Source organism: Lactuca sativa, chromosome 7 (assembly GCF_002870075.4).
Source record: "Lactuca sativa cultivar Salinas chromosome 7, Lsat_Salinas_v11, whole genome shotgun sequence".
Lineage (NCBI taxonomy): Eukaryota > Viridiplantae > Streptophyta > Magnoliopsida > Asterales > Asteraceae > Lactuca > Lactuca sativa.
The window spans coordinates 183,406,008-183,478,096 of record NC_056629.2 but is presented as its reverse complement, the minus strand read 5'-3'; the positions used below and the strand labels follow the sequence as shown (position 1 = coordinate 183,478,096).

The following is a 72,089-nucleotide window of genomic DNA, read 5'->3' as shown; positions in this document are numbered from 1 at the left end:
GTTACAGAAGCTCCACTCATCATGGAACGAACCATGTCCAACAAGGTTCGATTGCACCTCTCGGCCACACCATTAAGCTGTGGTGTCCTAGGAGGGGTCAATTGTGAAATTATTACACATTCCTTGAGGTAGTCATTGAAATTAATACTAAGATACTCTCCGCCTCTATCTGATCAGAGCATCTTTATCTTCATGTCCAATTGATTCTCGACTTCTAGCTTAAACTCTTTGAACTTTTCAAAGGTTTCCAACTTGTGTTTGATTAAGTAGATGTAACCATAACTACTATAATCATCAGTAAAAGTCACAAAGAACCGATTAGCATCCCTTATAGATAATCTGGAGGGTCCACACACATATGTGTGTATTGATGGGTTTGAGCCATAAGATTTTTCCTATGTGCACATGCAAACCCTAATGCTTGGATCTAGGTTTCTCTAATTGAACATGCAATGTATCCAAGACTTTTAATGATAGATCTAGTGTAAACATTCAAATCATAACATATGAAATCATATCTAAAGGAATACCTTGAATTGCTTGCTTGAATCTTCTTGTATTAGGAGCTTAGAGTCACAATTGTCACTCCTCTAATGGCTTACAAACACCAACTAGCAAGAGGATGATAATAGAGAGAGAGGAGGGTGAGAAAATCGGCTCTAGGGTTTCTTGGGATGTAAGAGTGCCGATTTCCTCCACCCAAAGGGTCTATATATACTATTGGCTACTAGGGTTACACCTTAAACCCTAATTGAATAACTTAGGCCCTAAGCAATCCAATAATCCTTATAGACTAGGCCTTGGACGATTTATAGGTTAATCATCCACCCTCTTATCCATAGAGATTCATAGCCCAAAATACAACTATCACACATTTGACAGTTTATGCCCCTTTATTCAATTAACCTCTTTAAGTCACCAAATTAATTCCTAATTAATTTATGACTTATATTAATCAAATAATAATATTGTTATTCCTTATATTATTCTCATAATATATTAATAATATTTCTTCTCTCATTATAAATTATCCTATCAAGTTGCTATGGTGAAGGCAACCCAAAAGGACCATGCTCAACCGGGTCAAATACTTGCCAAATATAGTTACAGCCTTAGACACTATTCCAACAGTCTCCCACTTGGATAAGTCTGGTAACTATATACACAAGCACAATCTGATTAGCAATCGTAGCTCTCAAAGACGCTGTCAAACTCTGATCTTATCAGTCCTGTCCTTTAGATAAGGGATCGTACAGTCCTCTGTTCAGATATCATGCAGACACAATCATAGTCCAGCGTTTAGTTTCTTGATCTCAGATTTATTCGACATAGAACTTAATCGAACACATCAATTCAGTTCTGACCGGGCCCGACACATAAGTCAAATCAAATCATCGAGCGGCCGAGATATCGCTTTTACCCTCTTAGGATAAAAGTAACAGATAAACTTCGAGTTATATGCATTTACTTATTCGCCAATCAATCATACACAACAATGCATTTTATAACATCAATTTACTGATGCGGTTTCGCATCATCAATGTACAACCAATTAACAAATAACAAACCATATATCTAGGTTCTAAGACCATATGATATTATCATCTTGCGATCACTTACAATATATATATACCTTAAAGTGATTCCAGCAAACACGGGGTTGTTCCAATGCTCAAAACTAGTTCATAAGCACTCATGAACGTTGTAGCAAACCTTTGTTATGTCTAATACCATTTAGACAATCTACATACCAATTCATGAAAATCTTCTTTCATATCTACTTCCAACATATGAACGATTGTGGACCATTCGAATAATTCGATTATTCTTAATAACTTAATTATTCAGGAAGTCAAAACATGCAAAATGAAACAATAGTTAAACAATTAACATAAGACAGTAACTTTACTTATAAATAATAATCCTTTATTTAATCATCAAATGTCAATTACATTCATTTATTATAAGTTTCTAAAACTATCTAATCTAAACTAATATCATCCTTTAGCCCAATACTCCTAGCATGCTGCATGTGCTTAACCCTACTCAGTCCCTTCGTAAGCGGATCTGCTGGGTTATCTTCTGATGATATCCTCTTAACCACGAGATGTCCTTCTTCTACTCGATGTCTAATCAAGTGATATTTTCTGTCGATATGACGAGATCTACCATGATCCCTTGGTTCCTTGGTCAAGGCAACCGCTCCTTCATTATCACAGAAAATTTCCATAGGCTCCTTTATGGCAGGTACAACTCCAAGATCACCAATGAAGTTCTTCAACCATATTTCCTCCTTCGATGCTTCGCTTGCTGCAATGTACTCTGATTCGCACGTTGAATCAGCTACGGTTTCCTGCTTGGAACTTTTCCAAGTTACTGCTCCTCTATTAAGGGTAAAGACCCAACCCGACTATGAGCGGTAGTTGTCCCTGTCGGTCTGAAAGCTGGTGTCACTATACCCTCGCACCTTTAAGTCATCACTCCCTCCGAGGACTAAAAACCATTCCTTGGTCCTCCGAAGGTACTTAAGAATATTCTTGACCGCAATCCAATGGGCTCTGCCAGGGTTCCCTTGATATCTACTGACCATGCTCAAAGCAAAGGCTACATCAGGGCGAGTACAAGTCATAGCATACATGATTGAGCCAACTGCAGAAGCGTAAGGTACTCGGCTCATCTCTGCTATTTCGGCTTCGGTACTCGGACTTTGAGTCTTACTCACTTGGCATTACGTTGTATCGGTAATTCTCCCTTCTTCGAATTCTCCATACTAAAACGTTTCAGTACCTTATCTAAGTAAGTGTTCTGACTAAGTCCTATTAGTCTCTTACTTCGTTCTCTCACTATCCTTATTCCCAAGATATAGGAAGCATCTCCGAGGTCCTTCATAGCGAAGCACTTCCCGAGCCAGGACTTAACCTCCTGCAGTGTCGGGACGTCGTTTCCTATGAGTAGTATGTCATCAACATACAAAATAAGGAAGCTGACTGTACTCCCTCTGGCTTTGACATATACACATGATTCATCTTCGCTTCGTACAAATCCAAACTCTTTGACTTTCTCATCGAAGCAAAGATTCCATCTGCGAGATGCTTGCTTAAGCCCATAAATGGACTTCTCAAGCTTGCACACTCTATTTGGATGCTTTGTATTGACAAAACCCTCTGGCTGAGCCATGTAAACATCCTCAGCCAACTTCCCATTAAGGAAAGCGGTCTTCACATCCATCTGCCATATCTCATAATCATGAAATGCAGCTATGGCTAGCATCACCCTAATAGACTTTATTTTCGCAACTGGTGAGAAGGTCTCATCATAGTCAACTCCGGGAGTTTGAGTAAAGCCCTTTTGAAGATCCATTTACACCCTACGGTCTTACGTCCGGGAACATTATCAACCAAATTCCAAACTTGGTTGTCATACATGGATTGAATCTCGTTGTCCATTGCCTCTTTCCATTTAGCAGACTCCGGGCCCACCATGGCTTCCTTATAGCTATTACGTTCATCTAGATTTATTAGTGTGTCATCACTAATATACGTGTCCCCTTTGGTAGTAATATGAAAACCATAAAACTGGGGTTGAACTCTAACTCTTTCGGAACGTCTCAGAGGTAAGGACTCGTCAATTGGTTCAACCGGAGTTTCCTCCTCGAGTTGAGCGCCAGCGGTAGAGGTTCCTTCATCACTCGACTCTTGAATCTCTTCAAGTTCAATCTGCCTCCCACTGTCTCCTTGGCTTATGAGTTCTCACTCTCGGAAAACCCCTCTCCTTGCAACGAAAACTACATTGTCATTCGGTCTATAAAAGAGATATCCAAAGGATTTCTGTGGGTAGCCAATGAAAATACATCGATCACTACAAAGTTCGATCTTGTCGTGAGTATCTCGTCTTACGAAAGCCTCGCAACCCCAAACCTTGATATGTGCTAACGAGGGAGCTTTCCCTATCCACATCTCGTGAGGTGTTTTGGCAACCTTCTTAGTAGGGACTCGGTTAAGGATATGGGCGGCAGTCTCTAAGGCATACCCCCAGAACGAGATAGTTAGTGAAGCACGACTCATCATAGAACGAACCATGTCTAACAAGGTTCGATTACGCCTTTTTGCTACACCATTCAACTGCGGTGTCCTAGGTGGCGTCAATTGCGAAACTATTCCGCATTCTTTGAGATAGTCGTGGAATTCAAGACTTAGGTACTCTCCTCCTCGATCGGATCGAAGCATCTTGATTTTCCTGCCCAATTGATTCTCCACTTCATGTTTGAATTCTTTGAACTTTTCAAACGTTTCTGGCTTGTTTTTGATTAAGTAAATATACCCATATCTACTTTAATCATCGGTGAAAGTCACATAGAAGCAGTTCGCATCCTTTGTGGTGGATCTAAATGGTCCACATACATCGGTATGTATGAGATCCAATAAACCCTCACCCCTCTCACAAGTACCAATGAAGGGTGACTTGGTCATCTTTCCAAGCAAACAAGATTCACACGTGTCATCTTCCCTAAGGTCGAATGACTCCAATACTCCATCCTTTTGGAGTTGGGCTATGCGCTTCTTGTTGACATGTCCAAGACAACAATGCCACAAACATGCTTTATCCATACCATTGGAAGAATCCATGCATAAAACATCATTTCCTAAGTTATCTACAATCATAACAGTCTCATAAATTCCATTTCAAGGCTTTGCTTCAAAATATAAAACACCATTTAGATAAGTATAAATCAAACCATTCTCATTATTAAACGAATATCTAAATCCTTGTCTAAACAAACCATGAAATGAAATGATGTTTCTTGCCATATCTGGAGAGTAGAAACAATTATTTAAATCTAAACTTAATTCATTACTAAGCACTAAAGAATACACTCCAATCTTGGTGACAGGCGACGATCTTCTGTTTCCCATGATTAGATTTATTCTTCCATGCTCCATATCCCTATTTCTTCTTAGTCCCTGCAATTCAGAACAAATGTGGTAACCACACCCGGTATCAAGAACCCAAGAAATAGCATGAGATGAATCATTAGATTTAATTGTGTAAATACCTGCGAAAGAAGGCTTGATCTTACCATCCTTGATGGCTTGCAGATATTCTGGGCAGCTTCTCTTCCAATGCCCTATTTTGTGGCAATGGTGGCACTCTACCTCCTTCGGGTTAGGGTTGGGTTTAGCAGGATCAACCTTGGTCCTACTAGAAGAGGAACCATCTCGGGACTTTCCCTTGCGGTGGCTCTTTGACGGAGCCTTCCTCTTTTTGCCCCTACCCTGCCCTATAGCCAAAACAGGAGCAGCGGATAGATTGGGAGTTTGTGCAATAGACTTGTCCTTAAGGTTGCTCTCAGCAACCCTTAGGAGCCCTTGGAACTTGCTTAGGGTGACCTCTTCCTTGTTCATGTGGTAGGTCATCCTAAATTGGTTGTAACACGGAGGCAAGGCGTGAAGGACCATGTCGATAGCCAAGTCTTCCCCAAAGTCAACATTCAACTTGCGAAGACGATCTACATACCTTTGCATCTTTTGCAAGTGAAAGGTTAGAGATTCTCCATTACCCATTTTAGTAGTGATCATGTTAGTGAAGATCTCGTAACGTTCCTGCCTCGCATTTTGATGATATCTCTCCAATAAGTCTTGATGCATCTTGTACGGATACATGTCCTCATAGGACTTTTGGAATTCGGCGTTCATATTGACTATCATGATGCAATGAACCTTCGTTTCATCACGCTCATAAGTCTCAAAAGCAGTCGTTTCAGCCGGAGTAGCGATTTCTGGATTGATCTTTCCGAGCTTCTCGTCAAGGACATACTCCTTGTCCTCGTAGCGATCAATCGTGCGAATGTATCTTATCCATTCGCTAAAGTTCGTTCCATCGAAAGTCACCTTTTGGCAAAGGCTCATTAACGTGAATGAGCTAGCAGCAGCGTTGTTTGCGTTCGACATCTACAAGTAGAAAAGACAAAGTTTGATTAGAATTGAATCCCTAATTATCACCCAATATGAAAAATTAGGGCTAGGATCCAACAACATTATTTACATATTAGAAAAGGGATGCCGTAATCCAATATGCAAACAATTTGAAGGTAAGTGAATGACGATTCACTAATTCTCCACCACAAAACATAACCTTAAGTTTTAAATGCGTTTAGAATTCCTAGATTTCGATGAGATTCATTGAACTTTTCAATGGCATGTTTAAATCTCGATATGCCCCTCTCGTTTGCGACTGGGATGCCGAGGATCACAAAGTGGGTGTGAATAACCATGCAAATCTACACGATGCCTTCATTGTTACAATCACCTATTCGATGTGCCGGTAAACCACACATGCTCCACCGAACTATGATAAACAATTAATCACCCTTTGCCACCTTTGCTTAGAACCAATTAGTGTGCCGGTAAACCACACACTCCACTAACTTCTTACCAAGGGTGCAAAGTGTAATTTCATGAGTTTGCATCAATTCACTTTTCCTAAAGTAACTAGGATTGAGAATTTGAAAAACATGTAGTTACTTTGTATTTTAATATTATACTTTTAATGAGGAGATAGGGTTGCCCTATCCTACCCGTTCGGCTAATGAACCTCTACCGATCAAGCAAGCGGTGGGTGTGAGTGTACACCCATTAAGCGCCATTTTATAGGCAGCAACCTTATACCCACCTTATAGACCGGCTTCGTGAATGAGGCCTACTAACGGTAAGACTAGCATTTTAATTTTACATATATATATATATATATATATATATATATATATATATATATATATATATATATATATATATATATATATATATATATATATATATATATAAAGCTTGTAATCATATAGTAGTATAGGGTTGAATTTTAAACTTGTAAAATTCTAGGGTTTGAAATTTTAATTGTCCAAATTAAACTTTTAATCACAAAAATTCAATTTCAAAACTTGAGGAAAAGTTTTAAACTTTTCAAAACATAAGGGATCAAATAACAAATAATTTAAATTAACCATTTAATCTAATAGTTATCCATATTTGATTTATTTAAATGTTTCTTGCAAAACAATTTACCAATTTAATTAAAATAATCAATTAATATCATATAAGGAAATTATTATTCAACTAATTGGTAAATATCTTTTGTTAGGTCAAGAATATACTCACATATATGTCAAAATTCGAATTTTATTGACCCATAAAGATTAAGGCAAGTTTCCATAAGAAAAACAGCAAGAAATCCCGAAACTAGCTCCATCTGACGCTTGAACTCGCCGAGTACCACAATGGACTCGCCGAGTTGAGGCCTACTCGCCGAGTCCACTATGGAACTCGCCGAGTTCATCAAGCAAATGGACAAAATCGGATTTTGCAATCAACAAGCAATCAACCAATGCATCAATTCAATAGAAACCAATCAAGGCTCTGATACCACTGATGGGTTTGAGCCATAAGAACTTTCCTATGTGCACATGCAAACCCTAATGCTTGGATCTAGGTTTCTCTAATTGAACATGCAATGTATCCAAGACTTTTAATGATAGATCTAGTGTAAACATTCAAATCATAACATATGAAATCAGATCTAAAGGAATACCTTGAATTGCTTGCTTGAATCTTCTTGTCTTTGAAGCTTAGAGTTACAATTGTCACTCCTCTAATGGCTTACAAACACCAACTAGCAAGAGGATGATAATAGAGAGAGGGGAGGGTGAGAAAATCGGCTCTAGGGTTTCTTGGGATGTGAGAGTGCCGATTTCCTCCACCCAAAGGGTCTATATATACTATTGGCTACTAGGGTTACACCTTAAACCCTAATTGAATAACTTAGGCCCTAAGCAATCCAATAATCCTTATAGACTAGGACTTGGACGATTTCTAGGTTTCTCCAAAACCTAAAATCATCCACCCTCTTATCCATAGAGATTCATAGCCCAAAATACAACTATCACACATTTGACAGTTTATGCCCCTTTATTCAATTAACCTCTTTAAGTCACCAAATTAATTCCTAATTAATTTATGACTTATATTAATCAAATAATAATATTATTATTCCTTATATTATTCTCATAATATATTAATAATATATCTTCTCTCATTATAAATCATCCTGTCAAGTTTCTATGGTGAAGGCAACCCAAAAGGACCATGCTCAACCGGGTCAAATACTTGCCAAATATAGTTACAGCCTTAGACACTATTCCAACATGTATAAGATCCAACAAACCTTCACCTCTTTCACAAGACCCAATGAAAGGTGATTTTGTCATCTTTCCTAAAAGACATGATTCACATGCATCATCCGACCTTAAGTCAAATGATTCCAACACTCCATCTTTTTGGAGTTAGGCAATGCGTTTCTTGTTGATGTGTCCAAGATGACAATGCCACAAGTATTATTTGTCTATACCATTAGACAGATCAATTTGAAATACACTATTACCTAAATTGTCTACACATGTCACAGTTTCATATACATCATCACAAGGTAAAACTTCAAATAAAAAACACCATTTTTATAAATGGAAATAGAACCATTGTAATCATCAAATGAATATCTAAACCCTTGTTTGACAAATTCATGAAAGGAGATAATGTTTCTTGTCATTTCTGACGAGTAGCAACAATTCATCAAATCTAAACTAACATCATTACTAAGCACTTGACTATAAACTCCAATGTTGGTGACAGGTGAAGATCGCCTATTCCCCATGATCAAGTTCATTCTATCGTGCTTCACCTCCTCACTTCTTTTCAACCTCTACAAATCAGAGCAAATGTGAAATCCACATCTTGTATCAAGGACCCAAGAATGAGAAGATGATGAGTTATTAGATGAGATAGTGTATATACCTGCAGAAGTCGGCTTTACCTTGCCATCTTTGATGTCCTACATATATTTCGGGCAGCTTCGTGTCTAATGCCCCTTGTCGTTGCAGTAAAAGTAGATAGCCTATTTGGGATCAGAAGAGGGTGGGTGATCAGAATTGGACTTTCCTTTATGGCCACTACTAGAAAACCCCGCATGGGACTTTCCCTTCCTGTTTTGCTTTGGAGGACCTTTCCTCTTTGTACCCTTCCCTTGTCTAATGGCTAAGATGATATCACTAGTAGGAGAGGAGGCAATACTCTTTCCCTTCATACTTGCTTTAACTGTCTGCAGAAGATTTTACAATTAAGCCAAGGTTGTCTCTTTGTTGTTCAAATGATAAGCTAGGATGAACTGATCATAACTGCTTGGCAAAGAGTTCAACACTATGTTAATATGAAGCTCTTCATCAAAATGAATGTTGATCCTAACAAGGCGCTCTATGTAGCATTGCATTCTCTGCACGTGGGTACAAACAGAGTCTCCCTCCTTGAATTTGCATGCCATGAGGGACTTTACCACCTTGTTTTTCTCTTGATGAGCTCGCTTGTGGTACTTCTCCACAAGCTCCTTGTTCATCTCATACGCCTAGTAATCCTCATAGAACCTCTGCAACTTAAGGTTCATCGTGGCGACCATGACGCAAGCAACTTTTGTTGCATCATTATAGTGCCTCTTGTAGGCATCTAACTCTTCAAGAGTGGTCGTCTCTTCGTCAATCTCATTAGTTCTTTCTCAAGGACATACTCTTTGTCCTCGAAACGAAGGGTCATTTTGATGTTGTGCATCCAGTCGTTGTAGTTGGTGCCATCCAATGTCACCTTTGAGCAGATGTTCAACAACAAAAAGTTATGGGAGGAGGAGGAGGAACTAGAAGCATCATTTGAAGTAGACATTTGTAAAAGGAAGGTAGTTTTAGTTAGATAAGAATAATCCTTGATATAGCAACCCAAAATGAAATATTAAGGCTAGGATTCAACTATATAATTCACAACTTAGAAAAGGGATGCCGTAATCTAATTGTAAATTTTGTAAAGGTAGGTAAATGACGATTTACCAATTCCACCAATAAAAAATGAAATTTAAAAGAAATTTAGTTAAGTGAAATTTCGGGGTCTTTTGAGATTTATTGAAACTATTCGATGGCATGTTTAATCTCAAATTATGCTCTTCTATTTGTGACTAGGATACTGAGGATCACAAACAAGATGTAACCATGCAAATGTGCTTGGTAACCTCATTGTCATTTATCATCTCAATTGATGTGCTGGTAAACCACACATGCTCCATCAACAATGATAATTTATTAGATACCAATTACTACTCTTTATTAGTCCTCATTAGTGTGTCGGTTAACCACACGCGCTCTACTAACAACTTATAAAGTGTAATGTGCAATTTCATGGGTTAGCATACAAATTCACATTTTTCCATAAGTAACTAAGATTATGATTTTTTTCAATAAAAGGGTTTGGTTACTTTTAATTCATTATACTTATTAATGAGAATTAATTATCTTATCAAATGTGTTCGGCTAACAACCACACATGAGAGTGGTGGGTGAGAGTGGACACCCATTCAACGGTCATTTTATAGGTCGCTTCCTTATACCCACTTTATAGCATGGTTTTCTGAATGAGATCTACTATTGATTTGACTGGCTTAGTCTTATACATATAGTAATTATTAGACTTTTAATTTTACATATAGTATAAGGTGTATTTTAAAACTTTTTCAAAATACTAGGTTTATAATAAATTTTGAAAATTAATAAATAATTTAAATTTAAAAATGAACCAAATTATTTAATATTTATCTATTAATTAACAATTAGTTAAATATATTAAATCAAATAAGGATTATCTAATTAAATTAATCAAATAATTTAATCCTAATCATTTCCCTCTAAAATTTTGAAAATATAGGGTATAAGATTTATTCAATTTTAATTATATCTTTTTAGGCAAGTAAAATGATAATTACCAAAAATTTAAAAAAAAATCCTAACCCTAATTTCGAATTTTTAAGCCTTTTAGGGTTTAATTTCTTTAAACCCTAATTTGATCAAATTCAAAAATTATAGCAAATTCAACTGAAAACAAACCAAACACTCTGATACCACTGATGGGTTTTAGGCATAACAAAAACAAACTTAAAACTCTTAAGTGTGCATGCAACCTAAAACAAGATCTATGTTTTCACTATTGAATCCATAATTAAGAATATCAAAATAAAAACCCTAGAAACCCTACGTAATTTTAGAAAAACACAAGAAAGGGTTCAGGATTACACACCTTATTGTTATTATAGCAAATAACAATTATCCTTGATTTGTAGAAGCTTTGGAAATAAGCACCACAAATGTCGTGCCTTTAATGGTTCACACCTAAGCTAGTAAGAGAGAGATTATGGAGAGAAGAGAGAGGAGAGTATGATTTTGGCCTAGCCTTTATAATAGAATGATGGCCGAAATATGAAGGACTAGGAGTCCTTATATTGTGCAACCAGGAAACCCTATATAAGCCCAAAACCAATATAATAATATTATCTTGAATTGGTAATTATATAGCTTCCTAATTATCCTCCAAAGATAATTCTAGAACCCTAAAATGCCTCTAAAAACCGTCCACCCTATGTGTGGAAGGTTTTGGAGCCTTTTGTTCAACTATTAAACAATTACACTTTAGTCCTTACACTTTTTAATTAATTACATTAATCCCAAAATTAATTCAAATTAATTTTTGATTAATTATTAATTAAATATTACTATTTATAATTAATATATTATTCTCATAATATATACATAAATTAATTATTGCAGTTTATTAATCAAATAATAAATCAACATTTCTCTCCAAAAATCATCTTGCCCAATTGCTAGGTTTGAGGGCAATCCAAAAGGACTGTGTTACTATTAATATAAGTTTATACCAATTATATTTATGAGCTTAGACACCTAATCCAACAATTTTAATCTTTCTAAGCTTTGTAAAATGATCCTTGGTGGGTGATGTGTGTTTTATCCTCTAACAATTTTAAATTTATAAAACCTATCTAATCTAAACCAACTAAAAGACAGTAGACAGTGTACCTAGTCGCGTAATAGTATAGTAAAGGTAAGAAAGAGTGTCGAACACAACAAGAATGAGTATGATTTTACATAAAAACAATTACTACTAATTAAAACAGAAAAATAACTATAAATTGAGGTTTTTTTATCTGATTTTGTAAGTTCAGAAAAACTTAAATATCAACTACGATTACTTTAAATTAAAGCAAGCAACAAAAAATGATTTTAAACCAAGATTAAAGAGCACTTTCATTTAGCTTCGAATCATCTTTACCCTATGATTGATTTCTAATGAAATGGATCATTTAGTTGGTTACCAAATTATGACGTTACTAGTTGTCTTGTTCCGATTTCCTAGTGTTTGATCAATTCATGAACTACTATTACAATGGTCATGCAACAAGAGAACACTAAGTTAATAGCTAGTGATTTTCTTATCTATGATCAAGACAATAAATCAAGCACATAATATCATTATTATTGTTGTCTAACACAATTAGAAGAGTAAATTACACGAATAGTCCCTATGGTTTGAGGTAATTTGCGCGTTTAGTACCTAACTTATTTTTTTAACTCGGAAGGTCCTTATTATTTGTTTTTTTACACGCTAGGTCTCCACTGTTTGTTTTTGTTACGCGCTTGGTCCCTGCCTTACTTAAAAAGACTATTATTTAAATAGAGAAAAATTGTGCAGTAGGTAAGGTAAGGTGAGGGAGGTGGGGTTGAGGTTGTGTTTATTTAAATAAATTAACAAATCATGGGCAGAATAATCTTTTTAGGTAAGACAAGGACCAATCGCGTAACAAAAACAAACAGTAGGGGCCTTCCGAGTTAAAAAAAATAAGTAGGGACCAAACGCGCAAATTACCCTAAACCATATGGATTATTCGTGTAATTTACTCCAATTAGAATTACTAACTATCACCACCTAACCCTAGGATTTGTTGTATCTTTAGATCTAGCAATTCAATAATCATAAATAACTAGATATCATGTTCATGCCACTAGAATGGTCATCTAACCGCACCAAACTTGCAAATAAGTGATAAAAATTAGATTTAACATGTTAGAATATTGATCTATCAAACAAAAGTAAAAACCAACATAAATTAACCCATAAAAGTTGAAATCAACATATAGTTATTAGGTTCATCTATGTTAAATGAAAGTTAGGGATTTTAGCCAGCACTAAATCTGAAAGACACATAAACATAGAGTAAACTAGATTAAACATGATGAATTCAAGCAAATGGAATGATTTATGGTGTTCTTCACATCTAGATCTCCTAATCCTTGTTCTACAATCAACCTCTGCCTTCTTAGGGTTTCTAAGAGGATTTGGGTCGCTTTTTATCATAGGTAATCGCAACACATCTTTAAATTTGGACCTAGAAGTCGTTTAAATAAGTTGCCAAAAACTAGCCATCACAATGTGGCTCAACGACACATCGTGGGAGACATTTTATTTATGTAAGTTCCAAGATTTCCATGCAGATCATCAGGGAGGGTTCCATGTTGGACACGTCCACACATGGGTATGCCCACGACATAGCATATACTTTTTTTATGCACATTTTTCTTCTCTTAATGATATCTTCAAGTCCTTTTGATTCCAGTTTGCGTTTTAGCTCATTTCTCCACGAGAGTGTCCTTTTCGGTACAAAATCAAAATATAAACCTAATAAGTTACAAATATCTTAATAAATGATTAAAATATAGCTAGATGTACTTAAATATTGCTTATAATATATGACAAAATATAGCAATACCAGTGGGTAAAATGGTTTTAGTTTATTCAAACATAAAACTGCTTTTGTTGCTAAACTCGTAGTTTTAACTATTTATTTTAGACTATTTTTGAATAAATACACAACAATTTCTTAAACAAATATTTTCTTTAGACTTTAGGACCTATTTTCCACATTACCAAACTATTTGAGTTTGTGTGGATACCATTTTCCCTTCATATGCTCAAAGAGCATATTTATACTAGGATGGTCACTTCCTGCTTCTTCTTAATGGTTCATACGGAATGGTGAAATCCAAATGTGTCACTGTGATGTTGAAGCTCCATTATTTACCTCATGGGCTTCCTTTAATCTTAGTAGAATATTTTTCGGATGTCCTAATTTCTATGTATGTTTGGTAAATATATATAGGAAGTGCAATAGATTTATATTTTATGTCAAATTTTTATTAGACCAGAGAAAAGACTATGAATATCTCACATAGATAGATGACGAAATAACTTTACAAACCTAGAAATTTGTTGAAATGCACAAGGAGATAAATGATATGTAGTCAGAATTGAAGAAAATATTGTTGGAGATGAGAAAAAAGAACGGAAACGATAATATAAGTTGGAAGATCAACTGTTGAAATTAAAGGAACTTAAAGAAATGTAGTTGGGGTTGAAGAAGCAGAATAAAAGCATTAGTTTGAAGCATGAAAAACAGAATTTTGCAAATGTTATATTAGTTGGGGGTAGGTTAGTCATGGCGGCAATGTTTTCTACGGTATGAATCAAGGTTTGGGGTTGTGAAGCTTATATTACATATGAAACTTCAACCAAACTCAAACCTTGGTTAACCAGATGCATTGTAATATTTGTTGTGTGTGAAAATACATGCAACGACTTCTCCATAATTAGTTGATTATTGAAAAGTTTATGAACTTCATAAATAATACTAAAGCACGAATGGATAGTTAGGAAACGTTATAAAGATTTAATAATATAGTAAAGAACGGACTATTATATTAAAAATGTTATAGCAAGAATCCAACAAACAAGACAAGACAACATTTAGAAGCTAGTCAACAGTAGATACACAAGCCTCTCCACCACTTGCTAGAGAGCAAACCGTTATATATTAAGCATTAAAAAAAACATGAATTTTTTTATGTGTATTTTTTTTCTCAATATTAACTTGATCTTATCTTACGATTCAAATGCCTGCAACGAAGATCCTCTCAAACAGGTGTGTGAGTCTTATGTACATCTAATTCACACTATAATTACAAATTTTAATGCTTGTAAGTGTTATGAATTATTATTTAGTGAATGACTATTGGATTCTCCATATTCCCCCATTACTCTCCATAATTAGTGAACATTATAGCAAACATTATTATGTGTTTTATGAGTGTAGTTATGCACCACTATAATGAGCATTCATATCATACATCACCTTTCATCTTCTTTGTCTAGTATAAATAGTGAATATTATGTATTGTAAAGTTTGATGATTTCATCACAAGTATTGGAATAAAAGTTCTCTCTACTCTTATTTCTTTCTTTACTTTATAATTTATATTGTTATTTGATCATATTTTATAACACGTTATCAGCACGACTCTACCATAGAGCTCTAACTCTTTATCACTCTTATTATTTTCAGGTATGTATTTTTATAAGTTTACATGTACAATGCTTACAAATTATTTTATGAAATTTATTAACTAGCAATTCTTGAACATACAAGTCTTTATTTTGATTAGTATTTTCACTATGAAAATCTATGTTATGCTAGAGAAAATTTTCTCTACATTCCATGCCACTAACATGCTCCTGCAGCAGCAATATCATGAGAAAGATTTAAAAAGAATATATTATGAATTAATCTCATTTCTTCTTGTGGCTAAATAAAACTATGAACTATTGATGAAAAATCATCAATCAATCCCGATCGGTTCTAGTACATTCCCTGAAGTGAATGCAATATCATATAATCATAATAGTCATGGGTATAATCGAGGCCGTGGAGGTTATTATCATAAAAATAACAAGATTACAAGCAACCACCAGAAGTTGGAAAATAACAAAAATCCACATCCTAATGATAAAAGTGGTCAAGGCAAAAAAAAAAGTTGAAAATGTTTGTCACTAATGTGGAATGATCAATCATTAGTATTGTACATGCCGCTTACCAAAGCATTTTGTTGATCTTTATCAAGATTCTCTAAAATATAAATGTTGCGAATTATCTTATCTACCAAGAAGGGACAAGTGGTGCTATTGATGGTGATGGAAAAATAATATATAATAGTTTTGTTTCATGACATTTATTATGTTTTTATGTCATATTCGTTTCATGAGAAATGATGTCGTCACAATCTTCCCAAATTAATAAAATATGACTTTATTTCTCTAAGTCGAATGTTTCTTATGTTTTATTTATTTATTGAAAAGAAATATGAATATTCGCAAAAAAAATAAGGAAGATATATTTCTTACAAACAATGCAATAACACATAATATTTTTAATAATGAAAAGTATTTTGCTTACTTATCAATTAGAGAAGCAAATGTTAATATAATAACATGTAATGCAAAAATGATTGAAGGCTCCGGAAGAGCGAATATAGTATTACCACAAGTGACAATAATTACAATTGGTGATGCATTATTTTAATTAAAATCACCAAGAAATTTATTAAGTTTTAAGGATATTCGGTCCATCGAATATCATATTGAAACAACTAATGATGGTAATAAAAATTATCTCAACATTACAAAAATGATATCGGATAAGAAAAGTTTTTTGGAAAAGTTACATGTATTGTCCTCCGGATTGTACTATACAAATATTACAATGATTCATGCTATTGAAAATATTACAATGATTCATGTTATTGAAAATAAAAATGGTATGATATTACCTTCATAGTTTGGCATGACCGGTTGGGCCATCCCGGATCAATTATGGTATATAGAATAAATGAAACTTCAAGTGGTCATTCCTTGAAAAACCAGAAGATTTTTCAAGATAATGAATTGTGTTGCATGCTCTTAAAGAAAATTAATTTCCAGTCCATCATTGAACAAAGTTGGGTATGAAAGTCTTAGTTTCTTACAAAGAATTCAAGAGGATATATATGGACTAATTCATCCAACACTATGTGGACCATTTAGATATTTTATGGTTTTAATTGATGAGTCAACTAGATGGTCACATGTGTGCTTGTTGTCTAGCTGTAATTTGGTTTTTGCAATATTACTTGCATAAATAATCAGCCCAAGGGCACATTTCCACGATTACCCAATTAAGATAATTCGACTTGACAATGTTGCAAAATTTCCGTTGCATGCTATTAATGATTATTGCATGTCGATTAGATTGAACATCCTGTTACACATGTTCGTACGCAAAATGGTCTAATTGAGTCGTTAATCAAACACTTTTAATTAATTGCAAGACCATTACTAATACATTCTAAACTTCCTATATTGACATGGGGAATGCAATTTTACATGCAACATCACTTATATGCATAATGATCCAATTAGAATTGATATCCCAGAAGGAAAACTACAACTGCAAATGAATCTTAGGCACGCCTGAAGCGTGGAAGATTAGCCGGTTCCAAAGATAAAAATCCTCGAAAATGAAATGAAGCAAATACAATTGATGGTCCAAAAGAGAAAACATAATCTCTTGAAAAGATTAATGAAGCTCTAGAAGAGCCCAATGACATAACAAAAGAATATAAGGTACCTGAAAAAATGAAAATGATGAGATCTCAATAAATTATGTCATGACAGGAATAAGATGGAACCGAAATAAGATAGACATCGACGATAATTTTTCATATCATGTTATGCGCGCGATTATAAAGAAAATGAGGATCTTGAACCTAAATCTATTGAGAAATGTATGAATAGAAAATATTGGCCAAAATGGAAAGATGAAATAAATAAAGAACTTAATTCTATTACTCAACGAAAAGTTTTTGGACCTGTAGTCCGTACACCAAACAGAGTAAGAACAGTGGGACACGAATGGGTATTTGTGCGCAAAAGAAACGAGAAAAATGAAGTTGTGGGATATAAAGCAATACTTGTTGCACAAGGTTTTACCCAAAGACCCGAAATTGATTATGAAGAAACGTATTCTCCGGTAGTTGTTGCAATCACATTCAGTTATTTTATATGTTTAACAACATATGCAAAACTGGAGATGTGTCTAATGGATGTATTTACCGCCTATTTATATGGTTCACTTGAAAATGATATTTATATGAAAATCCCAGAAGGGTTTAAGGTGCCAAAATGTAACGCCCGTGTTTCTAGGCTTGCCATTTTAGCAATGTAATAGTCTAGGTTAACCATTGTAACCCCAATTTGAAATAATAAAAATGTATTATTTGTGAATTATGTGAATTATGTGATTTATGTGTTTATTTTCTTAATTATTATAATTTAATGAATTAAGAATAAAATAAGCGTCAAAATTTAAAGTGTGAGATAAGCCCGATATCTTTGCATAAAGTTTTAGTGGTTGAAACAAGGATTCCGGAGATATAAGGAATGCCAAAATCCGAGTTATAACGAAGAAGTTATGACCTGTCGAAGTTTCGCGACAGAACCGGCACGACGTCGAGTGACGTAAAACATGAATTTAAGATAGAGCGATATTTAGCCTTAGCGATCTAAACGAAAGTTGTAGATTTCGTTAAACCGAGAGCGTGCATAAAAGGAACGCCCAAATCTGACTTCGTATGAGGAAGTTATGATTTTTCTAAGTTTCGACTTAGCGGTATGCAGCCCAAATACTCGATTTGAGATCGAGCGGTTTTTAGCCGAAACAATCTAAATGAGAATCGAAGATCTCGTTGTTAGTAGCGAAACGATGAAAAGTTAGGCGAGAACGGACGTCAGACGAAGAAGTTATGAATTTATAACGGAGTTTTTCTGTCCCGGCCTTCTAAAAATAAATAATAAAAATAAAAGTCAAAATTAGCCGACGGAGTCTAAATGAAAGTTGTAGAGTATGGTCTGACCTTTGCGTGGATATAAAGAACGTCGAAAACGGAGCTCGTATGCGAAAGATACGCAAATTAGAAGTTCGACGAGTCAATTACGCCCCGCGTAATTGAGTACGCCCCGCGTACTCAGTCGGATGCAACTTGTCTGACCAATACTCGAGTGCCACAGAACGACGCATGCAGTGACGTCAAAGTACGCCCCGCGTAACCGAGTACGCCCCGCGTACTGAGTACGCCCTGCGTAATTTGAGATTACGCCCCGCGTAATCCCAGACCCTCAGCCTATAAATAGAAGTCGAATTCAGCCATTTTCTCTTGTTCAAACTCTTCTCTCTCTCTAAGTTTTGCCTCGATTTGCGTGCCAATCATATCCCGAAGCCCCGGTATCATTCCCGAGCCCCGAAGCGAGATCCGAAGCCCCGAGAATCCCGAAGAGCGTTATTCCCGAGCCGAAGCCCTGCCCGCGAGGAGCCGGTTTTTGTGAAGATCTTCCAGATCTGCGGAGAGACGCTACTTCTATAAGCCGTAGTGCTGTCGGATCATCTTCTGATCAAGTGAGTGTATAGTCCCTTTTCAATACGCAATATTATGAAGTATTTAATATAAAATACGTGCTACGTGTATATATTTTGTGGTTATATGTGTGAATGTATATTCTCTACGAAATACGTGATTTGTGTGTATGCCTCATCTGTTATGTGGAATATGTATTGATTAAATCATGTTATACAGTTTTTTTTAAAACAATGTATAAAAATGTATATTTTTATCTACTAATATGTTGGGTAGAACATGGATAGATCATTGGTGTGTAATAAACAGATGAGAGGCCTCGGTGTTATTGGTGTTATTCTAGTCATTCAGCAGAGTATGGATGACGACCACGGACTATTCTAGACTGTCCTGTGGAACACTAGCAGGCTCATTACCTGTAGGTGTTGTGAACGACGTGTTCACCGGTGTACTCTATCCCCCACATGGTTGCCTTTAGGACACTTATCGTTGAGGAAGCCCCTCTGCAGTAATGTCCGTCCCGATGAAAATCCTGAAATAAGTTCCTTATAATAGATGTTATTTTTAGGAACGTAAGGTGAGGATAACGGGAATGGGTAATCGGGTTTATTGTTGATTGTTGTAATTTAAATATAATTATTGTGGGTTTGAAAACCCTATATGCTCACCAGGCTCCCAAGCCTGACCCACTCAGTTGATTTGTATTACAGGAAGTGGCGCAAGAGCTTAAGATGGGCGAATCATCAAGTCATTTTTGTTTACAAGTCTGCATATGTATATATTTGTTGAACGACTTGTAATATCATCGTTTATGCTTTATGATCTATATCGGAACATGACATCCCGACTTTTGATTATGAAATGAAATCATATTTCTATATGAAATGTTTTGATAAATATCTATTTTATCATGTTTTGTTTTTGGGAACAAATTCCGCATCTCTTTTAAAAATCAAACGGATTTACTCTGAAAATGTTTTAAAAAGCATAAATGAAATCGGTCTTTTCTGGCCGAGGTTTTGGGGATGTCACAGTTGGTATCAGAGCATTAGTTTAAGCGAACTAGGAATTTGTAGGATTTCTAGACTTAAACTTGGTATGCTAAGTGGAGATTGTGAGATGTGTGTCTGATAAATTTTAGACACGAGCACTAGTTTATTTTAGGAGAGTTGCCTAAAATGCCTTTATGTGCTAAATGTTATATGTTGCCATATATGATATTACTTGTTCGGATCTACGGTTTGTTGCCAACCGGATCTGAAGGTTTATGTGTTTAGGATTCTAAGCGTATGTATACGATATTAGAACTAGCATGTAATCGTTTGGAGTAATAAGGTGAAATTGTTCGGTGTGTAGATCAAAAATGGTGAGAACAAGAAGCGGAGTTGGAAATGCTGATGAAAACAGGAATCAACCGCCTGTAATTCAACAAGTACCTGTCGTAGCTGATGCACCTGAGCCGATAACAATGGCTGGTGTACAAATGATGATTCAAATGATGTTGGATCGTCAGATGGAAGAAACAAGACGCCTGCTTAGGCAGAATCGTGAAGAACCGTCAATTCAAGCGGAAGAGCCCGAGGAGAATGGAGGGCAGTCTGAAGGAGAAAACTTTAGTGGGATCATTGGTCAAGACGAACAACCAGTGGTTAGACGCAATAACCAGTATGGAGGAAATGATGGTCGTGGGTGCAAGTATAAGGATTTCATGGCATCCAAACCACCATGTCTATCCGGAAGCCCGACGCCGGTACAAGTTATGGACTGGGTCTCCGAAATGGAGACTATGTTTGAAAGTTGCGAATGCAGCAACAGGCAGAAGACCGCTCTTGCGATCCCTCTGCTAAAATCTGGGGTGTTGAGTTGGTGGAAGCTGTTAGCTGACTCTATGCCCAAGGGAGAAGCAAGCAAAATGTCTTGGGAAGACTTTGTGGAACAACTAAAACTGCAATACTGCTCCGAGCAGGACCTTCTGGAAATCAGTAATGAGTTTCAGAATTTGAAGAAAGGGAAATTGAGCGTTACTGAATACGCTGCAAGTTTCACGGAAAAGATGAAGTTTATCCCATATTTGGTGCCTACAGAACTCTCTAAGGTCAACAAGTTTGCCCTTGGACTACCAGCGGACTATGGTCCAATGGTTAAGCAAGCAACCACATTGAAAGCCGCCATCTGGGCTGCTAGAAATGTTGAGACCCAGATCAGGGAAAAAGGTCTGGAAAGGTCAGAGGTTGGCGAGAAAAGGAAAATCGATGGATTTTCAGGGTCCAGCAAGAAAAGTAAATTCTTGAAGTCTAGTTCGAGGGGAAGTGGAGGAAAGGTAGAAGCGAAATGGTGTGACAAGTGCAAGAAGAAGCATTATGGGAAGTGTGGCGGGGAAACCACCTGCTTCAAATGTGGAAAGCTAGGGCATTATGCCAACGACTGCACCTTCACCAAGAATGTTTGTTATGGTTGTGGTGAAGAGGGGCACATCTCAAGGGATTGTCCGAAAAAGAAGGAAGCAGCAAGACCCAACATTCCGCCAAAGCCAAAGGCGAGAGCATTCCAGATGACACTGGAAGCTGCTAAAGATGAAGCTGATGTCGCTTCAGGTACCTTTCTCGTTAACAAATTGCCTGCCCAAATTTTATTTGATTCTGGAGCCAACTACTCCTTTATATCGCATGAATTTGGTAGAAAACTAGCTTTGCCTGTTGATAGACTAGATAATGCCTTATTAGTCGAAGTTGCTAGTGGCAAGTTTGTACCTGTTAGCCATCGTATGAAAAACATCTTAATTGACTTGAATGGGAATAAGTTCCACGAGGAATTATTGCCTATCGAACTTAACGGTTTCGACATCGTTTTGGGAATGGATTGGCTTAGCGCCAATGATGCCGAAATTTTATGCAAGAAGAAAATAGTGAAAGTGAACCCGCCTGGGAAGGAATCGTTCATGGTGTACGGAGATAAACGCAGAGTAAACTTTGGAATCATTTCTCTAATGAAAGCCAGAAAATGTTTGACCAAGGGGTGTACATCATACTTAGCATTTGTGATCGACGCTAAGAAGGAAAAGAAGGTGATGCAAAATATTCCTGTTGTGTGTGATTATCCGGAAGTATTTCCCGAAGATCTTCCTGGATTACCGCCCGATCGACAAGTAGAATTTCGTATCGACTTGTTGCCCGGAACAACGCCAATTGCAAAAGCACCTTATCGATTAGCACCGACGGAGATGAAGGAGCTAATGATGCAACTTCAGGAGTTATTGGACAAAGGTTTCATTAGACCTAGTTCATCACCCTGGGGAGCTCCGGTGTTATTCGTAAAGAAGAAAGATGGAAGCATGAGGATGTGCATTGATTACCGAGAGCTGAATAAGGCAACAATAAAGAATAGATATCCGTTGCCAAGGATTGATGACCTATTCGATCAACTACAAGGTTCCAGTTATTTTTCAAAGATAGACCTGAGGTCAGGATATCATCAGTTAAAAGTAAGAGAGCAGGATATAGAGAAGACTGCATTCAGAACCCGATATGGACACTATGAGTTTTTGGTTATGTCGTTTGGACTAACCAATGCTCCAGCAGCATTCATGGATTTGATGAACAGAGTTTGTAATCCGTTCCTTGATAAGTCTGTGATAGTGTTCATAGATGACATTCTGATTTATTCAAAAAGCCAAGAGGAGCATGGCAGACACTTACGAGAAGTGTTAGAAGTCTTGAAGAAGGAGAAGTTGTATGCGAAATTCTCCAAATGTGATTTCTGGATTCGTGAAGTCCAATTCTTGGGTCACGTGGTCAACCAAGAAGGGATAATGGTTGATCCAGCAAAGATCGAAGCTGTGATGAAGTGGGAACAACCGAAAAGTCCCACGGAGATCCGAAGCTTTTTAGGATTAGCCGGATATTACCGAAGGTTTATCCAAGGCTTTTCTTCGATCGCTAGCCCATTAACATCTTTGACCCACAAAGGAGCTACTTATGCTTGGAGTGATAAGCATAAAGAAGCATTCGAGAGACTAAAGAAGAAACTATGCGAGGCACCGATACTTTCTCTACCCGATGGGGTTGAAGACTTCGCTGTTTATAGCGATGCGTCTGGGGTTGGATTGGGTTGTGTTTTGACCCAAAGGGATAAGGTGATCGCATATGCGTCTCGACAGCTAAAAGAGCACGAAAAGAACTACCCGACTCATGATTTGGAGTTGGCAGCGGTAGTTTTCGCTCTGAAAATATGGAGGCATTACCTCTATGGCACGAAGTGCAAACTTTTCACTGATCATAAGAGTCTCCAATACCTCTTTAATCAGAAAGAATTGAATATGAGGCAACGACGCTGGCTGGAATTACTTAAAGACTACGACTGTGAGATACTTTACCACCCCGGTAAGGCCAATATTGTTGCTGATGCTCTCAGTCGGAAGGTCAATCTTGAAAAGAAAAGGCCAAGAGCGTTGAGAATTGAAGTTGTCTCGACTATTTTGGAAAGTATAAAGAAAGCTCAAAGCGAAGCTTCTGAGAAAAATGACCGAAAGGAGGAACGTTTGGGCAAAACGTTGGTGTTCGGTGTAAACAGTCACGGACTGAAGGTGTTCCAAGATCGGATTTGGATACCTAAGACAGGAGGAGTCAGAGATCTTCTGATGGAAGAAGCTCACAAAACCATGTACTCGATTCATCCCGGTAGCACAAAAATGTATAGGGACCTGAAACCCTATTATTGGTGGCCGACGATGAAGCTCGACATTGCGAAGTATGTGGCCGAGTGTGTAACCTGTGCAAGAGTCAAGGCACAACATCAGAAACCATACGGGAGTTTAGAACCATTACCTGTGCCTATGGGTAAGTGGGAAGACATTGCTATGGATTTTGTCACTAAACTACCCAGAACAAAAAGTGGTCACGACATGATTTGGGTGGTCGTTGATCGATTCACTAAGAGTGCGCATTTCATAGAAGCCAACGAGAAATGGTCTATAGAAAAGCTTGCGAATTCTTACGTGAAGGAAATTGTGAGGCTTCACGGTGTTCCGTTAACGATTGTGTCGGATCGTGACAGTCGTTTCACCTCACGATTTTGGAAAAGTCTACAAGAGGAATTGGGTACCAAGTTGTGTTTAAGTACAGCTTACCATCCGCAGACTGATGGTCAGAGCGAACGGACGATACAAACACTGGAAGATATGCTGAGAGCGTGTACCTTGGAATTCCTAGGTAATTGGGATGAACATTTACCTTTGGTAGAATTTTCCTATAATAATAGTTTTCACTCGAGCATAAAGATGGCACCTTATCAAGCATTGTATGGACAGAAGTGTCGTACGCCGTCTTGTTGGCTTGAGGCTGGGGAAAAGCAGTTTATGGGACCGGAGATAGTCCATCAAACTGCAGAAAAGTTGAAAATAATTAGGGAAAGAATGTTAGCAGCTCAGGACCGTCAAAAGAGCTATGCTGACAAAAAGCGAAGACCGATGACTTTTGAAGTTGGAGATTTGGTTTTGCTTAAAGCCTCGCCGTGGAAGGGACTTATAAGATTTGGTAAAAGGGGAAAGTTAAGTCCAAGGTTTATTGGACCGTTTAAAGTTCTTCAGAGGATTGGGAACCAAGCTTACAAACTCGAACTACCAGAAGAACTGAATGGAATTCATAACACTTTTCATGTGTGTTACTTGAGGAAGTTCATGGGAGAAGTTCCCGACATAATTCCACTTTCGGAGTTGAGGATCGATGAGAACAAAAGGTTGATCGAGGAACCGGAGGCAATCGTTGACCGAAAGACTAAGAAGTTGCGACGTAAGATGGTTGAGTTAGTGCTTGTCCGATGGAAACACGCGAATGGGCCGAATCTCACTTGGGAGACGGAGAGTGACATGATGAGTCGCTATCCGCATTTGTTTGCTGGTGTGTGATTCCGGGGACGGAATCATTCTAAGGTGGAGAGAATTGTAACGCCCGTGTTTCTAGGCTTGCCATTTTAGCAATGTAATAGTCTAGATTAACCATTGTAACCCCAATTTGAAATAATAAAAATGTATTATTTGTGAATTATGTGAATTATGTGATTTATGTGTTTATTTTCTTAATTATTATAATTTAATGAATTAAGAATAAAATAAGCGTCAAAATTTAAAGTGTGAGATAAGCCCGATATCTTTGCATAAAGTTTTAGTGGTTGAAACAAGGATTCCGGAGATATAAGGAATGCCAAAATCCGAGTTATAACGAAGAAGTTATGACCTGTCGAAGTTTCGCGACAGAACCGGCACGACGTCGAGTGACGTAAAACATGAATTTAAGATAGAGCGATATTTAGCCTTAGCGATCTAAACGAAAGTCGTAGATTTCGTTAAACCGAGAGCGTGCATAAAAGGAACGCCCAAATCTGACTTCGTATGAGGAAGTTATGATTTTTCTAAGTTTCGACTTAGCGGTATGCAGCCCAAATACTCGATTTGAGATCGAGCGGTTTTTAGCCGAAACAATCTAAATGAGAATCGAAGATCTCGTTGTTAGTAGCGAAACGATGAAAAGTTAGGCGAGAACGGACGTCAGACGAAGAAGTTATGAATTTATAACGGAGTTTTTCTGTCCCGGCCTTCTAAAAATAAATAATAAAAATAAAAGTCAAAATTAGCCGACGGAGTCTAAATGAAAGTTGTAGAGTATGGTCTGACCTTCGCGTGGATATAAAGAACGTCGAAAACGGAGCTCGTATGCGAAAGATACGCAAATTAGAAGTTCGACGAGTCAATTACGCCCCGCGTAATTGAGTACGCCCCGCGTACTCAGTCGGATGCAACTTGTCTGACCAATACTCGAGTGCCACAGAACGACGCATGCAGTGACGTCAAAGTACGCCCCGCGTAACCGAGTACGCCCCGCGTACTGAGTACGCCCTGCGTAATTTGAGATTACGCCCCGCGTAATCCCAGACCCTCAGCCTATAAATAGAAGTCGAATTCAGCCATTTTCTCTTGTTCAAACTCTTCTCTCTCTCTAAGTTTTGCCTCGATTTGCGTGCCAATCATATCCCGAAGCCCCGGTATCATTCCCGAGCCCCGAAGCGAGATCCGAAGCCCCGAGAATCCCGAAGAGCGTTATTCCCGAGCCGAAGCCCTGCCCGCGAGGAGCCGGTTTTTGTGAAGATCTTCCAGATCTGCGGAGAGACGCTACTTCTATAAGCCGTAGTGCTGTCGGATCATCTTCTGATCAAGTGAGTGTATAGTCCCTTTTCAATACGCAATATTATGAAGTATTTAATATAAAATACGTGCTACGTGTATATATTTTGTGGTTATATGTGTGAATGTATATTCTCTACGAAATACGTGATTTGTGTGTATGCCTCATCTGTTATGTGGAATATGTATTGATTAAATCATGTTATACAGTTTTTTTTTAAAACAATGTATAAAAATGTATATTTTTATCTACTAATATGTTGGGTAGAACATGGGTAGATCATTGGTGTGTAATAAACAGATGAGAGGCCTCGGTGTTATTGGTGTTATTCTAGTCATTCAGCAGAGTATGGATGACGACCACGGACTATTCTAGACTGTCCTGTGGAACACTAGCAGGCTCATCACCTGTAGGTGTTGTGAACGACGTGTTCACCGGTGTACTCTATCCCCCACATGGTTGCCTTTAGGACACTTATCGTTGAGGAAGCCCCTCTGCAGTAATGTCCGTCCCGATGAAAATCCTGAAATAAGTTCCTTATAATAGATGTTATTTTTAGGAACGTAAGGTGAGGATAACGGGAATGGGTAATCGGGTTTATTGTTGATTGTTGTAATTTAAATATAATTATTGTGGGTTTGAAAACCCTATATGCTCACCAGGCTCCCAAGCCTGACCCACTCAGTTGATTTGTATTACAGGAAGTGGCGCAAGAGCTTAAGATGGGCGAATCATCAAGTCATTTTTGTTTACAAGTCTGCATATGTATATATTTGTTGAACGACTTGTAATATCATCGTTTATGCTTTATGATCTATATCGGAACATGACATCCCGACTTTTGATTATGAAATGAAATCATATTTCTATATGAAATGTTTTGATAAATATCTATTTTATCATGTTTTGTTTTGGGAACAAATTCCGCATCTCTTTTAAAAATCAAACGGATTTACTCTGAAAATGTTTTAAAAAGCATAAATGAAATCGGTCTTTTCTGGCCGAGGTTTTGGGGATGTCACACAAAAGCACAAACTTCTAATTCTCGAGAAGTATATTTGGTAAAATTAAATAAATCTTTGTATAGATTGAAACAATTTGGTCGTATGTGCTTCAATTGTTTTATTACATTTCTGTTGAAAGAGTGCTATAAAAATGATCCATTAAGCCCATGTGTATTCATAAAAAGATCCATATAAGAATTTATTATAATTGATGTTATTGTAGATGATTTGACATAATTGGAACTCCTAGAGAATTGGAAAAGGTCACTTCTTGTTTGAAAGAAACTTTTGAAATGAATGATCTTGGTAAGATGAAATTCTATTTGGGTCTTCAAATTAAGCACACAAACATGGATTTTTTGTACATTAATATCTAGAAAATGTGCTAAAAGGTTTTATATGAATAACTCACATCCATGAGTAACCCAAAGGTGGTAAGGCACTTAGATGCCAAAAAGGACCAATTTCAGCATCATAAAAAACATGAAAATCTTCCTGTTCTTGAAGAACTATATCTTAGTGCTATTGGTGCACTAATATATCTTACTATTAATACATGACCTGATAAATCTTTTGTCGTAAACTTATTAGCAAGATATAACTCTTGTCCAACAAGAAGATAATGGAATAGAGTCAAACACACTCTTTGATATCTTCGAGATGCTGGATATTTATCTGATCCACATAAAGCTCGATCCCAAACAGGTTATTTATTCACTTGTAGAGGTAACGTAGTTTCTTGTCATTTTGTTAAACAAACTTTAGTTGCTACTTATTCTAACCATGCAGAGATTATAGCAATTTATAAGGCAAGTCATGAATGTATATGGTTAAGAAATTTAACTCAATACATTTGCAAGAATTGTGGTCTAACTTCTAACAGGGATGTTCCAACCATACTATATGAAGATAATACAACTTGTATAGCTCCATTCAAGGAAGGATTTATAAAAGGAGACAGAACCAAGCATATATCACCAAAGTTTTTTTCACTCATGATCTTCAAAAAGAGTGTGGCATCAACATCTAGAAAATTCAATCCAGTAACAATTTTCCTGATTGGTTTACTAAAGCACTTCTTACATCGAAATTGAAAAGATGGTACGAAACATTGTTATGCGGTGCTTCAAGAGAATCAAGTGATGTGCTAATCAGAGGGAGTTGGAAACATATTGTACTCTTTTCCTTAGCTATGTGTTTCCCACTGGGTTTTCTTAGCAAGGTTTTTAACGAGGCAATTGTTTCCAGTATCTATTATTAATCATGTACTCTTTTTCCTTAATAAAGGGTTTTTCCCATGAGGTTTTACCGATTAAGGTTTTAACGAGGCATGATACAATCGTCATTCAAGGGGGAGTGTTATGAATTATTATTTAGTGAATGACTATTGGATTCTCCATATTCCCCCATTACTCTCCATAATTAGTGAACATTATAGCAAACATTATTATGTGTTTTATGAGTGTAGTTATGCACCACTATAATGAGCATTCATATCATTCATCACCTTTCATCTTTTTTGTCTAGTATAAATAGTGAATATTATGTATTGTAAAGTTTGATGATTTCATCACAAGTATTGGAATAAAAGTTCTCTCTACTCTTATTTCTTTCTTTACCTTATAATTTATATTGTTATTTGATCATATTTTATAACAATAAGTTATTTGTTTGCCTTTTTGTGCAACAACAATGATTTATAATGAACTATCCAAAAATAAATAAAATGATAATTTAATGATGGGAAATCTTCATAAAAACCCTAATATTTTATCCTAATTTACGAAAAATTCTCAAACTAAAAGTTGTTTACGAAAAAGCATGAATTACCGTTAAAATTGACTTTTGACCCCTTATTCCCGATTTACCGGTTTCATTAGTTACCTATTCCATTAAAGTTTTCTTATTTTACCATAACTTAAGAATAAGTCACAAACTAAATTAAGCGGTGATTTTGTCTTTTTCTCCTTGTAACATACATATTATTGGTTTCATTGCTGATTTAGACGTCTAGTCATTAAATAAACTGATGACATGGATATGTTGAGTTATATAATACTATGTTTACCATAAAACTTAATATCATTATGTATAGTAAATTTTTTGAAATATAAAATGCATCTAATGAAGACTGCAATAATTATATAAACTAGCAACATCTTCGTCATTTTTACGTTTATAAGAAATTTCAAATTGTCTATCTAATCCTTCTATAACTCAGTATATTCATCTCATGATGTCATTTCCCACCCTTTTTTCTAGAAACACACATTTTACCTATTTTATTGCGGACTCGGATACATAATCATAAATGAGCAAATGGGATGAATATCAAATTTTATGGTAATCGTAGCATTATATAACCCATTTTATCCATCTTCTCGGGTCATTTAATTTTAGTTTGTGACTTATTCGTAAATTATGATATAATAATGAGACTTTAATATAACCGCATCAGTAATGACACCGGAAAAAACCGGTAAAAATGTGTCAAACCGTCATTTTAAACAGTAATTCATGTTTTTTCAGAAACAAATTTTAATTTGAGATTTTTCGTGAATTATGATAAAATATTAGAACTTTTTTAAAAATTTCCCTTTAAGATATACAAAATATATAATGTTGTAATCTAACAATCATATATATATAATATATATATATATATATATATATATATATATATATATATATATATATATATATATATATATATATATAAACGTAAAATTTTTTGCTTAATTACGCATTACAATTTGCAACATGAAACGCATATATCTAAAGACTTTTAGCAAGGCTTGTTCACATGTATGTTTATGTCATATTGCAAGAATGGTTACAAGGCTTTTGTGAGTATATATATATATATATATATATATATATATATATATATATATATATATATATATATATATATATATATATATATATATATATATATATATATATAAAAGTAAAAATGTTTGCTTAGTTAGGCATTGCAATTTGCAACATGAATTTCATATCTGAAAGACTTTTAGCAAGGCTTGTTCACATGTTCATGTCATATTGCAAGAATGGTTGGAAGGCTTCTGTGAGTATATATATATATATATATATATATATATATATATATATATATATATATATATATATATATATATATATATATATATATATATATATATATATATATATATATATATATATATATATATATATATATATATATGGTAAAGTTCAAATAAAAACACTATTTAATGTGACGATGTGAGAACATTATTTTAAGTTACTATTCTAATATAAATTTAATATGTATAGTATTGTAGTAATTATAATAAGAATATATATTCAATTTTATATTTCTATTATACTATAAAATTTATATATATATATATATATATATATATATATATATATATATATATATATATATATATATATATATATATATATATAGTAATTTAGTAAATTCTAATGTGAATGCTAAATATGTGATTGTTCATATATTCGGTGATGAATAATGTCATAAAGTTGTACATACAAAATTTTAATGTGAATATTAATGTGTGATTGTTCGTATATTTGTTGATGAATAATGTCATATCGTTGTATATACAAAATTCATAGTAGAATAGTAACATAAAGTAGTGTTCTCACATTAAATAGTGTTTTCATTTGAACATTTATATATATATATATATATATATATATATATATATATATATATATATATATATATATATATATATATATATATATATATATATATATATAAGTTAAAAAGTTTGCTTAGTTAGCCATTGCAATTTGCAACATGAATTGCATATATCGAAAGACTTTTAGCAAGGCATGTTCACATGTATGTTCATGTCATATTGCAAGAATGGTTGCAAGGCTTCTACGAATATATATATATATATATATATATATATATATATATATATATATATATATATATATAGAGAGAGAGAGAGAGAGAGAGAGAGAAAGGTTATTTGGAAAACAAAAAAACCCTAAAAAAATCATAAAAATCATAAAAATGCATAAAAAATACCTAGATATGACAAAACTTTATTTTTGAATTCTTATGTAAAAATCACTGCTTTTTAAATAAATTCGCTGAAATTTTTTTTGAAAAAAAAGATAATCAGCGAATTTCTTTAAAAAATTGCGATTTTTTATTTAAAAAATTCAAAAAAAAGTATTGTGATCTTTAGGTTTTTTTTTATGCATTTTTATGGTTTTTATGGTTTTTTTTTCATAGAACCTAAACCTCTCTCTCTCTCTCTCTCTCTCTCTCTCTCTCTCTATATATATATATATATATATATATATATATATATATATATATATATATATAAGTTTGCTTAATTAGACATTGCAATTTGCAACATGAATTACATATATCGAAAGACTTTTAGCAAGCCTAATTCATATGTATGTTCATGTCATATTGCAAGAATGGTTACAAGGCTTATGTGAGTATATATATATATATATATATATATATATATATATATATATATATATATATATATATATATATATATATATATATATATATATATATATATATATAAACGTAAAATTTTTTGCTTAATTACGCATTACAATTTGCAACATGAAACGCATATATCTAAAGACTTTTAGCAAGGCTTGTTCACATGTATGTTTATGTCATATTGCAAGAATGGTTACAAGGCTTTTGTGAGTATATATATATATATATATATATATATATATATATATATATATATATATATATATATATATATATATATATATATATATATAAAAGTAAAAATGTTTGCTTAGTTAGGCATTGCAATTTGCAACATGAATTTCATATCTGAAAGACTTTTAGCAAGGCTTGTTCACATGTTCATGTCATATTGCAAGAATGGTTGGAAGGCTTCTGTGAGTATATATATATATATATATATATATATATATATATATATATATATATATATATATATATATATATATATATATATATATATATATATATATATATATATATATATATATATATATGGTAAAGTTCAAATAAAAACACTATTTAATGTGACGATGTGAGAACATTATTTTAAGTTACTATTCTAATATAAATTTAATATGTATAGTATTGTAGTAATTATAATAAGAATATATATTCAATTTTATATTTCTATTATACTATAAAATTTATATATATATATATATATATATATATATATATATATATATATATAGTAATTTAGTAAATTCTAATGTGAATGCTAAATATGTGATTGTTCATATATTCGGTGATGAATAATGTCATAAAGTTGTACATACAAAATTTTAATGTGAATATTAATGTGTGATTGTTCGTATATTTGTTGATGAATAATGTCATATCGTTGTATATACAAAATTCATAGTAGAATAGTAACATAAAGTAGTGTTCTCACATTAAATAGTGTTTTCATTTGAACATTTATATATATATATATATATATATATATATATATATATATATATATAAGTTAAAAAGTTTGCTTAGTTAGCCATTGCAATTTGCAACATGAATTGCATATATCGAAAGACTTTTAGCAAGGCATGTTCACATGTATGTTCATGTCATATTGCAAGAATGGTTGCAAGGCTTCTACGAATATATATATATATATATATATATATATATAGAGAGAGAGAGAGAGAGAGAGAGAAAGGTTATTTGGAAAACAAAAAAACCCTAAAAAAATCATAAAAATCATAAAAATGCATAAAAAATACCTAGATATGACAAAACTTTATTTTTGAATTCTTTTATGTAGAAATCACTGCTTTTTAAATAAATTCGCTGAAATTTTTTTTGAAAAAAAAGATAATCAGCGAATTTCTTTAAAAAATTGCGATTTTTTATTTAAAAAATTCAAAAAAAAGTATTGTGATCTTTAGGTTTTTTTTTATGCATTTTTATGGTTTTTATGGTTTTTTTTTCATAGAACCTAAACCTCTCTCTCTCTCTCTCTCTCTCTCTATATATATATATATATATATATATATATATATATATATATATATATATATATATATATATATATATATATATATATATATATATATATATATATATATATATATATATATATATATATATAAGTTTGCTTAATTAGACATTGCAATTTGCAACATGAATTACATATATCGAAAGACTTTTAGCAAGCCTAATTCATATGTATGTTCATGTCATATTGCAAGAATGGTTACAAGGCTTATGTGAGTATATATATATATATATATATATATATATATATATATATATATATATATATATATATATATATATATATAAATGAAGATTTGTTTTGCCACATGTCAATATTTCATAAGTTTTGATACTTGTTATTTTGTGGTAATTTTGAAATAAATAATATTCAGATATATATGTACTCTAATAAATGAAGATCTATTTTGCGACATGTCAATCTCTCATAAGTTTTGACGTTTGTCATTTTGTGGTGCTTTTGAAATAAATAATATCCATATGTGAATTTCTAGGGTTTTTTTTAATTATTAAAATTAAAAAGCCACATAATACATACAACTCTATAAGTAAATTATTTAATGTAATAAATATGATCTTAAATTGCAATAAATGTGTTTTTTCCTTCCCTATTTTAAAATTTAATTTTAAAAAAATACTTCATATTTACATTTTGATAGTTAATTTTTTTTAATTAACTCATTTAATACATGGGTCACGCACCTAGTATATATATATATATATATATATATATATATATATATATATATATATATATATATATATATATATATATATATATATATATACGAGGCGAATGCCCGCGCGTTGCGCAGAAACATTTATATATCTAAAATGTTTACAAATATATGTTTTTTAAAATATAACAATAATGTTGGTATTAAATTTGATATAATAATTCCTATAGTAAGTTGATATAATATATTGATTATTTTAAATTAAATGATAATATATATAGATTTATTAAAACTACATAATCTCAATCTTTTGAACAACCCTGCCCGCGGGTTACTTATGAATAAAATTAAATATAATATATGGTTTAATGTTATTTATAGTTGTAACTTTTAATTATTTTTTTTAAATTTATTTGTTTAACGTTTTAATTTCTATCATTGTAATTATTAAAAACTTCAAACATTTTTTTTAAATGTAACAATATAATCATTTATATAGAGTTATTTTTAACTATTGTTATTGTATGTTATTTTAACCTATTTATTTGTAAACTTTTAATGATTATAAAAAATCTTTAGAAAATATTTTAGTTAAATTAATATTACAATTTATTTATTTTCATTTAGCATTATAATTTATCACTTTTAACTATTCACAAAATACTTTTTGGATTTTTTAAGTGGAACTGAAATTTTTATTGAAGTTTACCCTGTAATGTTATATTTAAATTAACAATTTAAATATTTTGTCAAAACTTTTCAAAAGCTGTAGCTTTAAACTGATAATGGTTTACATACAACAACATATTAAATCTAATAAAATTAGTATAATATGTTAAAGTTAAAGACATACCTTTATAAGTAGAAGTAAAATATTATTTTAATATTGAAATTTAGTTTATTTATGATTACACTTTAGGTTTGATACTTATTTAACCTTATTAACCACCTTATAATTTTTATTAGAAAGACACTACAATTTATCACTTTTAAATATTTATAAAATATTATTTGGGCTGTTTAAGTTGAACTAAAATTTATATTTAAGTTGATCCTGTAACGTTATATTTAAATTAAAATTTTAAGTATTTTATACAAATTGTTCAAAAGTTGTAGCTTTAAAATGATAATGGTTAACATACAACGACATATTAGACCTAATAAATTAAGTATAATAGGTTAAAAGTTAAAAACATAACTTTATAAGTAGAAGAAAATATATATTCTTTTAATAATAAATTTTAGTTTATATATGATTACACTTTAGGTTTGATATTTATTTAACCTTATTAACCAACATATAATCATTATTAGAAACAAATTAAAAAGTCGTGGGAGTTTCAAATGAATATGGTGAAAGGAAAAATACATGAGAGTTTCAAATGAATGTGGTGAAAGGAAAAATGTTTCATTTATAAGTATAGTAGGCATATACCTGCGTGTTGCGCAAGATTAGTATAACATGATAAGATTGACGATTTGAATTTCAAAAGACTTATATGGAAAACATTGATGGTGAACATATTAACAAAAAAACCACACCAAAACCAAATCAACCAATTTAATTGAACCATTATAATCGAACCATTACTAAAAGATGGTGTGATTTCTAATATTTATTAACCGAATACATATGATATATATATATATATATATATATATATATATATATATATATATATATATATATATTATAATGTATACAATATGTAATTATATTGGAAACTGATAATTTGAAGAGTAATCATGCCATGGTTATCAAGTACTTAATTTTGAATTAGATTTACTTATATAATTTGGTATTATTTAATCATCATTAATTTACCACTTTTATTTTTAGCAACCTACTTTCTAATTTTTCACTTTTATAGCAATTATTTTTTGTTGCTCACATTTTATAGTAATGGATTTTTTATAGCAATTATTTTTTTGTTTCTCATATTTTATAGTAATGTATTTTCTATTTGCATTTCATTTTGAACCGTTGTCGTTAACCGATATTAATCGATAACTGAACACCATTAATGGACTGAAATGTTAACCAATACATATTGGTTATCAAAATTCATTAACCAATTACAATGATTATGGTTTGGTTTTGGCCTATAACAGTACCAAATTGACCCATACACCCTTAAAAAATATAGAATATACATAAATTTTAATTAATTATTTTTTGAAACAACATATATAATATACGATCACAACATGTATACAATGTAATTTACATTAACGATTTAACCACAACATACAACAATTGTAATAAAAGAATACTACAATATATATATATATATATATATATATATATATATATATATATATATATATATATATATATATATAAGCTAAAAGCTCTACCTTAATAAAATAATTCCAAAAATAGTCAAAATACTTCTAACCAACACAAAAGGTTTTATGATTCTTTTCATTGTCAATTGTATGTTATTTATATATGTGTCTACACAAAAGATTCACCTTTTTATTGTAATGTTTTCAATAAATGCATATTAAAGATAATATATATGTTATAAAACTTTTGAGTGGTATTAATTAAAAGATGAGGTTTCAAATGAAATTGCTCTAAGATGTTATAAAATATTATAATTACTTTAAATATACTCTAATGCATATATATATATATATATATATATATATATATATATATATATATATATATATATATATATTAAATCCAAATCATTATAATAACATTTACTTATGGTCAATCAATTTAGATAGGTGTATTTTAGGATCATATCATCTAAATGGAATCCATTTATATGTTGTGTGTGAATTTAGTTAGTTAAATTTAGTTTTTTATTTGATATATTTTTAGCTATTGACGTTGTTGATTAGAAAACAATTTATTTAAACATTTTTTATTTCATTTATGATTAATTTCAAACATTAATCGTTTTTCCAATGTGTCATAATCTATATTTTTTTTTCTAATTTTACGTTGTTTAAGCTATTATTGTTATCATGTTGTTTTATGAGAATAGTTATAACAATTTTAATTTACTAATCATATAAAAAACAATATTTGTTAATAAAATGAGAACTATAAACATCTATTGCTGTTTAATTGTTAATGAAATTAAGCATTTGGTTGAAAATACTTCAAATACTACAATTGAATGGAATTTTAAGTTATTTATAAATAAAGTTACTAATAATGCTAATTATTTTAAATCTTACTTGTCTTCATTTGTGTCGTACAATAAAGGGCAAAAATAGAAAGGAAAATCGCATTCCAATATTAAAAAAAAGGAAAACATCTAAGAATTTGTTTTATATAAGTGGAACAAAGATAAAACTTTAAGAGAGTGTTTATAACAATTTTTATTTACTAATCATAGAAAAAACAATATTTGTTAATAAAATGAGAATTATAAACATCTATTGGTATTTAATTGTTAAGGAAATTAAATATTTGGTTGAAAATACTTCACATATTACAACTTGATGAAATTTTAAGTTATTTATAAATAAAGTTATTAATAATGCTAATTATTTTAAATCTTACTTGTGTTCATTTGTGCCATACACCAAAGGGAAAAAAATAATAAGGACAATCACATTCCGATATTAAAAAAAAAATGTAAACATCTTAGAATTTCTTCTATATGAGTGAAACAAAGATAAAACTTGAGTAGCAAGATTTTTTTCAACACAAAGATAAAGGTACCTAAATAAAACAAATATAATTTTTTTACTCTATCATAACATAAACCATAAGGTTAAATGTTCATCTATGTTTAACGTGGATATGATGCATACAACAAAAAAACGCCTACAATCAAAGTATCGATCATTCTCATATTTTTCTTGCCCATAAACACCATAAACACAAACTAAAATACAACTACGAATATAAAATATAATTACAACCACCCATAAAAGAAAAGTATAATATAATTACAAACATAAAGTTACCACAAAACAACCCACAGTGCACAATAATCTTCATATAACATAAAAATAGATATTAACATAGAAAAAGAATATTACGAACCAAATCCTAATATTAGACATCCACTACAATTAAATATATACAATTTGAAACCACCATTTTTTTAAATCCATAGCACAACAAATCATATTTTGTCTTTTCTATATAAAACACGATATAATCAACATTCTTCTTGCATGAGTGATTAGAGAAGTGTAGTGCAATGTTGTTAAAACTGAAATGTTCCAAGTTGGTGACATTATAAACTAAGAAGATGCAGAAAGAATTTCACTCAAAGTGAGATGCTTAGGAAACCAAGAACTAAAAAGAGAAACAAATATTCATAAATCACAAGTAACAACTTATATATTATGCTTGATGTATAAGTAATTAATAATCATTATTAAAATACATTTGAAAAGTCATTGGAGAATATGAAAAAACATGGAAGTTTCATTATAGGGGCATTTTAGTCAATTAATTTAGATTTTAAAAATGAAAATCCCAAATTTTAGGGGATAATTAATTCTCTTATCGTAAAAAATATGATTATCAAAAGTTAATTCAATTCAAACACAACCTTTTATAAGCTTCGGTTTTATTCATTTATTCTTTAAGAATGACACCTTTATGTATTCTTTAAGAATTTGATTGATTTAGTTTTTATGCAAGAGCAAGAAGGGTATGAAATCAATAAAAATAGGCAAACACATACTCATTCTGACAAACAACAATACACATTCTTCAATGAGTTACAACAAACATGAAAAGTATAAATGCATTTTTAAAGAGTAAAACTAAATTTCATTCATTCGCTAACTAATGTCAACAATTCTTAGGAAAAAGATATATGCAATTCTTGAAAGTACAAAAAATGATATGAAATTTAACAATGCATTCTGCCAGATTTCCCCTTAAAGAATGAATTGTGTTGTTTTTGTAAGGTGGAACCTTTTATTCTAAAAGAATGTTGCCGTTTTTATAAGGTGGACCCTTCTTTTTCCAAAAGAATGTTGTTGCTTTTGTAAAATAAACTTTGATATTCTAAAAGAATGATGTTGCTTTTGTAAGATGAACCTGATACTCTAAAATAATGTTGCTGATTTTGTAAGGTGAACCCTAAAATTTTGAAAGAATGTAAAATGTATTACAAATGAGGATACCATATGTTAGAAACACATTCTATGAGAATAAATTTATGCTCTATTGTGTTTACACAACCCTCATACCATTTAGTTACCAGCAAGACCAATTCTCTTTACAAGAGCCTGCAACAACAATGGAGAATAAGCCAATGAGAAACTATTTCAAGATATTACAATAAAACCGCATCCAAAATTGCATTTTTCTAAAGATATTACAATGTTATCCGGATATCAAATCAAATTACCATTATTAATGAAGTGGTAAGACCATATCTTCTTTAAGAATGCAAAACAAAATGGGTTTACAGTAACTATCAATCTTTTAGAAGTGACAAGTTATATCGTTTTCAGCATTTCACAAAGATTAAAATCACAAAACAGATGAGCAAACAACATGAAATATATACTTACCTCTTTAACCTTCTTATTTATCATGTCCCAAGCAAGACGTGAAATAAATCCTCCTGCAACAAATCCCAATTGAATGATACGTGTCGCAAAGTTCATGGCCTTTTACCCCAATATGTTGAGATGTTAGAAGGATCATATATCATCGACAATAATTCACTACTTTCATCATTCTGAACAAAAAAGTATACAAAAAACCAAGAAATTTCAATTTAAGAACATATATAAATACCAATTAACAGTTCTAACTTAGAAATTCTTATTTAAAAATTATGAAATTAATTAGATTTACCTAGTGAATGTCACAACTAATAATCTTCAAGAATCAATTGCTTCTCAATACCTTCTTCCTGCCACACAATCCATTTTGAAATAATTTGATGATGATGCATTCTAAAAAGACTTGTTGATAATGTATTCTGAAAGAATATGAGGATGAAGATGTAACTTTTTCCTATTCGATTTGCAGGTCTTCAAAGAAATGAACACTAAAATCCATATCCAAATAGGAAGAACATGAAGTAATCCACTGCTGAAAAAAATTGATTCTAATGACATTATCTCATAAGTAATTTGTATATAATAAAACAAAAAGAAAATTAATCCATAAATCCATTTAGTTTGTATTAAAGTTTAACTAAAACCACCTGAAAGTTTCGATCATTCTAACTTGGGTAATTTTCTATAAACAATATAATAGTAATCAACCATAATAAATGAAAATGACTTTGCCACATGTCCTTTTCTCATAAAATTAGTCACATGTCATTTTGTCATAATTTGAGATATATTTATTTTCCACTTGTCATTACTTTAATTTTCAATTTCAATATATCATTAATTTAGTTTCCATAAATTAAACCTACCATAATGACTATTAATTTCAAATTTTAAATTTCAAATAAATTTACAGTTTAAACCTTTATGTTTAACATTTTGTTATAATTAACCCGTTTAATATACACTAAACACATAATTTTAATTTATTTATTTTTTGCATGTTTTTGATAATTTTCACTTATTTCAATTTCAAATTCAAATAAAATTTTTATTTAATCGTTCGTACTTATCATTTTGTTTTAATCAACTCGTATAATATACGGTCTCACAACTAGTAACCTAATAATGCTCCATTAAACCAAAAGCAAATGAATCGGGTGTTTCATGCTTCATTACTAAAGGAATTACCAATAATTAAAAAAGATGAAGTATATAAAAAAATTGTAGTAGGCATCAACCAAAAAAAGTAAACAGAATTAATTATGTGGACATTTATTAATCACTTTGTCATTGTCACACAAAACAATTAAAAGAAACAAAAATTAAAGATTTATGCATGGTATGTATTCAAATCGTAATCATGAAAGTTAATAATCACTCGATTCTAATTGGGCACTTTTCGATTTGTAAAACGTCATAATAACAAAGTGCAGCTTCTAAGAACTTTCTTTTGTGGTCGGCGATTGAAGGTTTGGGGGCTAGGGTTAAGTCGACGTGATGTTCTTAAAAATTACGTGAGAAAGCCTCAAAACCGTAACATATAATAAAAATACAAAGCATTCAGAAAATAATATATATATATATATATATATATATATATATATATATATATATATATATAGAGAGAGAGAGAGAGAGAGAGAGAGAGAGAGAAAGAAAGATGTAGTAGTAGAGTACCTTTCGGAAGTGAATGAATGATGCTGATGCAAATAGGGTTACGAAAATTGGATTTAGCGTTGATGAATTGATTTTGGAAGTGTCATTTTCATTTAACAACTGTAGATGAGTTTCCTTATCATGATTATTGGATTTAGGGTTTCCTTCCCTTTCATCTGAGAAATTAAGAAGTTGAACTCGATAGAAGCTTGGATTTAGAGTTGGCATCTTCAATCGGGGGAAAAAAGTAGGCATCGAAGGTGGGAAGGAAGGCAGGTGGAAGATCGGCAGTGAAGACGGATGCTGGATTTTTTTTTTTTTGCAACATTAAAGGGTGTGGCGGACGATTTTCTTAAAGGAAGCAAGGAATCGATAGTGATGTTATACGAATGTGTGAAACTGATTCCTAATCTAACGGGATATTTATTAATTTTATTTTATTTATCATAGTTAAATATAGTTTAGATTACTATTATACCGTTTATGTTATTTAATAATAATTTAATATTTCTTGAATTCTAATTAGTTCCTACATTCGCATAATATATGTGCATTCGCATTTGAACCTACATCTCTCTCTCTCTCTCTCTCTCTCTCTCTATATATATATATATATATATATATATATATATATATATATATATATATATATATACTAGTTTATAACTCGTGGGAACCGCGGTTACAAAATTAATTAAACTTTTATAGTGAGAACTCAAAATTATTAATAAATTATTTTAAATAAATTATTAACTAAGAGATATTTTTTAGTTATATAAAGTTATAATCGTTAATTTAAATAAATATGTGAAATTATATCACCTTATAATGTATAATAATTTTATTTTAATTTTTATTCTAATGTTATTTAATTTAATATAATTAGAATGGAAAATTTAAAATTTAAAATTTGTAATGGAAAATTAATATGTTGACAAATAACATGCATTAATTAGGAGACCTAATAGGGTGACATGTGGCAAAAAAAATGCATTAATTATGAGGCCTAATAGGATGACACATGTCAAAAGAAAATTAAAATTATTGTTTTAATAATATATATATATATATATATATATATATATATATATATATATATATATATATATATATATATATATATATATATATATATATAAGTTTAGGTTCTATGGAAAACAAAAAACCCTAAAAAAAAACTTAAAATCATTAAAATGCATAAAAAATTACTTAGAGATCACAAAACTTATTTTTGAATTTTTTTTATTAAAAGATCGCAATTTTTAGGTCAAAATCGCTGAAAAAGAAATTTTGAAATTTTTTTTTTTTGACAAAAAAAATTTTTGATTTTTTTTCAGCAAAATTGTAAAAAAATGTTGCGATCTTTTGATAATAAAATTCAAAAGAAAAGTTTTGTGATGTCTTGGTATTTTTTTATGCATTTTTATGATTTTTAGGGTTTTTTTGTTTTCCAAATAACCCTTTCCTATATATATATATATATATATATATATATATATATATATATATATATATATATATATATATATATATATATATATATATATATATATATATATATATATATATATATATATATAAAAGTAAAAAAGTTTGCTTGGCATTGCAATTTGCAACATGAATTGCATATATGGAAAGACTTTTAGCAAGGCTTGTTCACATGTTTGTTAATGTCATATTACAAGAATGGTTGCAAGGTGTGAGTTTTTAACACTCACACAATCCACCTGTAATGTGTATGTATATTTAAGCTCAGGCATCGGCTTCTACTCAGTAAAATTGTCCGCGGTTTCTTTCTTCATAATTTTGGTGGAAATCTGTTTTTCACCCCTCTCTTGTGTTCATATTCATATTTATGTAAGTTCACATCTCTCATTTTGTTATTGCGTTTGCGTTTCTCTGTTAAGTTAAATTATAAGCGTCGCATGTTGAGTTACATTGTTGATCATGTTTGTCTTCAGACCGATAGCTCCTGCCATATGACGATGTACACACCAAAGAACATCCTCATCACCGGAGCTGCTGGATTCATCGCCTCTCATGTTGCCAATCGCCTTGTCAGAAGCTACCCAGATTACAAGATCGTTGTTCTTGACAAACTTGATTACTGCTCAAATTTCAAGAACCTCAACCCCTCCAAATCATCTCCCAACTTCAAATTTGTCAAAGGAGACATCGGGAGTGCAGATCTAGTCAATCACATCCTGATCACCGAATCCATTGATACCATAATGCATTTTGCGGCTCAAACCCATGTAGATAACTCATTCGGAAATAGCTTCGAGTTCACAAAAAACAACATCGGTGGCACCCATGTTCTTCTTGAGGCATGCAAAGTCACTCGCCAGATCCGAAGGTTCATCCATGTCAGCACAGACGAAGTGTATGGTGAAACAGAGAAGGACGCGGTAGTTGGCAACCATGAAGCTTCGCAACTTCTTCCCACAAATCCATATTCTGCCACAAAAGCAGGTGCAGAAATGCTTGTGATGGCTTATGGTAGATCATATGGGTTACCCGTGATTACAACAAGAGGAAACAACGTTTATGGCCCAAATCAGTTTCCAGAAAAATTAATCCCTAAATTCATTCTTTTAGCCATGAGAGGGAACCCACTTCCCATTCATGGAGATGGATCTAATGTCAGAAGTTATCTCTACTGTGAAGATGTTGCTGAAGCTTTTGAAGTCATTCTTCACAAAGGTGAAGTGGGACATGTTTACAACATTGGAACCAAAAAAGAAAGGCGAGTCATTGATGTTGCTAAAGACATGTGTACACTTTTCAATATGGATCCTGAATCAAGCATCAAGTTTGTTGAAAACAGGCCTTTCAATGATCAAAGATACTTTCTAGATGAAGAAAAACTCAAAAGCTTAGGCTGGGCCGAAAGAACAACATGGGAAGAAGGTTTGAAAAAGACAATGGAATGGTACATTAGCAACCCCGATTGGTGGGGTGATGTATCAGGTGCACTCCTTCCTCATCCAAGAATGCTAATGATGCCAGGTGGCGTTGAACGAGTGGTCGATGTATCCGAAAACATCCAATCGGATTCCCCTCATGCTGCTGTTAACGCTTCCCAATTCCGAAAAGTGGGCCCCGTTGCAAAAACGAGTAAACCATCTTTCAAGTTCTTGATTTATGGGAAAACAGGATGGATCGGTGGATTACTTGGGAAGCTATGTGAAAAACAAGGAATCGGATATGAATACGGAAAAGGGCGTTTGGAGAATCGGTCACAAATTGTAGAAGATGTCCAAAAAATCAAACCCACCCATGTTTTCAATGCTGCGGGTATCACGGGTCGACCCAATGTGGATTGGTGTGAATCGCATAAAACCGAAACGATACGCACCAATGTCTCTGGGACCCTTACTTTAGCAGATGTCTGCAAAGAATCCGGAATCTTGATGATCAATTTCGCCACCGGATGCATTTTTGAATACGATGAGAAGCATCCGGAAGGTTCCGGAATCGGTTTCAAAGAAGAAGACACTCCTAATTTCACCGGATCCTTCTATTCCAAAACCAAGGCCATGGTAATTAGTTTTATTGGTCGTTGGTAACTAGTAACTGGTAACTGCTAACTGTGTCTATACTGTGTGGTATGGTTTGCAGGTTGAGGAGCTACTAAGAGAATATGACAATGTGTGCACATTGCGGGTCCGGATGCCGATTTCATCGGATCTAAACAACCCGCGAAACTTCATTACGAAAATCGCGCGATACGACAAAGTGGTGAATATTCCAAACAGTATGACGATTTTGGATGAGCTTTTACCGCTATCGATTGAAATGGCGAAGAGAAACTTGAGGGGGATATGGAATTTTACAAATCCGGGGGTTGTGAGTCATAATGAAGTATTGGAGATGTATAAGGAATATATAAATCCGGGGTTTAAGTGGACGAATTTTACGCTTGAAGAGCAAGCGCTGGTGATTGTTGCAGCAAGGAGTAATAATGAGTTGGATGTGACGAAATTGAAGAAAGAGTTTCCGGAATTGCTATCGATTAAGGAGTCGTTGATCAAGTACGTGTTTGGGCCGAATAAAAAAGAAATTAAGATGTGCAATAATGGATACACAATGCCAACTTAGGCTGTTGAAGACGTGTTCTAAGAGTTTCACTATGGTGAATGGCAAAAAGCCTTATATTTGAATAATTTCTGGAATACAGGAAAATTTAGTTAGAGAGATTGTTATTTGGCTGGAAATGTTGATTGAATACGTGTCTAAACGAATAAAAAAGAAACTAAAATGTGAAATAGTGGATATATGATGCCAATATAGGCCTATTGGGGACTTCTTATGCCATAACATATTGAGCTACAAATATTTTGTTTACAGGTGTAAGTATAAAAAACACAAGTGAATACCGTTAGCATCATATATTCATATAGATTATGGACTGAAGTTAAGATGTTAAAATAGAATCACATAAAAGAAAAACATTATGTACGGTTACAATGTTCAAAATTTAAAAGTTAGAATTATGAATTTCTTGTTTTTGATATAATATAATTTTATAATTGAATTATTATATTCAATTATATATATATATATTTACTATCTTATAAAAAAGAAATCTCACTTTTTCTAAAAATAGATTGAATATAATAATATTATTTTTTTTAAGACGTTCAAATCATTAAGCTAATAGTACAAGTAGTTATCAATAAAATAATATTAAATTTTAACGTGTGTTTTAAATCCTTATATTTCTCAACAAATTCTATCGTCTTTCCTGAATTTCGGATAATTCAAAATTTGAAACCATCAGAAAATACATTTTGATTCAAATATCCCTCCTGCAAATGATTCTTTCTTACATCCCCTGCTATAAAGCCTACCGTGAATCTATTGTTAATGGAGTTTTGTAAAGTATAGCATGTTATATTTTTGATGTTGAAGATCTGAAATTCTATCATAGTTAGGTAAGAATCCTCTTCTTGAATCCTTTTTTCTCTCTCTAAACACAATGATGATCTCGAATCGTTCAGGTTATCTTGCACCCCTATATTCTCACATGTCTTCACCAATAACATCAGCCACCATTGTATTCACAAGATCAACCATCACCGTTGTCAAAACCATCAGACACCACCGCATCAGGCGACTCCTTCCTATCACTTCTTATTTGTTTGTATCTTGAGTTGGAATCGCAAATCAAAACACCCAGATCTTATTTGGAGTTGTTATTTGCTACACATCAAATGATAGAGCTTCAAGATTTTGTTTACCTCTCCCCTTATTTAGACATATGATCAATTTGTATGTGATTTTTTGGTAACAGAAAGCTCGGATTTCTGTTGTTGCATATATGTCAACAAAGTATTTTCATTGCTCCACTTTCAGGTGATATTTTTGACCTAGACATGCTTTGATTTCAAAAAACTTGATTTATTTTTTGGATCTTCTTATGGATGTGATGGTTCTGGGAATGGATAGGGCAAAGGCCTTATCTTAACAATCTTAACAGGTTTTTATTTTAATCCTTACTTGTAATTGATTTCATCATTTTTAACCTTTTGTATTTTTATCTTATAAATATATTTGGTGAATGCTTTATTATATCAGGTTTGTTCCTAAAAAGGTTTTTACTATGTTTCTTTAATATGTTGGCTTTGCAGGTTCAAAGAACTCAACCAAGAGGGCCAGTTAGAGGATTGTATTATCATTAGTTTGTATATTTTGACATCTTACTTTTGCAATAAAGAACGGTTAAACACAAGATTTGACATAATTAAGGTAGTTTGTATATTTTTCATCTTGTTTAGTTTAAAAATGAAACCTTTTTCATCATTGATCCTTATAATATCAAGTTTCATCACATGGACTTCCTGATTATGGTGATTATTGTCCTTATTATAAGGTTCTATATAGATTTTGTTCAATATTTTAAGGTTTCGAGAACCTAAATCAATATGAATCCTTGAATTACATACCATCGTTGAAAATGTTTTAATTTGTGACCAAACTTGGTTTAAAATCACAATGAACAAGTTGACACCTGAGTATTTTGGCCTTCTCAAAGGCCTATTTATCGACTTTTGAATCACAACACCTGATATTCTAAAGGTTTATTTTTATAAACTATTATTTATATATTTTAGCATTTTACTTAGTAGGATATTAAATTAATAAAGGAATTAAGGAAAACAAAAAAAAAAAAAAAAAAAAGAGAACGATAAACGGTACAAGTGGTTTAGGTATGTATAAATGGAAGTAATAACCATTTAAGGGGTGTTTGGCAAAAAAGCTTATTGCTTATTAGTTTATTAACTTATAAGTTAATAAGTAAGTGTAGGGTAACTTATGGAAAAAAAAAATGACGTATTAGAGGTTCCCCACCGTAATAAGTTATTTTAATCCAAACACTTTTTTAACTTATAGTGGTGTGGAACCTAATAAGTTGTTTTAAAAGAGCTTAGTCAAACACCCCCTTAATATGGTATGATAATGCTCTTGAAAAATAGATGTCATTTAACTCTAAAGAGATCAAACTATTCGTCGCCCGCCGCTTTGCGCGGGTAGACGACTAGTATATAGAAATGTAAAATACGTTGAAATTCCCAACCCCGTTTAATTTTAAGTTGGGATCCAGTTGAATTAGCATGTTGAAATATGAAACTTGTTTATATTAACTAGTATAATTTGAAAAAGATTACAGAAAAGAAACGTTAAATGTAACTTAAAAAATCATATACTTTCAACAACATTTATAGATTTTCCACAAACAGAAAAATAAAAATAACAGAAAAAGACAAAGTGTGAAACAACACATTTTCACAATACCAAAATACTAAAGAGGTGGTAGTGGTGGCTGTTTGCAGCGGTGGCACAGTGAGTGGTGGTAGCGGTGGAAAAAAGAAATGTAATTAAAATTTAGAAAACATTTTTCAAAATCAGATTATTATTATTTTTTTGTTTCCTGAAAATAAAGGTCAAAAAAACATTCTCATATTTTTTGTCTTCTGAAAAACAAAAGGTATTCTCCGTCTTTCTTCACACAGCATAATTGATCAAAAAAAAAAATTCACAAATAACAAACACCACCAAAATCTTTTACTTCTTTGTGCTAATGAAATCTGACGGCAGTTTCAAAAAAAAAAAGTGTGATTTGTGAAAATGTGATATCGTAGAAAATGCGTTTTTCTTTTAGAAAAAAAATATATCTTTTAAGATAAGAATTATATTAATCTCTTTATAAATTATAAATTTCAAACGTCATTTACTGGCTTTACGGCTTAAAAGGTTAGCGGTGCGAGTATGAAGCCAAATGTCCCAGCAAGCAAAAGTCGGTGACCCAGTGGACCACATGGCCAACTCCTTTTCCCCAACTCGTCACAACTGTCACGTTAAAGTATTCCTAATTCTAATTCACGCTTTTTTTGTCCTCAAATAAAAACAAATCCACTAAAAAACAACATACTTCGAATAAACAATAACAAAATTCAAATTCACATAAAAAAAACAACATTAATATATCAAAATAACCATTCTGTAATTAACAACAAAACCTGTAAAAAAAACCAAGAATACCAATCTGCTAACAATATAGTATCAGACTATCAGTATGATCTTCCTTTCCCTATAATCTCAAACTATTTAAACATTACACATGTAACAATAATAATAATATAAAAAAAAAAAAAAAATTAAACTTTTTTATTCGGTTCAAACACATACTTGATCAACGACTCCTTAATCGACAACAACTCCGGAAACTCCTCCTTCAATTTCGTCATATCCAATTCATTATTACTCCTTGGTGCAACAATCACTCTCGCTTGCTCTTCAAGCGTGAAATTCGTCCACTTAAACCCCGGATTTATATACTCCTTATACATCTCCAACACTTCATTATGACTCACAACCCCCGGATTTGTAAAATTCCATATCCCCCTCAAGTTTCTCTTTGCCATTTCAATCGATATCGGTAAAAGCTCATCCAAAATCGTCATACTGTTCGGAATATTCACCACTTTGTCGTATCGCGCAATTTTCGTAATGAAGTTTCGCGGGTTGTTTAGATCCGATGAAATCGGCATCCGGACCCGCAACGTGCACACGTTGTCGTATTCTTTCAGTAGCTCCTCAACCTGCAAACCATACCACACAGTATCAGTATCAGTATTAGACACAGTTACCAGTTATCAGTTACCGGTTATTAAAACTACTTACCATAGCCTTGGTTTTGGAATAGAAGGATCCGGTGAAATTAGGAGTGTCTTCTTCTTTGAAACCGATTCCGGAACCTTCCGGATGCTTCTCATCATATTCAAAAATGCATCCGGTGGCGAAATTGATCATCAAGATTCCGGATTCTTTGCAGACATCTGCTAAAGTGAGGGTCCCAGAGACATTGGTGCGAATCGTTTCGGTTTTATGTGATTCGCACCAATCGACATTGGGTCGACCCGTGATACCCGCAGCATTGAAAACATGGGTGGGTTTGATTTTTTGGATATCTTCTAGAATCTGTGACCGATTCTCCAAACGCCCTTTTCCGTATTCATATTGGATTCCTTGTTTTTCACATAGCTTCCCAAGTAATCCACCGATCCATCCTGTTTTCCCATAAATCAAGAACTTGAAAGATGGTTTATTTGGTTTGGTAACGGGGCCCACTTTTCGGAATTGGGAAGGGTTAACAGCAGAATGAGGGGAATCGGATTGAATGTTTTCGGATACATCGACCACTCGTTCAACGCCACCTGGCATCATTAGCATTCTTGGATGAGGGAGGAGTGCACCCGATACATCACCCCACCAATCGGGGTTGCTAATGTACCATTCCATTGTCTTTTTCAAACCTTCTTCCCATGTTGTTCTTTCGGCCCACCCTAAGCTTTTGAGCTTTTCATCATCTAGAAAGTATCTTTGATCATTGAAAGGTCTGTTTTCAACAAACTTGATGCTTGATTCAGGATCCATGTTGAAAAGGTTACACATGTCTTTAGCAACATCGATGACTCGTCTTTCTTTTTTAGTTCCAATGTTGTAAACATGTCCCACTTCGCCTTTGTGAAGAATGACTTCAAAAGCTTCAGCAACATCTTCACAGTAGAGATAACTTCTGACATTAGATCCATCTCCATGAATGGGAAGTGGTTTCCCTCTCATGGCTAAGAGAATGAATTTAGGGATTAGTTTTTCTGGGAACTGATTTGGGCCATAAACATTGTTTCCTCTTGTTGTAATCACGGGTAACCCATATGATCTCCCATAAGCCATCACAAGCATTTCTGCACCTGCTTTTGTGGCAGAATATGGATTTGTGGGAAGAAGTTGTGAGGCTTCATGGTTGCCAACAATGGCGTCTTCCTCTGTTTCACCATATACTTCGTCTGTGCTGACGTGGATGAATCGTCTGATCTGGCGGGTGACTTTGCAGGCCTCGAGAAGCACGTGGGTCCCGTATATGTTGTTTTTTGTGAACTCGAAACTGTTTCCGAATGAGTTGTCTACGTGGGTTTGAGCAGCAAAGTGCATTATGGTGTCAATGGATTCGGTGATTAAGAGGTAATTGACCAGATCTGCACTCCCGATGTCTCCTTTGACAAATTTGAAGTTGGGAGATGATTTGGAGGGGTTGAGGTTCTTGAGATTTGAGCAGTAATCAAGTTTGTCAAGAACAACGATCTTGTAATCTGGGTAGCTTCTGATAAGGCGATTGGCGACATGAGATGCAATGAAGCCAGCAGCTCCAGTGATGAGGATGTTTTTTGGTGTATATGTGGTCATACTGGATCAATCTGAACATAAACAAGATCAATAATGTAGGTCAAAAACTCAAGATCCATATGCTATAATCTTTCATAAATTTGAACACTTAATCTATAGAGTAAACAACTTCATTATAAACATTAGAGATCAACAGCATGTTTAGGCAAATCGTACATCAAAAAACATATTAGTAGAAAAGGAATGAAGCTTAAAGAACAATATGTAGCTAAAACAAGCTAATTAATCAATGATTTCGTAAAAGCAAAGAAGTAAACACTGTAAAAGTAGAAAGTAGAAAGTAGAAAGCTTGAAATCAACTGATCAGACTAGATCGGCAGCAACAATGAACAATCAACATCCAAATCTGAAACCAAACTTGAAATTAACCTAAATTTGATCAGATTAAAATGTTGAACACAATTGCAATACTTGAAATCACACGATAAGCCTAAAACGTGATCGAACTCAAACAGATCTATAACGAATTTAGTAAGCTCGATACTAACACGCCTTAAACCAGATCTAATCAACACGACAAAATGTCCGCATCGTACGATAAACATTAGAAATCATTCAATCGAAAAATATCAACACTTTCGATTAACATAGTAAAAAAACGCAGATACAGTAGCAAACTGAAAGATGTGAACTTACATAAATTTGATCCGGATTTGTGACAGGACCAAAATATGAATTTGAAAGCAGAGAGAGTTGCAAAGCAAAACAGACTTCCACCAAAATTATGAATTATGAAGAAAGAAACCGCGGACAATTTCACCGAGTGGAAACCGATGCTAGTTGCTATATATACACACAGTACAGGAAGATTGTGTGAGGATTAGCGTGTGTAGATATATAATCCAGCGAAGGCAAAGAATATGATGGCAATTATGACGATGAATTGAGTTATGGTGTGACACCTACACGCTTTATGAAAACCCCCACAAAATTTAATATTTATTCACACTTTCTTGCCCTACCTTTACCAACATAACACTGCTGTAGTGCTGTGAACCATGTTTGGATGGATCCTTGCATCAATTTTTGTCGTGCCTCGTTTCAATTTTTATAAAAGAATTTATCATATACATAAGTAAGTTACAACATTTTTTCTCAATAACTTTAAAAAGAATGAAAAATAATATTAAATTCACAATTAATAAATTATAAATTGAATAACTAAAAAGGAATCCCCACTATTTAGAAACTGAATTTAGAAATCTTGATATAGTATTGCAAAACACGACAAACCACCTATGTTTGTTTGTTTATTTAAAATTTTGAAGGGTAAATCAATAAATTCTATCTTTTGGGCTGACCATGATGTAACAACTTCAAATTTTATAAAGTAATATTTAAATGATGGTAATTTGTATGCTGAAATGAAGTAATGTGTGTGACCGTCTGAGATAAATAAATGGTATTAGTGAAAGTATTATGTATGATGGTAATTTGTATGTTGAAGTAGAAGTAATGTGTGTGAATGTGAGAAGATAAATAAATGGTATTGGTGAAAGTATTATGCCATTAGACTCGAGGGAGTCAAGCGTTAAGAATTCTCGTTGGGAGCTCGCTACATAAGAAGAAAACCATCCCATGGTGCTCACCAGGAGGCTTGCTAGGGGCAATGCGCTACCAGATCAGCAAGATGAGAGAGAGAATTGTCTTGGCTGTGATTGGTCCTTAGACTTTTGTCCGGATCTCATTTTTGTTTTGACCAAGTTTATATATATATATGCTTAGGTTATTTTGTTTTTACTAAGTATTGTATGCTAGAATGCACAGATCTGGACCAATGGATAAAATTAATCAATGCATATGATTTGAAAGTGTATGATATTACAATGGGGTAACATGTAGCATATAATCACACAATTTTAAGCAAAAGGGTATTTTGGACAACTAACTACATTTATAAAAGGAAATTTTCGGATTTTTAGGGATGATTAATTCTCCTAATTTAAAAAAATCTGAATTTTTTAATTAATTCAATTTCAATTTTTTACCGATTTTATTCTGTTAGAATATTTTTTGTTAGAATGATACTCTTTCAGAATTTTATTCTAATAGAATATTATTAAAGAATAACAAAAAATTTTAATCAGATGTTGAAAAATAACAAACATTCTAATATATTCTTATACATCTGAACTTAAATACAAATTCATACATATTCTTATAGACTAAAATCTTTATACATTTTAATATAATTATACATATTCTAAAAGAATATCAAGGTCTTCACGCCTTCTTCCAGTCATTCCTATTACAAATAAAACAAAAACTAATAATTGTTAAAAACATGTTACTTGCAATTAACTATCACTTAATATATTTTGGTAGAATACATAGAATATGACATAATACATATAATACATTCTGGCAAAATACATCAATTTTATTCTGGTAGAATATATTCTGATTGAATATATAGAATACATTCAAAGGTATTGTATTTACTGCTAGTAATTCTGACAGAATGCATACCACAAGGTTAAATTCTTTAAATTCTTTTTCAGGCATTTCAACAAACACTTGTTAGACATTATCATCAAACAAGCCAAAAACCATATTTGATTTACTTGCAATAGTTTACATATAAACATGATTTACAATGCATACCACAAGGTTCAAAGAGTAAATTAATTTGTGTTGATGAAAAATAAAAAGGCACAAACAACCTAGAATTGTATTCCATAACCGAAAGAATATATATATATATATATATATATATATATATATATATATATATATATATATATATATATATATGGCAGACCCATTAAAGCATAGAAACGTAGTTTTCATATAAGATTTGAAAACATTATTTTGTAAGAAAGAAGAGCATCCACATAAAAGAAATTGAAACTCATCAACTTGAACAGATGAATAAAGAATGTTACTTACATTATAAGGCCCTGATACAAGAGCTGGAACCATACGAACTAACATCTTTTTCTATGCTTCCTTCTAACTGAAAGTGACTCATTAAGCAAGAAAGAACAAATTTTGGAATAAGTAACTGAAGTTCACTGAGACATTTTAACAAACAGTTGGTGTGCAAATCGGAATATTTTCAATTCCACCAACAGTTCACTGAGACAGCAAGTTGGTCCTTCTTTCAGGAATTTAGTCGAGCACCTTATGTGCATAGCGTGTTCTTCTTGAACACGTTAGGTTTTCCCTTACTTAACCATCCAATTCAGCGAACAATAGAAATAGATAATTCGAATCACAAGTTAACGGACCATAATTCATGAGAATTGAAGAGTTGTTACCGGATAAATAAGGGCATACGAAGTTTGCTCGATCTGTAAAAGCTCTAGAGAACCGATAATCGAAGGAACTGTAGCAAGGATGCAGAAACATACATCGGCTTCTTGTGACTCCAAAATTGCCTTGATGTTGAAGCTAGCTTCGATTAGAGATGGAGCCACCGAGAATAACATCTTCTTAATCAATGGAATGGGGAAATAGATTTGCAGCAAGAGGTTTGACTACCTCTTTTGATCAGACGATGTTCATTCGTCCATAAGAAAATTGGAGGAGGCATATTACGTATGATATAGAAGGCTAGGGTTAAATAGTTGGTCAAACAGATTTTTATGGTAATTTCCATGAATTAAGGGATTTTATTTTAATTAGCATGCTAAAGTTACGTAATTACCCTTATTACAATTTTTAATTATTTAATTATTCCTAAATTCCTATTGGTGCATTCATGCACATGATAGTTGCTAAAAATATTTGAACCTCTCTTTCTCTCTCTCTCTTTATATATATATATATATATATATATATATATATATATATATATATATATATATATATTTGCCCTAAAACATTAAAATTTCAAATTTTTATCCAACATTATAAATTAACATTACACTCTTATCATTTCACACACACAAACTAACATTCTTTCTCTCACAAAAACTCTTAATTCACCAAACAAAAATGTATTCACTTAGCCAAAACAAAACCCCAAAAAGAAACAAAAAAAGCTTCAAACCTTCCATCATTATACCTTTCACCTCGATCATCAAACCTCACATCAACAACATGTTATCGACCTTCATTTGATCAACTCATTCATTCACCTGCTCGTTACTATTATCATATTGTGACATCCCCAAATTCACAGTCATTTTAAAAATTTTATTTATGCTTATTTAAAAATCAGAGTATTCATTTTAAAGAATAATATTACGGAATTTGTTCTTAGAAAACATGATAAATATATTATCAAAGCATTTCCGAAGAAATGTATTTTGTTTATATTAAAACTTTGAGATGTCATTGTCAATACAGAAACATAAGCATAAACAGACCTTACATTCATTTATACTAATGATTTACATCTCCTTCAATCTCTCAGTGTAATGTGTCTTCGTATCGATATATGTGATACAAAAAAAACTGAGTGGGTCGGGTTGGAAAACCTAGTGAGTACATATGGTTTTCAACCCACAATAATAAAGTTATTATGTTTCATCATCAAACGATTAACCTAATTACCCATCCTCATTATCTTCTTTATTCTTAAGTATCTTTCATAAGAATCATCTATTCCTCAATATTTATTCCTAAGGATTGTCCTAAGGAATAGGCACATAGTCCATCGTTGCCAGGGTTTATATAACAGGAACTAAGTCCATAGTTGTCGATGTTATCTGTTAGGCTCTAACTCCATAGCTGTCGATGTTCATCTATAGGGCACTAAATCCATAGATACCAATATTTATTTGTAAGGCACTAAATCCATAGCTGCCAAAGTTCCTTTGTGAGGCACTAAGTCCATACATGTCAGGGTTTTTAGAGTACATCTGGTGAACATATCGTTCATAACACACACAGGTTACGAGCCTGCTAGCATTCCAATGTATTGTCTAGAATAGTTTGTGGTTGTCATCTATACTCTGCTAGATGGCTGGGTCATCTCTTGGGTCAAGGCTTCTCATCATCTTTCACCTCTCATCAGCTATATCATCATTCATTTCATCTTTCATCTATAAATCTTTATCCATCATAATTATAGGTATAAAATGTTAGGAAAATATAACCCAAAAACTGTACAAAAGAACAAAACCCTAAAATTGTTGACTGAGGCTTATGTTTAACACAGTTTCCTTAAAACAAATTCGCCCTATATAGGTGTTTGTTTCCAGGATACAATAGCAGAAAGCAGTTCTTTTAGATTGTCTGAACCCTCACTTGGCTCGTATTATACCTTGGTTGCAGCAAGAGAGAAAAGATGAAGCAAAAGCCTAAGAGAGGAAGAGTATTTCGTTTCATTCGGTGTATCGAATCAGTCACATAAGAATTGTATTTATACTACCTAATGTTGATGGGTTTTGGTCCTAAGAACATCCTATGTGCTCATACAAACCCTAATGCTTGGATCTAGGTTTCTCTATTATACATGCAAGTTATCCAAGACTATAAACCCTAATTCTAGCATATGGGAATCGATATTAACATATAATTAGGTTTAAGATTTTACCTTGATTATTATGTTGCAATAACAATCCCAAATCTCCTTGTATTGACTTTGAAAGGCTTAGAGTCACAAGTGTCACTCCTCTAATGGCTCACAAACACCATAAGCAAGAGGATGAAAAGGAGAGTGGATGGAGGCTGCCAAAAACCATGTGAAAACCCTAGCAAGATGCTTAGCCACGTTTTTGGTCATAAGGGATCTCTTTATATAGGAGGCAATTAGGGTTATCTAACATGGAAACCCTAATTTGGATGCTTAAGCCCTAAGCAACCCATGGAGCCCTTTCCTTAAGGCCTTGGACGATTTCATATGGGCTTCCCCATAGAATTCGTCCACCTTATAATAAAAGGCAATCCATGGCCCAAATTGCAATTATCTTATAATTACAATTCCAGTTCCTTAAGTTTAATTAATCTCTTTTAGTCACAAAACTAATTACCAATTAATTATTGACTAATATTAATTAAACAATATGATTTCTCCTTTAATATATTATTCCCATAATATATTAATAAATCATATTTAATCCTTTCTCTCCATAATTCATCCTATCAAGTTGCTTTGGTGAAGATAACACAAAAGGACCATGCACCATCGGGTCAAGTACATACCAAAATAGTTATGGACTTAGACACTAATCCAACAAAATGTAATTAAAACGAAATTGTAATTGTCACAATTAAAAGACAATTAATCAAGAAATCAAAACCAAAATCTATGATTAATAACTCTTAATTTGTTTTTGTAACTGTTAACCAAAAGGAAATAATTGCAAAAAGGTCATTGAACTTTTCTGGTCGACCGATGGTGCATTCATGCCCACAGGACGTACACTCGCACACAAGTTCAGTGGATCGAAGCCAAATTTGGCTCGCATTTTTACCCCCTGCGTGCACGTAAAAGAGACCCTTGTTTCTAATAAGTCTTACAAAGGTAGCTAGTCTTTGTAGTTATAGACCAATTTCCTTTCCATTCTCCTACCAATGTGGGATGAGTTTAAAACCCACTTAACTCCTGTATTTTCTCTTCTAATTGCCCTACTTTGACAAGTAATTTCTCATTCATTATTAATGTATTTTGGACGTGTGATATATTGAAACGAAGATATCACGGAGGAGAACAAGAATATGTAATCAATAGTTCGTTTTGATTATATCTAGAGTCCAAAATTTGTGCTAAAAAATGGAGAAAATCCATTTTTGGAAATTAATAAAATTAATTTTCCAACATAAAATACATATACATTTAAAATTGAATAAAACATGTATATTTTGTTCATCCAGCATAGATATCAAGAACACAGATAATATGCACGCACAATATGTAATTTATATTAAATACTTCATATCTATGTGTAAGATGAAAGTAAATATGCATTCACTTGTTAGAGTGATGACTTCAAACTCGGGCAGCGCTTCGCTTCTATCAATTTTATTTTCCTTCGACGAAACCTAGTATCATTATCACTAGATTTTAGTCTAATATTTATTGCGACTAATTATTAACTCAAGGTCTACAAGCTATATAGTTTTATAAGTGTTAAACAATACTTTTCAGCTACTATGTACAAACAAGGGTCAAACATGAAACACCGAATGGCAGGACCATTTTGGCATTTAAGCTGTTCTGAAATCCAACAGCGCTATTTGGCACCTCAAACCAAATTCCCCGTACCGCGAGCAGTTAAAAGGTATTATAATAACACTTTGTATTTTATAATACTTAGCTCATATATTACTTATAGGTTCATAATAACGATAATGAACTTAAACACAAGTTATACTTAAAGTAGGGTAAGCATAACTCACTTAAAAAAGGGTTTAGCGAAGAACTGGGCTCTTTACGGGCATAAGTTCTTAGCCAAAATCTCTTCTTCTTAGCACTTGGGAAGTGTTAGGGAATGGAAAGGGGCTATGGGGGTGTTTGAGAGAGAGTGGGATAAGAATGGTGTGAAGAAATGAGAGATTTGCGCCTCTATTTATAGGCTAAGAAATGGATCAACACGGTGTGTTTATGAGCCCTACACGACGTGTTGGTGTGCCAAGTGTCACCATCTTGTGGCAAGGCATGGGGAAGTAGTAATGGCTCAGATCGCGCCACATGTCAATCGTTGATCACTCCAAAAACTAATTATCTTCTAAAATCCGCAACTTTCGCATATGGGCTCCATTTTTGAAATTCTTTATATCCACGTGAAGGTATCGACGGGATCTACACCTTTCTTTTAGACTCCGTCGGCTAATTTTGACTTTATTTTTTAAGTTATATTTTAACAGGCTTCGACAGTTAAAGTCCATTAAAAATTCATAATTTTGTCACCCGACGTCCGTTTCGACTGTCTTTCTATCGTTGAGCTCCTATTAATGAGATTGTCAATTCTTATTTAGGTTGTGTCGGCTAAAAATTGATCAATCTAAAATTCGATTTACGGGTTGTGCATTGTTATGTTAAATCTTAAAAAAATCCTAACTTCCTCAAACAAAGTCAGATTTGGATGTTCTTTTTATGTATGTTATCGGTTTAACATATATTATGACTTTCGTTTGGATTGATAAGGCTAAAAAGTAGTTTATCAAAAATTCACTTTTTACAATACGCGACATTGAGCCGGTTTTGTTGTAAAACTTCGACGAGTCATAACTTCTTCGTTATAAGTTAGATTTCAATGTTCTTTATATGTACGGAATCATTGTGACGTATACTATAATTTGGTTAAGATTATTTATTCTAAATAATCTTCTATCAAAAAGTCATTTTTAACGCTTATTATCTCTAAATTGACTGGCCCGAATCTGCGGGCGTTACACATACTATGGCTCCAAAAATGCATCCATTTAATTCGTACACTTCCCAATTTCAATATCAACCCGTGTCATTTTACCAAAAGCAACCCCAAACTAATTTCAAATCCCAACCAATACTGCGTCCAAATAATGAACTTGATCGATTTGAGTCGGTTCAAGAAACCCAATTCTATTCCCAACCTCAACCCCAAACTAATTTTCAATCTCAATCAAACCGCCTACTTGATGAGTTAACCGATTCTTTCGATAAAGCGCCTGTTGAAGAGTCGTTTCAAGAGCCTGAAGTCGGCCTAAAATGGAAAAAGGGAAGAAAAAAGGAAGGCAGAATGCCAAGGATGGACGGATAAAGAAGAGAAGGCATTATTGCAACAATACTAATCAAGTTTACTTGAAGTGGAGGACCACCAACAAAAACTCAATGGAGTTCAACGTCATCTATATGAACGGGACCCAACACCCGTAAAGCGGTGCAAACGAGGTGGATGTTGTAGCAAAATGTCGTCAAATTTATTAGGAAAAAGTCGGAAAATATTTTGCAAATGAGGTGTTTTGGGGAGTTGTGAAATGCAAACCAAAATGGCTTGCTCTAAAAAGTGTTGATGATTTCGGTGGTATGTCCAAACGAAGCAAAACTTCTTATGCCCATATCAGGGGGATTGACCTCAACAATGAAGATCCATATGAAGTTACACCTCGTCCTATGGGACGAGACATTGCAAAAAGAAAATTAAAAGGTGGTCAAGTTCATCAAGCGAAGTGGAGGAGATACGGGCCAACATCCAGGGTTGGATAGTAAGGTTGATAGTTATTTGGAATTGAGAAGGGAAGAAAAAAGGAACCGTGTGCTAAAACTTTTCTTAAAAAAAAGGAAATAACTTGTCTGAAAATGATCGTTGGAATTATATTTTCAAATATATGAGTTTTAGGACTATAGCTTTTAGTGAATGAATTACTTTAAATAATAGATGAATATTATTGTCTTATCATTACATGCTTATATTGTCAAATAGATAACTTTTAGGACCATAATATTAAACAAAAGTTGATGTTACTATAAAAATAAATAACATGTTTATGTTGCATGTAATGATATATATTAAGAGAATGGCGTTTGATTGAAGGAAAAATTATAGATGATGGTTAAGTATTATTGTCTTCTAAATCACATGTAGGGCAAGAGTGAGCATTGGTTCATCCAGATAAAATTAAGGTTATATATATATATATATATATATATATATATATATATATATATATATATATATATATATATATATATATATATATATATATATATATAGTTATTGTGTTCTAATTATCTATTGTGTGCCTATACGATTGATTCTGTACCAATCATTTTAGTTATTTTAAGAAAGTAATTATTGTATATTACATTTTGAAGATATAATGAGTATTGATTAAATCTTCAGGATTTAATATATATTAATTACTTTTTTAAAATAACTAAAATGATTATTCCAGAATTAATCGTACATGCACATAATAGATAGTAGAAACATTTGAATCTAACTCTCTCTCTCTCTCTCTCTCTCTGTATATATATATATATATATATATATATATATATATATATATATATATATATATATATATATATATATTAAATAAAATGAATTAGGGTTATGATATGGCATATTCTATTTAAAACTTGAAATTAGTAGAAGAAAATATATTGTTGTTTATGTTGATTAGACTTAATTTTAGATTATTTTAATGATGTAAGACAACATCGTGTGCAACTTAAAATAAACAATTTAGTTAAAAATACATATATAGTTACATTTTGTTATTCTTTGAAGAATTTTGCCACTAATTCATATTTTGTATATTATTTGGCCTATCCTGAATTTTGTCACTAAAATTCACGTGCTTATACTTTCATTTATATGATTTATAGGACAAAAGAATAAAAAAAAAAGCATTGGTATATATTGATAAAATAAAAATAACATGCTTATGTTGTGTCTAACATTTGAGTGAAAGAAAATATAAATGATGGGTTGAGTATAATTTCTTTGTAAATAACATGATTATACTTTTAATGAGATGATTCTTTAGGACAACAAAATAAATAAAAGGGCATTGGTGTATACTGATAAAATTACATGTTTATATATGTTGTTGTCTTGTTGATACAAACATTAAGGGAATCACGTTTGAGTGAAGAAAATACTATAAATGGTGGTTGAGTATCATTGTCTTGTAAATGATATGCTTATATATTAATTGGATGATTTTTATGGTAAAAATGAAAAGAAGTTATTATGTATTGATAAACGTAAGATGTTTATATTGTATGTATTGATATTTTAAGAGAATGATGTTTGAGTGAAAGAAATATTGTAACTGTATCATTAACTATAACATGATTACATTTTCAATTAGATAACTTATGTGACCAAAATAAATAAATAAATAAAAATATTAGCGTTTTTTTAACCGGCTAATCTAATCTGTTCCTAATCTAACACCTAAATATACCAATACTAGTTTATAACCCGTGAAACCACGGCTACAAAATTAATTAAACTTTAATAGTTAGAATACAAAATTATTAATCAATTATAATCGTTAATTTAAATAAATATGTGAAATTATATCACCTTATAATTTATATTAATTTTATTTTAATTTTTATTGCATTGTTATTAATTTATTGTAATTAAAGTGAAAATTTTAAAATTTGAAATAGATAATTAATAGGTTGACAAGTGGCATGCATTAATTAAGAGGTTTAATAGGGTGACACATGACAAAAAAAAGAATAAAATGTGTATTAAGTAGAAGGCCTAATATGTAATGTATATTAGATTTTGAAGATATAATGAGTATTGATTAAATCTTCAGCATTTAATATATATTAATTACTTTTTTTAAAATAACTAAAATGATTGTTCCAAAATTAATCGTACATACACATAATAGATAGTAGAAACATTTGAATCTAACTCTCTCTCTCTCTCTCTGTATATATATATATATATATATATATATATATATATATATATATATATATATATATATATATATATAATAAAATGCATTAGGGTTATGATATGGCATATTCTATTTAAAACTTGAAATTAGTAGAAGAAAATATATTGTTGTTTATGTTGATTAGACTTAATTTTAGATTATTTTAATGATGTAAGACAACATTGTGTGCAGCTTAAAATAAACAATTTAGTTAAGAATACATATATAGTTACATTTTGTTATTCTTTGAAGAATTTTACCACTAATTCATATTTTGTATATTATTTGGCCTATCCTGAAACAAAATCTTGACTACGCCACTGAAATTCACGTGCTTATACTTTCATTTATATGATTTATAGGACAAAAGAATAAAAAAAGCATTGGTATATATTGATAAAATAAAAATAACATGCTTATGTTGTGTCTAACATTTGAGTGAAAGAAAATATAAATGATGGGTTGAGTATAATTTCTTTGTAAATAACATGATTATACTTTCAATGAGATGATTCTTTAGGACAACAAAATAAATAAAAGGGCATTGGTGTATACTGATAAAATTACATGTTTATATATGTTGTTGTCTTGTTGATACAAATATTAAGGGAATCACGTTTGAGTGAAGAAAATACTATAAATGGTGGTTGAGTATCATTGTCTTGTAAATGATATGCTTATATATTAACTAGGCGAATGCCCGCGCGTTGCGCATTGGGATAATTATGTAGTTTAATATGGTTATATATGGTTTAATGTATTGTGAATAAGTCATACATAAAACTTATATGCGATTAAATAGCATGTATATTTTTTGATTTACAGATTTTTTATCATAATAAATAATGAAATTTTTTTACTATTAGTTTAAAATTTTAAATGTAATTTTTATGTACACATTAGTATCTAATGTAATTAGTTGATGATTGATTAGATATGGATTCTCATATGTGGTCGTCTATTTATGTTGAACCTCATAAAAATACATATTTAACGACTTTTGTTAGTTTTACTATTTAATAGAAAATGATGTCGTATTTTAAGTAAATATAAAAAATCTCATTCTCGATCTATTTTAAGATAGTGACATATTTTAAGTTAATATAAAAACTCATATTCTAGAACTAATGAAAAGAAAAAACGGAGCCAAAATTTTTAACTATAATAAAGTTGATTCCAATTAAAAAGTGTTCAATCGAAGATAATATCATTCAATAAACATCATAAGATATTATGTTATATTCAAATTACAGACATCATTTTTGTAAGAGTCATTCAAAATATATGAGACTATAGTGTCTAATACAACAATGTAATAACTAAATGACCCTAACATATTTTAAATGAAATATAATTATAATATATTATCTATGCAACTAAATTTCTACACAACATGTGAGATTCGTCTACTATATGTTATTCTTCTAATATATTATATTATAGTATAAACATTATATTTGGAAAGCCACTTTGAGTTATATTGTAGTTTATACCATTAAATTTGTGATGGGTTGTATTTGACACACATTTGTGTATTTATATCTATATTATATATTTAAAACAAATCTTATATAAACATCCAACCTAAATATTCATCTTCAAGTTTTCTTTCTTCACCACGTAAAGAAACTTTTGTTATAAAGCCAAAAATGGAATAAAAGACACTTAATACTATATGATCATGATATATTGTATTTTGATTTGGGCTTGTACAAAACATGCATGAGCATATATTATTAATGTATCTCTTGTTTTATGTAATTCGAATAAGATAACTTCAAATCCAACGTATCAAACGGATTACCCATTTACTAAAGTCTAAAACCCAAAACCTCAAACATGTTTTAGTACCATACAAATGCATGAGGTTTTAGCAAATTATTATCTCATATGAATTACCATTGATTATGTTTGATTAATTATTAAGAAGGTGAAAAGGTTTGGGGTTTCAAATACATGAGGTTTTAGCAAATTATTGTGGGGGGTTTTAAATGCATGACAATCAATGGAAAATGCAAGCTTTATAAGTATGTAAGATTGGATGATTTTTATGGTAAAAATGAAAAGATGTTATTATGTATTGATAAACGTAAGATGTTTATATTGTATGTATTGATATTTTAACAGAATGATGTTTGAGTGAAAGAAATACCGTAACTGTATCATTAACTATAACATGATTATATTTTCAATTAGATAACTTTTGTGACCAAAATAAATAAATAAATAAAAATATTGGTGTTTTTTTAACCGGCTAATCTAATCTATTCCTAATCTAACACCTAAATATACCAATACTAGTTTATAACCCGTGAAACCACGGCTACAAAATTAATTAAAATTTAATAGTTAGAATACAAAATTATTAATCAATTATAATCGTTAATTTAAATAAATATATGAAATTATATCACCTTATAATTTATATTAATTTTATTTTAATTTTTATTGCATTGTTATTAATTTATTGTAATTAAAGTGAAAATTTTAAAATTTGAAATAGATAATTAATAGGTTGACAAGTGGCATGCATTAATTAAGAGGTTTAATAGGGTGACACATGACAAAAAAAGAATAAAATGTATATTAATTAGAAGGCCTAATATGATAACACATGTCAAAAGGAGATTAAAACTATTCTTTTATTAGAATAGAGATTAACAACGAGACTTAAACATTCGACCTCATAGTGGGAATGCAACACCTGATAAATAAAATAAAATAACATGTTTATAATGTATGTATTGATATTAAACAAATGTTGTTTGAGTGAATGAAATAACATAAATTATTGTTGAGTATCATTTCTTTTTTAATAACATAGTTACATTTTATATAATGTGGTATTTTAGGACAAAACAAAATAATTAAAATGTTGATTTATCTAATATAATAAAATAATATGTTCATATTGTGTGTACTAATATTAGTGAAATGAGAAGTCTAAGTGAAGGAAATATCCTAAAATGTTTATGTTGTGTGTACTAATATTAGTGAATGAGAAGTTTAAGTAAAGGAAATATCATAAATGATGGTTGAGTATCACTACATATTAAATAATATAATTATACTTACAATGTAATGTTTTTTAAGACCAAGAAAATAATATAAAAAGAAATATCGGTATGTTGATAAAATAAAATAAGATGTTTATGTACAAACTTGAAGGAAATAACCTTCGAGTGAATGAATACGATAAATGATTGTCTTGTACATAACATAATCATACTTTAATTTAGATGATTTTAGGACAAAAGAAAATTACAGACATTGGTGTATATCGATAAATAATATATGAGCATTGTGTGTACTTTTATTTAGAGAATAATATGTGAATGAAGGAATTACCATAAATGGTAATATTGTAATTAATAAATTAAAATTACGTGTTCACATGTATTCCATTCGTATTGTCAGTTGTAATCATGCTAATCATTTATTTTCGTATGTATGATACGTAGAGTTAAATGATAATTTATTAGTTTAATATGTTACACATTTTTTGTGAATAAATCGTTATTTTACATCTTAATAAATGTGGAAAAGCGACGTGTGAAGTGGCGTAAACGCAAATCTTGCATGTTCTAGCCCGCCTATTAGCTTTGAGGTATCATTATTTAATGTTTTAAACTAATATTAATGCTTTAAAGTTTAAAGTTTAAACTAATATTTACTTAAATATGCATTAACTTATAAGTTGTTTGTCATGTCACTTATAATAACGTACATAAAAAAAATAAACAAAAATTCAATCCTATGAGAAAAAACAAAGTGTTTCACAAAAATGTCGTGAATAATAAGATTAAGAAATAATAATTAAATGTAAGTCGGTGATAGGATGAGCAATTATTTTGGTGATGTGGAAAGATCGTGGCTTTTGTTTCTGGTTCTTTATTTTAGTCCCAATCATGTAGTCAATGTTGTCCTGTAAATGTGTAATTGACTAATGAGTCAATACTCAATTCCTTATCTCGCAAATCTCTTAGAGCGAATCGATATGGATCCTTCGTGCAGTGGAGGATATTATGTGGTGGTGGCATGACGGTGTCAATGCCAAAGGAACACCGTCTCGTTTCATGTTGTGTTAAGCGTCACTCAACATCCTTGATAGTATTGTGGAGTTTCTTCGTTTAATTTCTTTATATATATATATATATATATATATATATATATATATATATATATATATATATATATATATATATATATATATATATATATATATATATATTATTTTATTTAGACAAAACTTCAAAAATGGTCCTTGTGGTTTCCAAAAATATCAAGTTTAGTCCCTAAGTTCAAAAAACCTCACAGCTGGTCCCTGTGGTTTCAAAACTTTTAACAAATGGTCCTTTTCGCTAACTCCGTTAGCTTTTGACCGTTAAGTGAAGGGTATTTATGTCATTTCACTGCCACAGGGACCATTTATGAAGATTTGCCTTATTTAAAAAAAAAATATAATTATTTAATATTAAAGGGTCCCACCCTCTCTCTCTCTCTCTCTCTCTCTCTCTCTCTCTCTCTCGCGCGCGCGCGCGCTCGCTCTCTCTCGTAAGTCATCCAATCTCTGCAAAATCTAGGGTCGTGTTCATCTTCGATTCCTTCTCATCCAACTTCATACTTTATCATCCATGAAATCACCAAACATTTCAGAAATCCTGCTATGTTTCTTCTGATTTTCTCTATTTCTAGACAATGCTAGGTTCCCTGTTTCAAGAAACTATTAAATTTAGTTTATTTGGCTGCAACGAACTTCTTCAAAATATGGTATATTCGAAAGATAATTGAAAGAAGGAACAATGATCCAAGATCACTTATTGTGTTCGAATAGTAATCGGATTTGGAGGCACATCAAACATTCCAACAACTTGCTCTCCGATAGCCCTGGGGTGATGATAGGGACGACAGAGGTTGGACAAATCTTCATGTCGATGCTCGAAAAGGAGACCTTAAGGAGGTGAATATAGATATAAATTGTAAAAGTTTTTTTTTCTTCTTCTTCATGGTTTTTCTTTTTAAACTAATAGCAACCTTTAATACTGTCTCCAATTCCATTTTTCCTTCATCTGAGCAAGATGAAGAGCCACCTGATGTAACAGGAAATAGTTGTGTGCTTCTACAATCAGAGGACCTGTGGGTTGTGTCATTTTGGGTAGCTGGTACACATTCAAAGAGGAGATACATGTTTTCAAGATGGATAAGAGGTCAAGATGGAGATATATGTTATGTAGGACCACTTATCCTTCGATTTCAATAAGAAACGAAGCCCTAACCCTTCGATTTTTAAATATCATGGCTCTGTGAGCAGACACCATTTGACTTCAATAAGAAACGAAGTCCTAAACCTTTGATTTTTTAATTTCCTTACTCTATGAGCAGAAACTCTTCGATTTTAGTAAGAAAAGAAACCTTACTTCCAAAATTGTTGATTTTGTGGACCTGTAAGCGCAAAGCGTTGATTTCTGTTGAGAAGTGAAGCAATGACACCAAGATGATATGTATATTTGCAGGTGGGATGCTCATGGTGCTTATGACATGATAATGGTGCTTTACGCATCGAGGGAAGAGAGAAGAAGATGATAGTGATGCTCAACACTATGGAGAGAGAGAGAGAGGTGGGAGCCTTTAATATTAAATAATTATATTTTTTTCTTTTTTTTTTTAAATAAGGCAAATCTTCATAAATGGTCCATGTGGCAGTGAAATGACATAAATACCCTTCACTTAACGGTCAAAAGCTAACGGAGTTAACGAAAAGGACCATTTGTTAAAAGTTTTGAAACCACATGGACCAGTTGTGAGGTTTTTTGAACTTAGGGACTAAACTTGATATTTTCGGAAACCACAGGGACCATTTTTGAAGTTTTGTATTTAATTTAAAAGAATAATAATAAAATAGTATGGTGGTCATTTCTTAGCAAATATGATGTTGTGTGGAAAGTGACATGACATGTGAGATAACAAAACAATAGTGTGGAGGGTGTGACCCATGTCCACCAATTTTAGGCTAAGGGAGAATGAAGTTGAGTCCCGGGTTGAGAATGGGTTGGGGCGAGATGTGTGTAAACTCAACTAGTTTTAAACCTATTTTTAATTATAAAATAAACACACAAAGGCAGTGGACCTATCAATTGTAGTAAAGCTAAATAAGTAGGGTAGCGAACACAGGGAACGGTAAATTAAAACTAAAAACTAATTTTATCTATATTAAATAATAAATAAGGGTTTTCTCTAGTTTTACAAGACTAGAAACTTACTAACTATCACTTAAACTAAAAACTTAGAAAAGCAAAGATTTAACTAAATTCAATGACGAAGGGAACTTCTGCTTAGTTCAACTCAATTGATCATATGGTTGATATTATGGTAATAGTGCAATGGATTAATTCTTCTATTGGCTACCGATTCAAGTGATTAGCTTTACGTTCGCTGCACTAATCCTTAGAGAACAAACTAACTCAAACAGTGATCAGTTGTCTAATTTAGTTTAATTCACTAGATTATTTATTTGGGTTAATTTAGACTTATAATAGCTAACTAATTTGGTCCTTTAGTTAACCTCTTGTTGATGGTCATCACACAAGCTCACACATGAATTTTCCTAATTTTCTATTAATTCTAGTTTCACGTTCGTTATTCCTAGACATATGATAAAGTGGTCACATGAACATATGAGGTTGACAATTAAAAGATGTTCATACTATTTAATTATCTTCCTATCAACGGAAAAATAGTTATCATTCACACACAAGGTTCTTTAACAAGCTAAAATCAACAAAATCACCCATATTGAATTAATCCTACCATAAATCAAACCATAGTTTCAATATTGTATCCCCAAACAGAAGTTTAAGAGTTTTAGCTCATGATTGAGGTAATTAACAACAATAAAACAAATTCTAATTGTCTAACCATGATGGGAAACAACAGATTAAGTCGAATGATGAGAATTTGCCTCAAATCTCCTTCGGAATTGAATTCTAGGTTGTATCTTCGTTCTTCATATCTCTCCTAGCTCTGATTCGCAACTTGCTTCTCCCCAAGGGTTCCAGAATACCTTGTGTCGATCTGGACAGCTGTTTTTATAGATTCGAACCGACTCGTCGAGTCCATGACCGACTCGCTGAGTCCATCCCTTAATTCCCATACACGGTAAGTCACAGAGTCTTTATCCTCTCAAATCTTCGATGCTACTCGCCGAGTAGTCGACCCTACTCGCCAAGTACCTTGTATTTTTAGCCTTTTTCTTCTTTGTTCAACTCCCGAGCTCCCAACCGCTTCTCCTGCTTCCTTTTGCTTCCGAGCTTCGCTTTTGGACTGAAAACACAATTCAAACACCTCTAAGTATCTTTTGTCCATGATATGCAATAAATTAGCTAATAAATGATAAAAAATCTATACTTATTATGAGGCTAAATATGCAAATATCAGGGCGGTACTGTTAGGTTGAGATTCTGAGTAAGCAGCGAGTCAAGTGGGCTCAAGGTTTATTTAATGTCAGTGACTATACCACCATATCGATGGCTATACTATCTCTTTTCTCTCTCTACTATCTTTATACTCTCTCTCATTCTTCAACACTTGTATAATAGACTTCAACACTATCTTTATAACTCTCTCTCATACGGTTTCTGATGTTGTGCCTTAACTCTCGCACATGTTACACACTCAACCACATACTTCGCAACATCGAGATTCATCGTTATGCATATCAACATAACCTAACCCAACTCCAGATGCATCACTATAGACTGCGAAGTCTTCAACTCTGTCAGGTAAAGAAAGAATTGGTGCTTCACACACCTTCTTCTTTAGCTTCTCAAATGTCTCTTCATGTTTTTCACTCCATGTATACGTAGCTCCTTTATGGGTCAAAGTTGTTAATGGAGCAGCTATCAAATAAAAGCCTTGGATAAACCTTCAGTAATATCCAGCTAACCCCAGAAAGCTTCGAATCTTCATGGGACTTTTTGGTCATTCTCACTTCATCACAGCTTCAATCTTTGTTGGGTCAACCATTATTCCTTCCTGGTTAACCACCTTACCCAAAAATTGGACTTCTCGAATCCAAAAATCATATTTAGAGAACTTTATGTACAACTTCTCCTTCTTTAGAACTTCTAACACTTCTCGTAGATGTTTGACATGCTCCTGCTGGCTCTTTGAGTAAAGAAGAATGTCATCCACGAACACTATCACAGATTTATCGAGGAATGGTTTACAAACCCTGTTCATCAAATCCATGAATGTTGCTGGAGCATTGGTTAGTCCAAACGACATAACCAAGAACTCATATTGTATGTATCTCATTCTGAACGCAGTTTTCTCAATATCCTGCTCTCTCACCTTTAGCTGATGATATCCTAACCTAAGATCGATTTTTGAGAAATAGCTTGAACCTTGCAGCTGGTCGAATAGGTCATCAATCCTTGGCAATGCGTACTTGTTCTTTACCGTTGCCTTGTTCAACTCTCTGTAGTCTATGCACATCCTCATGCTTCCATCCTTTTTTTTTCACGAATAACATCGAAGCTCCCCAGGGTGATGAACTAGGTCTAATAAAACCGTTGTCCAACAACTCCTAAAGTTGCATCATAAGCTCCTTCATCTCTATCGGTGCTAATCGGTATGGTGCTTTCGCTATTGGCGTCGTTCCTGGTAACAAGTCTATCCGAAACTTTACTTGTTTATCAGGGGCAATCCAGGAAGATCTTCGGGAAAGACTTCCGGATAGTCACACACCGCTGGTACTTGCTACATTTCTTTCTTCTCTTTCTTAGCATTGATCATGAATGCCAAGTATAATGTGCATCCTTTGGACAAACATTTTCTGGCTTTCATTAGGGAAATGATTACAGAATTCACTCTACGTTTGTCCCCGTACACCATAAATGACTCTCTTCCAGGTGGGTTTACTATTACCATCTTCTTCCTGCATAGTATCTCGGCATCGTTGGTGCTAAGCCAATCCATTCCTAGCATCGTTGTTAAATACCTAAGAGATGGTATAAAGAGATAGAGTATGATTGTATGCATTATAATCATAAAGAAGAGTATGCATGATATTGTGTAGAATACCTAAGAGTTATAAAAAGATGAAATTGATTAAATACATAATGAGTTAAGTTCTAGATGAGTAGTAGAAGATCTCTTGATGAGATAAAGAGATAGATTGTCCATGGGACAAGAGTTATGTGATGAGTCACATAAAATAGTTAGAGAAGAGTATGATTCCTTCGGGAATGAGATTATATTCCTACAGGGAAAGAGATGATGATCCCTTTAGGGATGTAGATAGATTATTCCTTCGGGAATAAAGATTGTGCATAAGATGAGCTTGAGAAGAGGCTAAGAAAGAATATGAAATAAGAAGAAAAAAGAAGAGAATAAGAGTAGAGTATAAAAAGAACAATGAAATATGAGATGATAAAGATAGAGAATAGAGCAGAGTATGAAAAAAGAGGACAGAAGGTAGAGTATGTAAAGATGAGGAAAAGATAGATGAGATAGATGAATGAGAAGAATAACAGTGTATGCTATTAAAAGAAGAGTATATTAATAAGAAAACATAATAAATATAACTCACCAAAAATGTGGTATGATATAGTAGATATTTTCATATTTTACAGGTTTTGGGAGCAGTCGTGATATGTGAGAAGATTAGAGCATAAGGAAATGGAAAAGACTTTGTTTCCTTGTTGTTTAATTAATAGACAAATTTTATTGTAAACTCGTGTTTAAAACCAGTATGTAAAATGTTTTAAATTTTTATAGAAATTTTCATTTTAGTAGAAAACTCTGATATATTCGTATAGACGT

At 32.2% G+C, this 72,089-nt stretch overlaps 2 protein-coding genes across 2 annotated transcripts; one reads left to right on the top strand and one right to left on the bottom strand.

The window, feature by feature from the left end:
* The first annotated feature begins 42,851 nt into the window (after positions 1 to 42,851).
* On the top strand, positions 42,852 to 45,433 carry LOC111914025 (trifunctional UDP-glucose 4,6-dehydratase/UDP-4-keto-6-deoxy-D-glucose 3,5-epimerase/UDP-4-keto-L-rhamnose-reductase RHM1). Its single transcript, XM_023909774.3, has 3 exons — positions 42,852 to 43,091; positions 43,196 to 44,776; positions 44,856 to 45,433. The coding sequence occupies exons 1-3, from the start codon at positions 42,921 to 42,923 to the stop codon at positions 45,333 to 45,335; spliced, it is 2,232 nt and encodes a 743-aa protein (XP_023765542.1). The 5' UTR covers positions 42,852 to 42,920; the 3' UTR covers positions 45,336 to 45,433.
* Positions 45,434 to 48,696: 3,263 nt separating this feature from the next.
* On the bottom strand, positions 48,697 to 51,913 carry LOC111914035 (trifunctional UDP-glucose 4,6-dehydratase/UDP-4-keto-6-deoxy-D-glucose 3,5-epimerase/UDP-4-keto-L-rhamnose-reductase RHM1). Its single transcript, XM_023909782.3, has 3 exons — positions 51,621 to 51,913; positions 49,422 to 50,995; positions 48,697 to 49,339 (listed from the first exon to the last, which is right to left on the bottom strand). The coding sequence occupies exons 2-3, from the start codon at positions 50,982 to 50,984 to the stop codon at positions 48,896 to 48,898; spliced, it is 2,007 nt and encodes a 668-aa protein (XP_023765550.1). The 5' UTR covers positions 50,985 to 50,995; positions 51,621 to 51,913; the 3' UTR covers positions 48,697 to 48,895.
* Between the last annotated feature and the right edge of the window lie 20,176 nt (positions 51,914 to 72,089).

Bases quoted from the DNA above. Each gene is read 5' to 3' on its own strand.
- LOC111914025 (XM_023909774.3), top strand. From the start codon at position 42,921: ATGGTTGCAAGGTGTGAGTTTTTAACACTCACACAATCCACCTGTAAT. The intron at 43,092-43,195 runs GTAAGTTCACAT...GTTTGTCTTCAG, and splicing joins GTGTTCATATTCATATTTAT to ACCGATAGCTCCTGCCATAT. The intron at 44,777-44,855 runs GTAATTAGTTTT...TATGGTTTGCAG, and splicing joins ATTCCAAAACCAAGGCCATG to GTTGAGGAGCTACTAAGAGA.
- LOC111914035 (XM_023909782.3), bottom strand. From the start codon at position 50,984: ATGACCACATATACACCAAAAAACATCCTCATCACTGGAGCTGCTGGC. The intron at 49,340-49,421 runs GTAAGTAGTTTT...TATGGTTTGCAG, and splicing joins ATTCCAAAACCAAGGCTATG to GTTGAGGAGCTACTGAAAGA.